We start from the raw sequence: 72089 nt of genomic DNA on the forward strand, positions 1-72089 counted from the left end.
TTTCTTAGAAATAAAGTCAATTCTCATCATCCTTCAAATGCATCCTGCAATAAAAAAAAAGAAACGAATAATATACATACTAAAATTTTAGAATTCCTTTTTGTAAGTTGTATTTTATATTTTGAATTATACAATAAACTAAATTTTTAGCCTACTGAAATTTTACATTCAAAACTCAGTGCTAAATTTTTAGCTTTCAAAGATTCTCATTTCAATGATATTGGCTCGAGATTTAACCGTTTGAGCAATTTGGACAAGAACAGTTAATACATGAACAAAAATGCTAAATTTTTAGTAAAAAAAAATATAACATTTTGCTCGAAAAATTGCAATTTGTTTTTATTGTAATATAGTTAATTGTAAATTATAAGCCTGGTACCTTTGAAAAGTATCTATATCCGATTTTTGAGATGATATTTAGCGACTTTAGCAATCATATTTTACTTTGATAAGGAAAATCACGCATAAGAGTTTACATTTAAGTTTTGAATCAAGCACTTAAACGTACCGCATTTCTCACAAAATTCATAAATTGGCATCAACATGCTTAATAGTCTATCATCAACTTATACTTATCGACATTTGGTGGGATTTTATTGCTCAATCTGTAGGTATGATGTGGTTTGAGAAGGTTTGGTATTCTTTTCGATATTTCACGTTTTTTGACACGATATTGTCGATGTTTTCGCCAATTGAATTCTGAGTTTGCCTTGGGCATCAGCAGCCTGTTACTATACTATAACTATATTATGTCCCAGACAGTATTTATATTGTACAGATTGGGAACAAACCCCCTGTATGGTGATTATACCTTGTGGTATACTTATTTCCTTTAAATAAAATTCTTTTATATTATGAGAACACAAACAGTTGATGTTTTATCATATTACAAAGAGTCACAACAACTTTGCGCCATTTAGTAATCATAATCAGTCTTCGTCCTTCAAATCCTTTAATTACATCCAATGAATTTAGGAAATGTCAAACGTTTACGTGATTTTTACATTTAAAGCGCCTTTATGATTAACATTTTGTCTCTAAAATGCTTGAATAATTGTATCCCTTTTAGATTATTTTGTTCTTTAATAATGTTACAGCTTCAATCAAAAACAATTTTTTTTTTTAAACTGTTCCGAAGTTAAAAGATTCTCTAGACACATATTTATGATATATCAGCTATGCAAGTTCACCATTCTAGTTTGAATTAAGAACATTTAACTTAAGCTTCTTATCAGTATGCATAGGCGGATCCAGGGGGGCCTGTGGGCCCGCCCCCACCCTTTCGTGGAAAAAATTTGATTGATTATATAGGGAATCACTGAAGCATGACTGGAGCCCCCCCCCCTTTTATGAAAAGTTCTGGATCCGCCACTGGTATGCATATGAAGATCAATACTAGAGATTAGTGAGAAACAAAACATAGAAAACAATGTGCACTTAAGTCATGTAAACAGTGCATATGTATACGATATCAGTTTGTGTTATAGTGCGTAACAAGATTTTGTGAGGGAATTCATTGTTTGCTATTATACCATGGTTCAGTTAAAGGCATTTTATGATAAGTCCAGAGACATGTATACTAAACTTATTTATATGTCTCTGGATAAGACCAATAAAGTAATTAGAATGAACATTCTGGCATTATTTTAAAAAATGATTTAGCTATGAATGAATGTAACATTTGTCAAAAACATACCCTTTTAAAAAGAAAATGTCTGTATAAAGTCAATAGTTTTGTTGACTTTTGAAGCCCAAACTTTGAATAGCTATATTTACTCTAATGAGTGATCTAAAAACTATATTCAGACAGACATATAGGTTAATGAAACTCTAGCAAAAAGTTGAATCAATTATTTTTTTGTTATGGTACGAAATTGCAGGTACGAAATGGTTATAGTACGAAATGACTACAATTCACACAAATCCAACACTGTTTCTCTCCCCTTACATACACAACTCGGCCGATTCCGTACCTCCAGATGGATCTACCATGTGTACAGGATAGAGAATCTCCGTCAATTTCGGAGGCAAACAGTCTCGATGACATATGCTTTCCGACTGATGAGCACGAAGATGATAATATTTCTTCGCCATCTAGTTCATTCTCCAGGCAAAACAAGAGACGCAGGTTAAGTCCCAGGTTAAACTATAACAATTACGTTTCAAACTCAAAGTATCATATTCCACAATTCGTGTCTTCTTGGAAGTTATACCACGCTGAAAGATTACACATTTTTTATTCCAAGTGTTACACCGAAACTCCAAATGATTTACTTAATTTATTGGACAAGACAATTGAACCCTTTTCACATCAACAAAAGTATTATATTGAAAGAATTAAATCATTTCTAAAATTTGAATCTTGTGAGCCTGGAGTATCCCGGAGCCGATCGAGTGTTTTTTTAAGGGACATATACATCAGATTGGAACCTGTATTTGGTGAAATTATCAAGGAGCTTCGTTCTATCTTTGAAGGAGGATACAAGGCTAAAAATTCAAATCCTGATTATTATCACATGTGAGTTCACAATGGTTTCAATAGTTTTGACTTTTAAAAGAAGGTGGCTACTTGTTTTTTTTTTTTTAGTGGGGAGTATAGGCCCCCAGCCTCTAAACTCATCAATTCATGATTCAAGATAAATGATGGGACACGATTGTATTTCATAAACCACTAATATATATATATTTTTGTTTTCAATTAAAAAATCAAACGATGAATGCATATTTTTTTGTGTACCCATCTGTCCCTACTAGAAAACAAAAAATACATGTGTCCCTGCCCGTCCCTACTAAAAAATTGCACAGTTTCTTTTTTATTTTTATAATGTGGAAGTACAAAATATACATCAGCGGGGTTAAACGGCCACAAAAGAGACAGACAGATGAGGTTTCCGTGAATATGACTTTATGAGAAAACTAAACGGTCTAATTATTCTGCCGAATGGGAACGTGAAAGACCCTGGCTAGGCGATAGGGATGACGTAATGGTGTGTTCTGCATGCAAAGTTCACAGTGACACAAAAACTAATTCATTTGTAACTTGGTGTAAAATCTACAAATTAGATTGTGCTATTAAGCATGAGAGATCGAACAATCATGAAAAATCAGAAAAGACCAAGACTGAATTCAAGTCTACTTTATTTTCAAAAACTTGTAGAATAGCAAGAACAATCTTTGTGCCATGAACAAGTTCTAAAATGTTGTTAGCACAGTTTTAATTAAATGCATGTAGTTAACATATAAAACCTTTATTTCACTTGATTATTACTCCAAACTGTGTAGTAGTTGTAGTTCATGTAGTTGTACAATGTAGCTGAAATATTGCCCAAGTTGGTTTTAAACAACATTCAATCAACCAAAAAGTAGAGAATATACATGTAGTATATATAAATCTATACTCTCAGGGTGTAAGGTACATGTATTATAATTTCTTTTTTATCTTTTTAGAGATGTCTTGGCAAGTTATAGGGTATTTGAATTTATTGAAGAACTTTCAATCCTGCTAAAATTGTTTCAAGACAAATACAATCAATTGCAAGAGGTTGCTGAAACCTATTACATTCCTCTATGTCAAAGTTTTGCCCAGATGTGTCATTTAAAAGTGCAGTAAGTATAAGTAGTATTAACATTTCATTTTTTTGCCATCACTTTGCGTCCGTCGTCTGTCCGTGTAGTCTTCCGTCCATCCCTCAAAATTTTACACATTTTAATTGTCTCCTCTGAAACCACTGGGCAATGGTATTTGGTATGATGTTGCATTATCATCAGTACATCTCAGTTTCATGCTTGTACTGAAGCCCTACCTCCTCAGTCAAAGTCTAGTGTCAGAAATTAATACACAGTTTCTACCTGTTCTATGTTAAATTTTCTGATTAGGTCAGTTCAAAAGAAACTCCTTATGATTGGTCAGTGCTTTTTTTTATCATGTTGCATTATCATCAGTACATCTCAGTTTCATGCTTGTACTGATGCCCCACCCCCTCAGTCAAAGTCTAGTGTCAGAAATTAATACACAGTTTCTACATGTTCTATGTTAAGTTTTCTGATTAGGTCAGTTCAATAGAAACTCCTTATGATTGATTAGTGCTATTTTTTATCATGTTGCATTATCATCAGTACATCTCAGTTTCATGCAGGTTGTGAGGCCCTACCCCCTCAGTCATGGTCCACTGACTTTGAAATTGCCACAAAGTGTATGTTAAGTTTTGTGATTAGGTCAGTTCAAAAGGAACTACTTATGATAGCTATAGGTTAGTGATATTTGGTATGATATTGCATTAGCGTGTGTACATTTCATTTTCATGCAGGTTGTGAGGTCCTGCTGAAAAAAACCCTCAAATTAAATATTCCCATTAATAGTGCAGTCAATATCAATCAAGGATTTGAAAATTGTATCAAAGGGGTTTTGTAATTTTTTCACTCTTAAATATACACAGTCTAAAATAAACTTTGCTGCAAAGCAGGCGAGACAGATGTCTGTGATAACAGTTTATTCAATTATTGCTATCACATTGTGTATTATTGGGATTTTTCATCTGATTCTGATGCCGTTTTTTTTTTTTTTTTTAATTTATTTCCTTATTGCAAGACTTTTCGGTAGTATACCAACTTCATGTGAGTCTTACTATTTCAGAGATATAAGGGATCAGTTTTCAATTTTTGTATAATTGTATAATACTGGAATTTGGAATCAAGGTATACAATGGTATATAAACATTGGGTTTTAGTGTAGCAGATACTGGTAACTCTTATTTTACTGGTGACATCCCATTAGTCCGACAACCATTATTCCGACATCCCATTACTCCGACAGCCCATTACTCTGACAGCCCAATACTCCGACAGCCCATTATTCCGACAGCCCATTATTCCGACAGCCCAATACTCCGACAGCCCAATACTCCGACAACTCATTATTCCGACAATGCATCGGTAATAGTTGTGTCGATTAATTATACTTTAAAAGAGCAACTCCGTCCTCGATAATATTGGTGGTTGTCCGTTTAGATTAGTTTAATTTTTCTCTTACAGGATATTTGTATCAGTGCCTTTGGTTAATACACATGCCTATTGTAAATCTTTACCCTCGTTACCCTTCAGTTTAATTCCTCAAAAGTTTTACTCGTGTCCGTCCGTTTGTCCGTCCAAAGGTTGGCTTCAGTCCTCCAACTTTAGTTTGTCTTCACCAAATGTTATGAAACTATACACAATGCTAATTATCACACAACACATATCAAGTTTAATTTGTTTTCGGCCTCTGTGTTCGTTCTAGAGTTATGCCCCTTATCAAATAAAAAAAATGCTACATTTTTCGTTTTCGTTCTCTAACTGAAGTAAATTTATCTCAACTAAATTCTATGAAATATAAAAGCATTACTTATTAGCACAAAACTCTGACCAAGTACACATTGGGTAGTGTCAATTGTATCGTTCTTCAGTTATGCCCCTTTATAACTGTATGAGGTAGGCAATCAGGGGCATCACATGTGCCCCCATGGACACATTCTCTGTTTCTTGTTTGAAGAGTCCGGGAATTTCAATTTTATTAAATTTTCGGCACGGGTTTCCATTGTCCTTATCAGCTGTTCTAATCCACGGTTTGTTTTTATTTCTGTTGATTGACACGATTTTTGTTATCATATCTTCGATTTCCTCACTTTTGAATCAACGGACTGGAGTTCCGCCACCATTTACCAAACACATATCAGCATGATCTGAGTTGCCATCTTTGGTCGCAGCACTTTCAACCGTAAAAATAAGCAACGCTGGCTCCTCCAACGACACATACCTTGTGTTTGATGAATTGTTCGGGTACCATGTACCCGCGAAATATAGAGACAGTACACGTGCAATTATCATAACGGTCAATCACACATACGACATGACACTTGATTTACATGTATTATGAAGTGGAACTGATTTTGTATCACGAACCAATTAAACAATTCAATTTTATCATAAACATGATGAAGCAGTTGGAACAGGGGCAGGGCGGTTTGAAAATGTTTGAGAATTAAAACTTTTTTCAATGCTTGGGGTGCAATTATAAAAACAAACGTAAATGAATAAAATGGCAGCCGATATTCTAAAAAGTTGCTGACGCACAACAACATACACGCATACAATCACATGTACAACAGGGATAGCAAGAAGTCCCGTGTAGAAGAGGGTCATGACTAAGTGAGATAGTAAGATATATCAGACAAAGATGTGGTTTGAAAAAAACAGTACAAACACAAGTAAAATATAAAAGATTTTGATGTGTTCTCGATAGCTTTTATTAGGTCCTTCACCATCTTTGCGAAAGTTTCAAACAATATTCATGACTATGTTGTAGTTTGTAATTCGGAATCCTCTGGAAGTTTCAGGGTTGTATTTCTATTAGAAAATCAAGAGCCCCTTTAATTTTCCTGAAATAGATTGTATGCAGTGATCCTCCGATTATGCAAATTAGATGGCAACGACCAATTGATGGAAATCTTAGAAATGTTCTTGGGCATAGAACATGTGACTTCTTAAAAAAAGCAATCAATGGTACGATGCATTGCATCTTCACCAAGATCATCCAATCAGCTTCAATCATTAAAATCGTGGGAAATTCGTCCTCCTCGTGGCATTTCCTCCAAGTTATCCCAACTGAAGGATGGCATATGTAACTCGCGGAAGAAGAGGAGGACACATTTTGATTTACAATGGTTTTAAGTACCAAAAAAACAAAACCAGACTCGATAAAGTACATTGGAGATGCTGGCGTCCTGCATGCAGAGCCCCACTTAGAACAAATTTGATCATTTTTGATGAGGAGGAACCAAATATAGATGTACTTCATGTGAGTGTTATCCATTTTAACTTAACAAATCAACCAATATATCTATACTTCCAAACTTTTGGTGTAAAATCTGAACTCCTTAGTCCGATTATCTAAAATATCGATTGACAAACTCATATAAAGTGCCCAGAAATATTATAATCGCCAGAGTTCGCATACCCTTTATGTACATGTATCAATCATTGAATTCGACGTTTTAACCGTCGATAAAACATGCGCATACCAATAACAAGTTGGTTCCTTCCACTTCATTTGAAGTCCTTTTAAAAAAAAATACTCGAGTTTAAGGTGGTATTGGAGAATTAACTTAAAATGATATAACTTTTTCATATTTTGCCAAAACGTAGTATAGATTGTGATATGTTCAAAAATAGAATAAAACTGATAGGTCACTGAGTATTTACTAAGGCTACAGGTCGTGGCACAATGACAAATTTTATATGGATTATACAGGGAAAAAAATCATTATGTGATAAGAACATGTAGAAGCTAAACTGAAATATATACTTGTAAAATAAAATACGAAAAGATAGCTTTTACAAAATGCTGTCAGAATATCAAAAGAAAAGATAGTGTTACCATATTTTTTCCGATTAAAATGGTTAAAATAAGAACTGGTAAAATTTCATCTTGAATCTTTCAGAAAACTCTTTTTTTTAAGTTACCTCCCCTTAAAGTGTCAATCTAAAAGTATTAAAAGTCAATCAAAAATAATCTATGCACGTAAATATATTAATGTTTATAAGTTTAAATCTTATTTTGTCATTCTTTTGAATGAAAACTTACATTATTTATCGACATTTCTCCTCAAATTTTGATCATTTAATTGAAAATCTGCACCTTAGATTCTTTGTTATTTACAATAATTGGCGAAAGACAACCATACCACCTTAACCATTTAAAACTAAATATATCAAAACGCTTTTTAAATCTTATTATAGTTAGGAATCAGATTGTTAGCCAATATATAATCAAATTTGAAGTTTATCCTCGATATTGATATACTCTGTAAATATCGTCAATATCATTTCCAAAAATAGTAACATCGAGTCAATATCGTTTTCAAACTTACAATATGATCTACATATGTAATATACAAATGTAGGAGTGTTCACTCAGTAAATACGTTATATGGACCTGTAAGATTATAATGAACCTCGGACTTTGTCCTAGGTCCATATAATCTGAACAGGTCCATATATAATAAAGTACTGACCTGACCTCGTTTGAAGTCCATAATTAGTAAATATATCGAAGGATAGATACCTGTTTGACCGAATAGTAATATGAATTAGGAAAACGAAATAAATCCACTTAAATAAACTTTTGATCTTTTTATTTATCTTACTAAATGATGCTAGGAAACATAATTTAATATTAAAAAAATCTTTCCCAGGTTGGTCAACATGATCATCCAGAGGACCAAGATTTAATTCTGAGTTCCAATATAAGACGACAAATGACGGCTGCGGTGGCGGATAACCCTTCCCTTACAGTTCGAGAGGCATATGACGATATAGCCCATCAGATCCCTCCAGCAGAAAGGGACAATATCCCTACGTATGACAGTGTAAGATCTTCTCTTGACCGAACAAGAAGAAGATACATGCCTGAGATACCAGCATCAATAAATGACGTCGACATTCGTGGACGCTGGCGCGTTACGCTAGATGGGAACCGTTTTCTCAGTAAATTGGATAATGGATGGGGCATTGCTGTTTTTTGCACGACACAAGCACTCCGTTGTTTGGGTCAATGCAACGACATCTATATTGATGCAACATTTAAATCTACACCAGCTCCTTACAAGCAATTTCTAACCATCCATGGATTTTATAGGGACAGAGTTATACCTCTTGTATTTGCCTTGATGACTGACAGAAATGTGGCTAATTATCGCCAAATTTTGGGACATCTGAAGAGGCGAAACTCCCGCCTAACAAATAACCAACTTACCCCTACCAATATAATATCTGATTTCGAAACCGCTATAATGACTGCTGCTCATACAGACTTTCCAAATTCTCGTATCATGGGCTGCTTTTTTCATTTTTGTAAAAGTGTCTGGAGGCGTGTACAAAAAGAGGGACTAAGACGCTCTTACAACAGAAGTGCAAGACTAAAAAGGTGCATTCGCAAGCTGATGGCCATAGCGTACCTTCCTGTAGCAGTTGTGCGACAGAATTTTCATTTGTTTGTGCAAGATGTAGAAACCAGAAAACTATGCAGGAGATATCATGGTTTGAGAGATCTCCTGCTCTATTTTGAGCGCAATTATCTCAATGGTCAGTTCCAACCGGCAACATGGAATGTGTTCAACAGGGATATGGACAATCGAACCAATAATCACGTTGAGGGTAAGTGGAAAATAAAATTACGTTGACAAAGTAACAGACAATTAACTCTGTAATTTTAAACACATAATAACATCCTTATATCAAACCCAACTTTTGTTTCGGTGCGAAGGGTAAACTGTTTTTTACCAGTCCGTCTATCCGTCAGAACATCATTATCAGTTTTTATCTTGTCATCGTAGCCCCTTTAAAACAACTTTAAAGATTTATTTACGATTGAAGATAAGGAATTTGATTTCTCCACTTCTATCACACGTGATTTGAGGTAAATGTGCATTATTATCTGTATTTCATAATTTTTGACAATATAGGCACACCTCCAGAAAAGCACACCTTATAAGTCGTGTCTAAATTTACAATTGTTTTAATTTTTAACAAGAATTGTTTTTTAAAAGCATGGGTATATAACGCACACTGTTAAAGTACATCCATTTTATATCAATCAAAATCTAAAAATACCACATTGCCAATACCAATTTAGCAACCACATGCACATATATAACCTTAAATTAGTGTAGAGCGAAGCAGTCCATAGCTTTTTAGAAAGCTAAAACTTAATTAAATTCTAATAACGTCCGGATCCACTACCGGAAGCTATCTCAGCCAATCAAATAAACGTATTTCCTAATATGCAAATCATAAAATAATCATTGACCAATAAGTTTGCGATTAAGAAACGTGTGGAGCACATTTTTAAACGGTCGTGTTTTGTTACTAGATAGTGCAATCATATTACGCGCGGATTCACTGAGCAGAAGAAAATCGTGTGCTGTATGGTTATTGCCCATTTTCATTTAATAATCTATACTTGTTGTGTAACATGTACGTTGTAATATGAAAACTACATTTATCTTACGATCGGAGTACCCTATTTTTGCCGGATACTTGGTGCCATGGTTTCAGGTTTATTAACACAACGTCGTTTCAGGTTTTAACCACAGGTGGAATACAACCGTTGGGAGGAAACACCCCAATACTAGTATTTGGTATTTCATAAAAAAAGTGAAAAAAGAAGAACGCAGATCGGTTCTTGGTATACAGGCAAGTAATCGCGGTGACAATCCGCCTACCCGGAGGCTTAAATGTAGACGTTTACAGGCTAGAATTGATCGATCGCAGGCCACATACAGAGCTGGCAACAGAAACATTGACCAGTACTGGAATGCAATGATTTACACTGTTGCGCAATTTCAGTAAAATCGAAAATCATTACTTGAACTTTGTTTTGTTTTGTAATTTTATTGGGAAAAAGTAAACTCTAGAATATGTATGCCCCACCCCACCTCAGAAACATATGATTGACCAACGCCTTGATATTCCTGTTTTATGCTGCAGAAAACGAAGATGTAGGATATTATAGCGTGTTATTTCGAGCTATAGGGACATTTCGGACCATACAAAACTTGAACTCTTAATGTATCACAATGAGGTTCTTTTTCATTTTATATAATTGGTTAAAATCAATCGCGACAGAAAAAGATTCAAATTGAAGGTCAATACCTATAATATGTTGGTTTTACTAATTTTATTGTCATTTGTTTGTTCTTGTGAAATATAAAAATGAGGAGATGTTGTAATTGCTTGCCATTGAGGCAACTATCCACCAAAGTTTAACTGAAGTTGATGTAGGATATATAGGAAACCATACTGCCTTAATCAATGAGAAAAATCCATACCTTATAGTCCGTTAAAAATGCCGGGGTTAAACATGTCTAAAGGAGCCAACCCTCCCAAACCTGGACTGGCATATGCAGTTGTGATATAGTACAAATATAAGAACAAACTATAAAAAACACTCTATAACTAATTCCAATTCTTCACATTTAAATAAGAAGAGGTGGTATGATTGCCAATTGTCTGTATTTAAGTTAGCAAGGAACCTTTGCATCATGTTTCCGTATATATACGGAGTTTGAAGTTAATCCATAAGAAAATAATTCTGTACATTAATAATGGTAAAAACATACACGGAAGATTTCTGTATTCATACGTTATGGAATAGACCCTTAGACGGACGTTTTTACACTGAAACCGCCTAATATTTTTTTCTAAAGTGTCGCACAAATGGGTTGTCGGATTAATGGGCTGTCGGATTAATGGGCTGTCGGACTATTGGGTTGTCGGACTAATAGGTTGTCGGAGCAATGGGCTGTCGGATGCCATGTATTGACAGGGTATCTTCTGTTTTGTCATACAATTTGAATATTACCGTAATTAATGATAATGCAGATCTATATATTTTTTATTGAATTATTGCATTGACTACTGTCTTCTTACAAAATTTTTGATTCTATCATCAACTGTCTGAACTGTTGTGAAGTAAATTTCCCTGAATGACCAGCACTTTCATCACAAATTAATACCATATTCATCTTTTCAAGATATGGCAGACCCACAGAATGGATAAATTTAGCAGATCAAAAAATTGTATCATCAGTACCAGACCTCTGTTTCTTCCAAAAAGGAAAGCAGTTGGATGAACTTGTACTCTCAAAATCTCAAATTTTAGTGTCAGTTGTAGAGGTAAGTTGCTTTAGAACAAAAAATGTAAACTGCTATTCCCTTTTACAGTATGTGACACAAATTGAAAAAAATGTTCCTTATTGCATACAAATAATAAATGTGGTCAGTATTCTGTTTTTCAATATTTATAGCTTTACCTGCAAAAGGAATCACAAACCTTCCCTGTTTATTAGCTCACCTGGCTAAAAGCCAGGGTGAGCTTTTGTCATCACTTTGCGTCCGTCATCCGTCTGTAAACTTTTTCAAAAATCTTTTCCTCTGAACCCACTGGGCCAATCTGAACCAAAGTTGGTCTGAATCATCCATAAGGTGTCTACTTTCAAAATTGTATCCGCTGACCCCTGCTCTCCAAAAATGGCAGCCATTACTATAAATAGAACATAGGGGTAAAATGCATAGAAATTTCTATAAATGGCAAAAAAGCTTAATTTTTCAGTAATATGGGTTCAAATTTGATCTGTATCCTCATCATTTAGAGTTGTTTAACATATGATACAGGTTTTTCCGAAAAATTTATACTTTTGCCAATTTTGCTAAATATGCAAATTAGGCTTATTTGACAAAAATTCAATGACAGATCTTCTCCTCTGAAACCATTTGGCCAATTGGAACCAAACTTGATGTGGATGGTCCTTGGGTGGTCCCTTTCAAGATGGACAATTTGTGATTTCACGGTGCTTTGCAAACTGAATAATTTGCAATGTGTATTAATATGTTTGTAAGATTGGCTTTATACATGTTATACATGTAAATGTGATTTAGCTTATAAATCCACGTTCACATCCCAAAAATGAGTTCCATTGATTTTTGTGTTAATTTTTCAGTTGCCTACAATGCTCTGGTGGTACATGTATAATAATGAATGTACTAGACACCATTGACATTTTTTTTAATAACTTTGCAAGGGCTTTTTCTTGTTCAATGATTTTGTGTTTTTAATAAAAAAAAAAAAAAAAAAGAAAGAGTTCATTCAGTAATGGACTACACTACATTTATCTGACATTTTGTCTGAACTTTTAACTAGATATTCATTGCAAAATATTTTTATGGCCCAGAGACCAAATGTTGGTGGGCGGGAATCATAATCATTAACCCTGTCTTTTCTTCTGTTATTGTATCCCTGCATCTGTCCACACTGTAAGCACTAGCAAATTTAGTTCTCATAAGAGTTGGATAAAATTTGTACATAGCCTTCTGTTCTATGATAACTCAAGCCAGTTTGAAGATGAGTTCTGTTCGTGATATTTTGTAAGAGTTGTGCCCTTAAAGACTTTGTAAATTGGCAATATAGCCTTGTCAGCATTCATTTTGGATTTGAATGCAATTTATACATATGCTTTAGCTCAATAATATCTCAAAAAAGTATGAAGAAGAGTCGTGATAGTAAATTTATGTAGCATTTATGTTCCTTAAACAACTTTTGAAAGTTGGAAAATAAATATTTGCAATGGGGGGGGGGGGGGGGGGGGTGTGGGGGGGGGGGGGTGTGACATTGGAGCACTGTTTTTTTATGATATAATTTTTAATAGGTGAAAAAGGATTCAAGGCAAAAGTGCGAGGAACCACCAATTAAAATCGGAAAATGCTCAGATGAAAAAGATGAAGGTTCCTGCAGACCAGAAATATTGAAGGATTTAACTGAGTCTGTGCTAGGACAGCATGCAGGAGAACTTTTGTTAGAAATTCGAAGAAAAGATCATGTAACAAAGGTAGAAAATGGAGTTAAAAAGTTTATGAAACCGGGAATGGTTGTTGATGGGACTAAGGTAATTTATTGCAGAATTAGAACATTAATAAACAAGTAATATACATGTAAATTAATATCCATGCCATCTATTGATGTATTAATGATATTATTGAGCATGCATGTATATTTATTAGTCCCCTACTGGCAAAGGCTCTGTGTCCATCTGTCCGTCCGTCAGATTTTAGGTTTTACAGATGTTTCCCAAACCCTTTAGGACAGCAGTTTCATATTTGTTATGTAAATAATTCAAGGGCTGTTACAAATGAAGGTCACATTTTGTTCAGGTCTAATAATTTTTCACAGTGTTATGGCTGACGGTCCGTCTGGCAGATCCTGAGTTTTCCAGATTTTTTTAAACCCTTTGAGATGTCAGCTTCATATTTGATATGTAAATACATCATGGGCTGTTACAGTTCAAGTTTGGATTTTGCTCTTGTCCGATAATTTTTCACAGAGATATGACCCTTGAACTAAAGAAAATTCATAAAATTTTAATGTTTTCCAGACTTTTTTCCCCAACCCTTTAAGAGATGAGCTTCATATTTGGTTTGTTATAGTTCAAGTTCACATTTTGTTCCAGTCTGATATTTTTTCACAGAGTTATGGCTGTCTGTCTGTCTGATTTAAAGTTTTGCAGACTTTTTTCCCAAACCCTTTTAAATATCGGCTTCATATTTGGTGTGTAAATACATCATGGACTGTTACAGTTCAAGTTCCCATTTTGTTCCAGTCTGATAAGTCAAGGCCCTTGAACTTCTTTCTGTCTGATAAAATGATTTTTTTTGCAGCGACACATAGGGATCACTCTCCGTCATCTTGCGTCTGCGTCATACTACTGTAGATTCATTTTTATTTGTGGTATACCAATTTCTGGTTATGTTGTGCAATTCTAGTATAGTGTTGATTTGCGAAAATATGTGCAATGTGGGGGACATTGGAACTCTGTTCTTTTATAAAATTTAATTTGACAGCATTCTAATTCCACAAACATGACAAATTGAAATATAATATACATATGATGTCAAGTTTAACTTGTCATACGGCCACAGAAATACAGTATATCATACAAATCTCTAAGCATGTGACAACCATACAATATATTTCTCCCCCCGGATTTCTGAAACATCTGAGATACAAGGTTAATACAAAGTAATTATATATTCCTGTGGTTGTTTTCAAGAATTTTTTAGTCAGCGTAGGAATACAGCCTTACAGGATCTCTTAAACCTCTACCTATTTTACCATAACTAGCTACTTTTGTTTTCTGAAACAGGTTTGTGAGGAGACATCAGGTTCTGAGAAACATTATTATTTTTATTTTTCAGGTTTATTTCACAATTCTTAAAATGTCTGATAACCATATAGAAGAACTTGAAAAGAAGAAGAAATATGATGACAGTATGGATGAGGCAATTATTTATTATGCAAAACCGTTGGACCTTATTTTTAAAGAAGATCGGGACATTTTGATAGACAGCTTTATGATGTTAAATAACATTGAGTTCAGTTAATGCCATAATCCGCAAATTTACAAGCTTCTTCCACCAGTAAAACTGGTCGCCATGATATAACTGAATCAAAGCTTTACAGGCTGTAAAAGCAATTGCTGCCATGTTAATGTTTTGGGGACTTTTTTTTATCATTGACAATGTTACATGCACATTTGGAGATCAGTTTTATATTTATTATACAATATAAATTGAATTAATATATTAAGTACAGATTTTAGAATTATCTAATAATTTGTAAATTTTATTAAATTAAAGCAACTGAAAGCATTTCATTAATGAAGTATTTGATCAAAATTTGTAAGATTTGATTGACACCAAAGTCTTAAGACATTATTGTTGGCCTTCCTATCATAAGTCGCACAAAGATTTAAAGAAGGTGTGCTATAGTTATATATACATATTTAATAATCTGTGTTTCAATGTACCACAATATCAATATGTGCGCTATGTCGTATAATCCTGTAAACAGAAAAGCAATAGCACTCTACTATATTTATATAGATATGCAAATTAATTACATCGCCATTTCCACACACCTGTATACAAAATGTAAACATATCAGTTTGATCTATTTATTTTATACCTGTTTTTATATACAGATAATTATCCTTTTTTAGTTGTAGCCTCAAAAGTTTCCATTCATGTATTAATTATGTCTTCATTTTTTTTAATTATTTGCATCAAGATCTCCGTGTCCTGCTAAATATCTGTATAATTAAAGTCAAGCCCCGTAAACAAAATAGTTGTAATATCTGTACTGTTATCATAAGCATGCGAAAGTATTTGATAATAATCTCCCGTTGTTTTTGCTACTCGTTTATTAATGTTTTTATTTCTGAAAAGTGTTTTAAAAATATAAAATTAACGAAAAATAAATTCAATACTCACCAATTTAGAAAGATATATATTACATCCATCACATTTATATACTTCTATAAATAAATTTGGTGTATTTACTGTCTTCTGATTGGTTAAAATTATTAGTTTTATTTTCAATGTTGTCAATTTTGATGGCGACACGCCCACTCTGACGTTGTGTATTCATACGCCAACATGTGTGTATGTTGTTATTGTGAATATAAATAATATAAAAAGTTCTTTGAGCCTTATTTTTTATAGAAATTTATTTATAATGAATGGCAATAATTTATTTTGATTTTATTGAACCATAAAACTAATTTTTGACTCTTCACATTTTACATAATCCGCTTCGCGGATTATTCAATGTGAAGAGTCAAAAATTAGTTTTATGGTTCAATAAATTCAAAATAGATAATAGCCATTCATTAAATGTACGGTATATTAGTCTATTTAAAGTTAATCCTCGTGCGAATTAATCGTTTTACATGTGAAGGTCAATATATTTTACCAGCTAACAATTCTAAATATAGAAATAGGTGGAAACCTATTAAAGTCGGTCAATATGAAATTATAACTATGTGTGTAAATGTAATTATACTTAGTCTAGCAACTCATACAGTCAAAGCTAAAACTGTCATTAGAGATGCACATATGATTGTATTTTTATCTCTAAATTCTGTATATATTTGTATGTATATTCTGCTTTTTATATTTGAAATACATGTATCGAATACTTTTTTAAAAACAAACCAAGATGTCACTTAATCCATTGCATATATGTTCTTTAAATTGTCAGGGGTTAAGAAAATAGGAAAAAAGAATTAGACTAAAAGAATGGATAAAACAACAAAAATGCAACATAATATTTTTACAAGAAACACATTTTTCGAACAATTCAATAGATAAAGAATTTACGGGCGATTTATATCATAGTTTTGGAAGCACACAATCAAGAGGTGTTTCGATTTATATCAACCAAAAAATGAAATATGAAATCATAGATAAATATGTAGATCAAGACGGAAGAATTGTTTTAATCAACACAGAAATAGATAAAAATATATTTACCTTTGTAAACCTTTATGCCCCAAACACATGTAAAGATAGAAATATATTCTTTAAAAAAGCTTTAAGTGTCATTGAAAAATATAGCCTTGGTATAATTATCATAGGCGGTGATATGAATGAAACGCTTAATATAAAAGATAGAAAAAGTAATAGAAAAAATCAACAAAAAATAAAAAATAAGACAAATGGGCTAAAAACTCTGATAAAAAAACTAAAAGTTATAGATATATGGAGAGCAATAAATCCAAATAAAACGCAATATACCTGGAAAAGAAAAAATAATGAAGTAGCTAGTAGAATTGATTATTTTCTAGTTAGTCAAGATGTGAGACCAAGAGTACTGATATACGACCTGCTACTATTCAATATACAGATCACTTAGCGATTTCACTTAAAATTAATCATTGTCAAGGGAACAAAGGAAAGGGATACTTCAAATTAAACAACAGTATTCTTAATGACAAATCATACAAAATAAAAATAAATACTTTGATAGATAAATATGAAAAATTAAGAAATAAAAAAAGTCTAGCAATCGTGTGGGATCTCTTTAAAATAGAAGTAAGAGAGAAAACTATAGAACATTGTAAATTAAAAGCTAAACAGAAAAGAGACGAAATTACAAAACTCGAACAAAAACTTAAACTTTTGAATGAAATTCATGATAACAACCTGGATGGAAAAAATAATAATTTGCCAAATATAATAGATTCAATAAATAAAACAGAAGAAACGCTACAAACTCTATATTCAGATAAAATAAAAGGGGCACAAATAAGATCACGAGTTAAATGGATAGAAGAGGGCGAAAAAAATACAAAATATTTCTTGGGATTAGAAAAATCAAGACAAACAAGGAAAAACATTACTGCTATAAGGGACAGTAAAGGAGAAATAACAGAAGATCAAGGCAAAATATTAGAAACGGAGAGAAATTATTATGTCAATTTATATAAGTCAACTAACCCTGATTTAAGAGAAATTGAAAATTATATTGAAAAAACTAAAATAAATTACAAATTAAGTACACAAGAAGGTAATGAAATTGACGGCAACCTGACAATAGAGGAATGTACACAATCTGTTTTTAAAATGAAACTTAATAAAACACCAGGTATCGATGGTCTCTCAATTGAATTTTATAGAGCTTTCTGGTCCAACTTACAAAACTTTGCTGTAGATGTTTTTAATAATTGCTATAAAAAAAAAGAATTGACAAATTCTCAGAAACTAGGATTAATTACCCTTATATACAAGAAAAACGACCCATTAAATTTAGATAATTATAGACCAATTACCTTACTAAATGTAGATACCAAAATTATAGCATACTCTCTTGCACAAAGACTGAAACCAATATTGCATAAAATCATTCATAGTGATCAAAACGGTTATGTAAAAAACAGATTTATTGGATTTAATATTAGACAAATCCAAGATATTATAGATTATTCGGAAAAATTCAATGTAGATGGTCTGGAGCAATCCTATTTTTAGACTTCACAAAAGCATTTGACTCGCTAGAATGGGAATTTATGTATTGTTCTTTATAGAAATTTGGTTTCCAGGAATCTCTTTTGAGGTGGATAAATACGTTATACACAGATATAAAGGGTTGCATATTAAATAATGGCTGGATTTCAAGACCCTTCAACATTGAGCGCGGAATCCGTCAAGGGTGTCCCGCGAGTTCTATAATTTTTGTAATTGCTGTTGAAATTTTAGCTAGTAGATTAAGACAAAATAAAAGTTTTAAAGGTTTTCAAATTAAACTAGATAATAAAACCCATACCTTAAAATTAAGCCAGCTGGCAGACGACACCACTTTATTTTTAAATTCAAAACAAGAAGTGTCATTAACTCTGAATATTATAGAAATTTTTGGATCACTTTCAGGCCTAAAGCTTAACCGAAATAAAACAGAAGGAATATGGCTCGGCAATTTAAAGTCCTGCAAAGATAAAGTTGAAAACATTAATTTTACACAAAAACCTATAAAAGTTTTGGGAATATACTTTGGACTTAATAAAAATGAGTGTAAAAAAATAAACTTGCAACGACAATACGAAAAATCTGAAAAAAATAATTAAAGATTGGAATAAAAGAAATTTAACTATGTTAGGTATGATAACTCTTGTTAAATCATTAATCTTACCGAACATTACTTACGTTGCATCTGTAACCGAAATTGATAACGAATACCTAGCAAAATTTAAAAAATTGATATACAGTTTTATATGGAATAATAAATCAGAAAAAGTTAAAAGGGATATAATAAGTAAAAATTACCATGATGGCGGGCTTAAAATGATAAACATAGATAAATATCTAGAAGCGATAAATATTAAATGGGGTAAAAAAACTCATCGATAATGAAGATCTATCACCCAATTGGAAAGTCTTACCAAACTTTTATTTTGATAAATTTGGACAAGAATTCCTTATATTTAAAATGAATTTCAACAATATTAATTTGGTCTATAAACTGAAAGAACTAATTCCACAATTTTACTTAAGAATAATCATATCATGGATAAATTCAAAATCTGAAAAAGAATCAGATCATCTATCATATAAACAAATTACACAGCAGCTTATATGGGGCAATACAAATATCAAATTAAACGGTAAATGTCTCATTTTCAAAAACTGGATAAACATTAAAATTCTTTTTTTAAATGACATTATTGATAATGAAGGAAAATTTAATCAAAACATGGTCTTAGATAAACTTTCCTGTCATGCTAACTGGTTTTCAGAATATTCTAAATTAATGAAAGCAATACCAAAACAGTGGTTACAAGAGCTAACTAAAGAAGAATCAATAAAAACAAAAGTTGCCATTGACTCCGAATATAAATTTAAAGATAAAAAAGGGAAAATGGTATCACTTAAAAACATTTCCTCTAAAGACATTTACATCTCCCTCTTAAATAGATATTATGAAAAACCAATAGGATTTCAAAAATGGGACAACATATTTATCTTGGAAAACAACACAAACAAAAGACAACTAATGCTAAATTATATCTTTTATTATTTACAAGATAATAAATTCAAAATGTTAAGATGGAAATTTCTGCACTACATTTTACCAACCAAACAATTACTTTTCTCTTGGAAAATAACTAAAACTCCGCTATGTAATATTTGTGATGTCATCGAAGATTATGAGCACTACTTTTTAACATGCAAATTTCTGAAATCATTTTGGGATCAAATAAAACTATTACTTGATAAACTTAAAATAGGACATCATATCATATCAATTAAATCACTTTTGTACGGATACAAAATAAACGATACAAGTTATTACAGTATTAATGATTTAATAACAATTATTCTTTTTACTGTATACAAAGGATACTATATATCCGAACAAAAAACAAAACAAATTAATATGTTTGAAATTTTCAAAAAAGAATTTCTTCAATATCACGAAATATTGATAAATAAAGGAGGCAAATATGAAAAATTCCATAATCTGGTTGCAGCAAAAATTAAATTAATTTCATAAATTAGAATTTATAATACATCATGTTATCATATTTCTTTTCAGATTGACGTAGCATGGGCATTGATAGACCGATTCAGTTCCTATTTCTGATTTGTATCAACGACTTCAGAACCTTAATTCATTCGGAAAGTATCTCCGTCATTTTTTTCTCGCGCTTAATTCTTGCCTGGCATAATCCTCGACTGAATCCATCAATATTTTGAAGTTGTATTTCCAATTGATGGATTTAGGCTCACGATATTTCGGACCATGGGATTACACATTCCGCAAAAAAGTGTTTTTTACAATGTTATGGTAACCGGTAATAAGGTGGCCAGTCGGATTATATGTGAATTGGGAACTAGCACCAGTGCAATCAGGAGGTTTAGACTTGAAGTCGTCAATATTGAGGTCCTGCAAAACGTGTTTGTAATTCAAAATTTTAGTTGCAATTGGTTTGGTAGAGGTATAAGAAAATGATTGACAGTACATACTGATGATGTTTGAAATAAGGAGGTATTTTCGACTGAATTAATTTATAATGAAGAATATTGTCTAAGTTGACGCCAAAGAGACATTTGTTGGCAAAGGAAAATTTAAAGAAAGATCTTTTGCATCTTTTCAAATGCGAACTGGTTTGATAAGTCTGTGTTTTTTTGCAATTTCCGAAATGATAGCTGCACGTTTGTATTGGTTTGAATGAGGGGTTGTAACAGTGGTTTCCCCAAACATAAATTGAACAGAAAATGAAGTTTTGAAAGTGGCAATGAATAAAGTTTCGTGTGAATGTGATGAATACCTAACGGCTTTTGAATAAATGGCAGCAAGTCATTCATAGATACAATATTGTATTTGTATCATTCGCAAATTAAATAGACCTACAGTGACCATCAGCGTTTACACGGTCGGGTAGATCGTTAAGATTTGTCTTTGTAAATTATTACTTTTACTGTTTAGTCTAATTTTGACGTGGCTCGGTACTCACACGTTCCGTCATTGTTTTATTGTTCTATGGTAATATCTTTTATTCATGTCTTTGGTTTTTTGTTAAAATTTACTGAAGACCGGCAAAATAGCAAAAACTATATATACAGGTTCCAGCCCCGGCGCCGGGGATGAAGTTACGAGTCAAATCTACTCTAACATCGTTAGGTTAAATTTCTAGGCACTTTATATATATATATATAAATCGCATTTTTTGTCGCAGCCGGCAAAATGGCGCAATGTACAGTGGCGGATAGAGAAATTTTGCATTAGAAAGGGCGTACTCTGGTCATGCTTCGGAGATTTCCTATATATATAACCCCCTTTTCCTAAATCCGCTTCTGAATTAGGCTAATTTGCCGGAGCCGGTCATTGGTACATCATTGGACGTAATGGGTTCGGCAGTGGCGGATCCAGAACTTTTTATTAAGGGAAAGCGCAGTCATGCTTCAGTGATTCTCAGTGGTTCTCCGTATAATAAACGTATTTTTTTTCCCAAATAAGGGGGCTTCATTTTATTTTTACTTTTGTGTGTAATTAATTGTAACCAGTACCTATACAAATGATATAAAACTAAATAAATGACTAAATAACTAACTAACTAACTTACGTTATTCAGTATAAAATCAAGAACAAAAGAATCTTGGCTGAAATATATGAAAACTTAGAAAAATAAAACAAAAAAACAACAGCAAATTTTAGACGTCATTCCAGGAAATCCTAGCTATAATTTCCGGTAGACCTCCTACGGCACCCATTAGTAGGTACAGATTTAATTTATTCAACAAATTATAATTTATGACCTTTATGTACGTGTCGCTTAGAACACGACCATATACCAAATGGTCAATACAAATCATACATGCGGATCAGTGGATAAATAAAAAAGTTACTGTAGAGAGACACCGTCAGCCACCAAATGTGAGCTTAACAAAGGCACGTAGCTAAGAGGATCACCAAATGTTAACCCAAAGATAGCACGTCGTTTTAATAGAAAAGCAAATAAAATGCTTCCCTGAGCGCAGCCTGATACGACCGTAGAGGTCGAACCCTGAACAGTTGCGGAAAATTTGGACACAATATTCAAGCTTGATACTATCTAAATTTGGATTCTGATCAATTTTTATGACATAATATAGGTTTCTGACACAAAATAAATGTGGTCAAAGATCTTACAAATCTAATGCGCAATACTATGCAATTGAAGATTTCTCCTTGAAACTTTTCAAAAATTAAAAATTTGTAAGAATTTTGAAAAAAACATATGAACCCCTTAAAAAAATTGGCCCCCCCAAACTTTTTGACCCCCCCCCCCCCTTTTGGAGCAGTAACCATCAAACTCAATCCCATTCTTTGTAGTATGGAACCTTGTAATACAATTTTAAAGAGATCCATACACTTAATCACAAGATATTGTCTGGAAACTAGAAAAATGCTTGTTTTTTTTTCCTTTTTTTCCCCCCTAATTCCTGCATGTTTGGGGCAATTACCCCCAAACTCAATCCCAGCCTTCACTGGCAAGTTGTGATATGGAACATTGACGTACAATGTCAGAGAGATCCATACACTTACACACAAGTTATTGTTCAAAACTACAAAAATGCTTGTTTTTGGACCTTAATTCCTAAACTGTTGGACCCATAACCCCAAAAATGAATCCCAGTATTCTACTTGTGGTATTAAACATTGTGATTCAATTTCAGAGCAATTGAAAACTAATACACAAGTTATCATCCTGACAATCTAATTAAAAACCGATCCCACGCGACATATCAGAAACGGGAGCGATGAGTGATCGGTTTTTATGCAGTTAAGCTGCATTATGCGAGCACCCTAGATTTGTGTTCTACCCAATAAATCCTGAAATACTTGCCATTGTTATTATCTAGCTTGTTACTATGTTATATATAACTAATTGAACACTTTTTTAATACTTTTTATTCTGGATTTACATAAAAAATGACCAGAAAAACCTTAAATGATCGTCGATTTATCCAAAAGTTTTAAAGTTACATATAGGAAGTAGTGCTTATTAAAAATCCTTGTGTAGTTCATTATGACTTGTGCTTTTAGCTAAGATGTCAAAGAACAATTGTATGAAATATTTAATCGCCGAAAATCTCTTAAGACAAGCAGTTTAGATTTCCCAAATGACAAAAGTCGTAGGAATATTGTTTGTCATCAATACGTAGTACAACTACGTCAGTAGTCTATTATATAATTCAACTGTTCGTGCTGTTGGCGGCAATTTCAAATTAGAAAAAGAAATTTTCGTAGCTTTTCAATTTGGAGGCAGGTGTGCAAATTAGCGGTGGTCCGAGACCTTCCACTTTTGCAAGCGGAATTTCGACTAGGATAGTTGGTTTCTAGCTACGCCCGACGTAGTCTCCTTACATTTGAAAGAAAATAAGAAATTACTTTGCAAACCTTTTCACCATGTTCACCAAAGTCTCCAATTAAACGAGCTAAAAACTTATTTTTATCATTATTATTCATGACGGCGATGTCCATTTTGTTCAACCGCTAGCTTTATACAGAAAATCGCCGACAAATATTGTATAAATTCGAGTAAAATCGTATCTGATTGACAAAAACAACATTGTAAACACATAACAATGGCGGCCGTGAAGACAAAATTTTACAAAATCGGATCCGAATCCGGAAGCGGATAAGGGTAATTCCGGGTTTGACGATCATTTACAAAATAAATCCAAGCAGGTGAAAAAATACATCTATGCATGGTAAATGAATATAAACACTAGAATTGTAAACCAAAAGATATATGTAAAAGAAAGAAAAAGCAGAAAAATATTTTATTCAGAAACTAAAAATTACTTTTTGATAAATTTTAATTTAAAAATCCAATACAACGTGACAGCTGGGAACAGTATATCTAACAATATACATGTTCATGGTCACAGTCTAAATTTTCTTTATAAATGATAAATGATGATAATGCATGTGAGTTGCTTTTAAAGTGTAAACATATTACTGCAATTTCGAGGGGTTATTTGTTTTTTCTCAATTTTTGAAGGGTCAATTAAAGTAGCTGAAAGTTTCATTCTTTATTTTCACAAATAATGCAACTATATTATATATACCTTAATGTAAGTAAATCATATGATATATAGGTGGCATTCTTTGGGCCACTCTACCCCCTCCTGTTTGATAACTTGGAAACGGTCGAGCTCCCCACCCCTAAACCATATGAGGGGCAGATCCAGGATTTTAGGTTAGGAGGGGTGCAAACTTAAATTTTCGCCGAGCAGAGCGAGGCTAAATAAAAATAGAGGTCAAATTATCGGAATTTTCTTTATTAAGCTGAGAACAACCCATGCTTTGCAAATTTAAGGGGGGTGCAAGCCCGCAACCCTCCCCCGTCTGAATCCGCCCCTGCATATATTCAAGTATAGGACAATATAATAAATAAAAAATTAAATATAGGGGGAGTCCCTGGTCAGTGGAGTTACCCCACCCCTCCTGTTTGAGAACTTGGAAATGGTCGAGATCCACACCCCTTAACCATATATATTCATGTTTGTGACAATATGAAAAATCAAATGAAATATAGGAAGAGTCGCTAGGGGTCACCCCACCCCTCCTGTTTTAGAATTTAAAAATGGTCGAGATCCTCATCCCTAAACCATATATATTCATGTATGCGACAATATAACAAATCAGATGAAAGATAGGGGGAGTCCCTGAGGTCACTGTTCACCCTCCTGTTTGAGAACTTGGAAATGGTCAAGATCCTTACCCCTAAACCATATATACTCATGTATGGGACAATATAACAAATCAAATGAAATATAAGGGAAGTCCCTGTGGTCATCCCAACCCTCCTGTTTGAGAACTTGGAAACGGTCGAGATCCCCACACCAAAACAATATATATTCATGTATGGATCAATATAACTAATTAAATGAAATATAGGGGGAGTCCCTTGGGTCACCTACCCTTCCTGTTTGAGAACTTGGAAACCAATGAGATCCCCACCCCTAAACCATATATATTCATGTATGGGACAATATAACAAATAAAATGAAATGTAGGGGAAGTCCCTAGGGATCCAGAAATTTTCATAAATGGTGCCCACTGACTGACCTAAGAGGGGCCCGCTCCAGTCACGCTTCAGTGATTTCCTATATAAGCAACCAATTTTTTCCCAAAAGGGGGGGGGGGGGCGGGCCCCCTGCCCCCTAAATCCTCTGCCTACCCCTACCTGTTTGAGAACTTGAAAACCGTTGAGATCCCCACCCCTAAATTATATATATTCATATGTATGGGACAAAATAACAAATCATTTACATTTACTATGGGCAAGTCAGTCAGACCTCATCTTTGATCCCTGTTGTAGTGAACATTTGTCTGATTCGTGTCTCATAACTTTTGTACTATAGAACACAAACTCAGTTTTCTTTCCAGGGAAACCAGTTAATTCATACTATTACATGTTCATACTACGTTAAATTGAACTTCTAGCAGTCAAATAAAACCAAGGTTAACTACCAAGTAGAACAACTGCAATCATTGGGAACTTGTACCACTGCAGACTCACCATAAAAAATATACATTGATATATGCATTGCTTTTGAAACCTTGATAACATATAAATTATTTGCCTTAATAAATAAATCATTAGATAAACATGAATGTACTTTATATGAATGTTTAATGTTGAGGCAACATTGCCACAGTTTTCATAATTACGGTTGCCTTGGTTTTTGGTTAACTGCCTTCAGCGCTTACAGCGCTTTGATTAATTAGATTGTCATCCTGATACTAGAAAAAATGCTTGTTTTGGGCCCCTTTTGTGCCCCATATTCTTAAACGGATGAGACCATCATCCCCAAAATCAATCCTTACTTTCCTTTTGTGGAAAAATTTCATAGAGATCCATTCACTTAAACTAAAGTTTTTGTCAGGAAACCATATGTGTCTTCGGACGACAACGCAGACGACTCAGACGACGACATCATGGCATTTTAGGAACCCAAACAATTTTTGCGGTCATAGAAAAATGCTTGTTTTTGACCCCTTTTTGGCCATTAATTCCTAAACTGTTGGCACTATTTATATATAACCCCCCAAATGAATCCTAACATTCTACTTGTGGTATTAAACATTCTGGTACAATTTCAGAGCAATCAAAATACTTATACACAAGTTATTATCCTACAACTAGAAAATGCTTCTTTTGGGCACCTAATTTCTAAACGATTGAGACCATCATCCCCAAAATTAATCCTAACCTTCCTTTTGTGGTATTGAATCTTCTTAAAAAAAATCATAGAGATCCATTCACTAAAACTAAATGTATTGTCCGGAAACCAAATGTATCTTCGGACGTCGACGCAGATGACGACATCATACGATCCAATTTTTTTGCGGTAGTATAAAAATCAGATTCTACAATAAAAAAAGAACGGTATGAATATAATATGCAGCAAAGAGCTGCACATGCAAAAAAAAAAAACATGTAGGTAATCTATTAAAACGCAAATGATCAAATCAGGTATATATCCTGTGGGTGAAAGGCTTGAAATTTATACCAACGCCATCAAGCAAAAATGCAAAAATGTTTATACTAAAAGACTACAATGAATTTGCTAGGCAATACTAATATAAACCCGCTTCTACGTGTCATACGTTGGAAAATTATATCGATCTAACAAAGTTTGAATTATCTTTTCTACCAATAGAAAAGAATGTTAAAAACAATCTTACCAAGGGCGAAAGAACAGCACTACGCAATTTGAAAAATGACGAAACAATAGTAATAAAAAAAGGCAAATAAAATTCAAATTGTGTTATTTGATCTTATTTCAGACAGACTAGATTACATAACAGAAGTCACAAGACAACTAAATACTCAACATTACTGCCAATTAGATTCATTTAAAGGGGCATTGACTGTCAAATTCTTGTTCACCGATTTAACATAGTACAACGTATATATATATCCAAATTATAAAATGTGTAAAATAAACAATTTACAAGGCATTGGCTCGATGATATGTGTTATCGTTCCGTGTGTATTAAAGTCTAGACGCCAACTAATTAACTATCGAGTTGACCTCCGAAGACTGCCGACGGTCATGTAAGCGATTTATAAATATATAGATATAAAAAAAATACAAACTTGTGCAATAGGATTTTTCTAGTTTAAAAATATAGGGACGATTGATTCATAATATATGATGGATTATCACGTGAAATTACAGATTTTTTTCGTCTAGCAAAAAAGTATAACCCCTTGTTGAAGTCCACCTATGAAATCTCAAACGACTAAATGTCGTTCTTAGATGTTGATGTAATTAATGGTCAAAGATTTACAATGCATGGCATTCTTTACCTTGACATATATTTTAAAAGAAACAAATTCTGTTCTCTATCTGCATAGAAATAGCTGTAATTCACAGCATGTATTCCGAGGTTTTATTAAAGGTGAAGCAATACGGCAAATTAGAAGCACAAGTGACCATAACAAATTAATAAACAATCTAACTAATTTCAAAGTGGCATTTATTACAGTTTGACGAAGATCGTGTACAAATATTCAATGCTGCACCAATAATTGCGTATAGTGTTCGAGATATGCATAGTGGATCAAAGTTAAAGACTTTAACATAAAATTGACAGTTGGACCCCTAGATCTATTGATGAAGAATTAAAATATCAATATATCAATATATACATGAATAATTTTCATATTTGATTTTATTAAAATAATGCATCTAACTAAAATGACCATCCCAAGCCAGAGCCTCTAACCCCAAACTTTAACTACCGAAACACTAAAAAAAGTGATCAATATTGTTGGGTCCTATCATGCAATATGGAATGCGTGGTTGCATGTGTGACCCAAAACTCACTGAAAATCAACTAAGTCCTGAAATGACCTTTTCCAGTAAATTATTTTTGGCAATTTTATCAACATGATCAAGTGAGATGTAAATATTTCTGTACTTAACTTTTCATTTCCACATATATTTTTTTTCATTTGCAAAATTCAATATCCCTAAAAATGCATCAATATCCCCTATCCCATTTATTTTTAGGACAAATATCCCATATCCCTAAAAATTAATGACAAATATCCCATATCCAAATATACCCTATACAAGCCTCACATATGAGTTTACTGAATAGATTTTCCCTTAGATTCGTGGTTTTATTATTTTATACACGAATATATTCATTTTATATTTTTATATCCTGTTTTTTTAGAGCTTAGTCATTATTGAGGATTAAATCCCAATGAATGATCAATCTGGAATCAAAACAATTCAGGTATGTAGTTCAACATTTGAATTAAACGAACAGTTTAGTATATATATATATAAGTCTGAAAATTACTCCAAACAGTGTTAGAGTTTACTGACAATATATATATATGTTACAGGCATTTTCTAAATTTAGGCATTTTGTAAAATGACTGAATTTTCAGGCAATTTATAAAATGCCTAAATTTGACAGGCATTATACAAAAGGATTAAAAATACCTAGTCATTTTGTAAAATGACTGAAATTTAGAAGCAAAATTTAACAAATTACCTGTTCAGTTTCAGGCAATTTGTAGAAGAAGGACATTGACCATATTGGACAAAAACACAATGTCTTGTAAAGAAAATAACTAATGGTTCCGTAGAATTAATCTATTTTTCAAAAACCATCTGGGAAGGTTTGTTTGTCATATGATATATTATTTTTAGTGAAACTACGTAAAGTACGTACTCAATTTGTAATTCAGATACCAGAAGTGAATTTATGATTATATTGTCAAAATTGCAGAAAGACAAATTGTTCTGTCAATAGAACACAATCAACAATAGAATTTTTAGAAATTCTAGATTCATAACAGTAGGGTGAAAAATTTGTAGACAAAGCAGATTTTTTTTTATGGACTGATTGCTGTAGAGTTCTTAATGTGAAAAACGTTGTCGTTTTGATATGAGCGTCACTGATGAGTCTTATGAAGACGAAATGCGCGTCTGGTGTGCTAAATTATAATCCTGGTACCTTTGATAACTATTTGCATTTGAATAAAATATGGCAATATATTCCTATATTTAATGTTCCCTTTCAGAAATAATGAGAATTTTAAATTGGTACATCCACATCGAAACAAACTCCCCTCTACCATATGGGTTTCACCATACAAGGCTGTGTTTTGTTGTGATGCAAATATATGGTTGGCAGTGTCATCTGATACGTTTTTCAATCAGTTTAGCCTATTGCAAATTGTGGCTAATTTATATAATCCAGTATATGAATTGGAGAAAATTTTGGTTGACACGGCAAAATATATCATGATTCAGGTTTCTCAAACTTTGGTTGAAGTGCTAAAACAAGAATTAACGCCAAACAATGTATTGACAAAAAATCAGGACAAATATTGTGTAACAGTTCTGTCATCCAAACATTTTGAGAAATGAAAAATAATTTTAGAGTTTTTTGGAATAATTCAGCGTTGTTGTAAGGTAAGCTAATTTAGAGAATTGAGCATGTCTGTAACGCTACTGGTGTTGCGATAACGATTACAGGCATATCTAGCAGCCCGACGTTGAACCATCTCAAGTTTATTGCATTGTTCAGCAGTATGAGGGTTCCAAACCGAACAAGCATTTTCTAGTTTTGGTCGGACAAGTGCTAGATACGCCTGTGACTTAATGTTTGTGATAGATGTTTTCATATGTCTTTTTAGAAAGCCTAGGCTTTTATTAGCATTACCAATGATGTTGTTTGTATGCTGCGTCCATTTATAAGTCGGATTGCAATGTTATTCCAAGATATTTAGCGGAGGAGACAGATTCTAGGGTATGGCTGTGAAGGATCTAGTCGTGTTTGATAGTATTTTTTTGTTTGTTTGAGGCAGTGAGAGCTGTACATTTGTCAGGATGGAAAGCCATCAGCCAGTCTTCTTCCGACTTTGCAGCAGCATCAAGATCTTCCTGAAGGCTATCACAATCTTCTTCTTTTTTTTTTCTTTTTTTTTTTATAGATTTGATGCTTTTGTAAATGATGCTGTCGTTTGCGAACAGTCTGAGTTTACTGGATTTCAAATATTCTGGTAGGTCGTTTATAGATACCAGAAGTAGAACTGGACCAAGTGTTTCATTTTGTATACCATTAGAAATGTAGTTTATATACGAGTCTTTGGTGTAGGACTTTGTAAACGGCTTTGGCAAAGTCCACAGTTATAAGGTATGTTTGGGTGTTATTGGCTGAATTTGAAGCTAGTTCTTGTATGAAAAATAGAAGTTGTGTTTCACCAATTTTCACATGATCTAGAGTGTCTGAAGTCGTGCTGGAAGTCGTATAATAGGTTGTTTTTTTCTAAGTAGTTAATCAAGTGTTTTGTTATATGACATGTTCCTTGACCTCATTTTCTTGGATCATATTAAGTGTATGTGAAGCTTTATAATTAGGACTATCAATGATTAGTAAAGAAGGCGAGAACGATTTCAGCGTGTGCATTCTTGTCTTTATGTCGTTGAAAAGGTTCTACATTTCAACTTGCAGTGCGAACTGTAAAAACCGTTATGTTATGTAAACTTATGCATCACTTTATAATAAACAATTTCCAAGCAAATAGAATGAACTAAAGTCACAATCATCCGCGCACTTTCGGGTAAATGTCATCGATGATTACACCTATCAACTGTGTCAAAATACCGCGGTTTACTGTAAGTGGTAAATAAAACAATTATTTCACTTCCGCTTTTAAGAAAATAACAGTAATCAATTAAGGGATTGAACTAAATGTTTAATTCTTTGAAATGTTATAGTCAAGTTCCAACGGACTTTCTAGTTTTGTCATCTTTTTGGGGTTTGTCGGATCTCCATTTCTTAAATAAATTACGGACACCCAAATAATCCAACCATAGATGTAATACCCATGTATGATTGATCAACGAAACAATAAAACATATCATTGCAATTAAACATCAACAAAATTTAGTAATACCAATTTCAAATATTTGTGGAAAACTATCCCTTACCGAAAAATAAGCCCTGCAGTAAACATTGCCCAAACCATTTTACCATGCAAATGAAGTTTGCGGCAAGTTTGCGTCAAACATAATTATGCAAATTAGATTTGCCGCAAGCTTGCGGCAATTGTTTGTTGTAATTCTATGGCAAACTTGCGGCAAACTTGCAGGAACTACACATACACCAATGTCATGTGTGTAGACACATTCACTTTATCTCTTTCAAATTACACAGCAACATTTTTAAAAAGTCAATTCCTGTTTTTATACAAACAGTCATTGAAAGAATTCTTGCAAACTCGTGTGAGATGTGAGGAAATACATACATGCATTTGAGTTTTGAAAAAGTGGCTGGAGTGATTCTTAATTAAATGACATAATTATATATAATATAGGTCTGTAAAACTAAAAAAGGTAAAATCTCAAGATGTATTGAGTATAAAGCTAGTATAGGTATAACTGCATTATATGGTGCAGTACATCAGTAACAAATTCAAACTTATAATAGCTTAAGTTTTTCAATCACACATACATGTATATATAGTTGCTTACTTAATTATGTATGATGATAACATTAATTATTTCATTAAAACATGCAGTTCTATGAATCATTTGTACTTGCACAATTACATACTGATTATCCCATATTATTGAGCCAAAATGCCTCCTTGATCTCTTATATGTGAAATGCATTTCCAAACACAACCAACATGACCTAGCCACACTTTCGAATTCAAATTGTTAGCATCCAGGAAGTGCCAACTAGGCATGCCCAGTCAATATTGTGTAATTCCTGCAATGTTCTGGCAAACATATAGAATGGTCAAAGTTTTCTGCAATCTTGCGGCAAACATTCTTTATTATTTTAAACTTTCTGGCAATCTTTCGGCAAACATTGATGTTTCTGCAAACTTGCCACAAGATTGCAGCTAGCGGCAAACATCTGCAAACACTATTTTCTGTGTTCCTGTAAAAGCTTGCGGCAAACAGTTCAGTTTCATAAGGAATGTTTTGATCCGAAATGATTGAATAGCACCGGCAGATTTTTGAAAGTTTAAAAAATAGTGTTTTAACTCGAACATCTTGCCACATAAAAACTTGTGGCCATGAAAAGAAAATTTGCAGTTTTATTACTTTATAGTAGTTACGATATAATCCATTCATCAGCTTTTTAATGTATGATGTTGGAATCCGGTGAAACACAAAATGTCCCGTTTACAGTTCGTAGTTTTCCCTTCATAATTTGTCATCAAAAAGGCTTCCATGATTATCTTTTTCGCCTAATGCATAGAACATTATGTGTAATGTTTGAATAAAACAAAAACATGCCAAGAAATCCTATCTAAAAATTCCGCCGGGTCGACCTCCTACGGCACCCATTATATATATAGTAGATACAGATTTAATTTCATTCAACAAATTAATTTATGACCTTCATGTATGTGTTCGCTTAGAACACGGTCATATACCAAATGGTCAATATAAATCATGCATGTAATTTACTCTATGGGATATTTGCAGAATTTCAACGGAGGCAATTTATTGGCATAAGAACAAACACGTACAGTGGCGGATCCAGAACTTTTCATAAGGGGGGCCCGCTGACTGACCTAAAAGGGGGGGGGCACTCCAGTCATGCTTCAGTGATTCCCTTAATAAGCAACAAAATTTTTCCCACTACCCCCCCCCCCCCCCCTTTGGATCCGCCTATGAAACAATAGGCATAACAGTCACATCCACATTACATGTATGCAAAATTATTCTCAGTGATGAATGTCTAATCATGACACATTTCTTTATCTATATATATTATTCAGTATCTAAATCTATTAGAATTATCTATGCTGTACTACGTGACGGAACGTGTGCCCCGTCTAGCTAACTACCCAGATAGCAATAGCAGTAGTCTTTGTTGGGCCAACATTGGTGACTGGTTGGCACAGTTGGTAAATAGTTGGCGTTGGCAGCACAACAAGAAACCGACGTTGGCCCAACAAAACTCAGCCAACAGTTATTTTACACTATATATTGGCCCCTTGTTGGCCAAACAAAACTCAGCCAACAGTTATTTTGACACTATTGGCCCCTTGTTGGCCCAACAAAACTCAGACAACAGTTATTTTGACACTATTTGCCCCTTGTTGGCCCAACGACTTTCCACCAACTGTCATTTTGGTGTTATTGGCCCAATGTTGGCCCAACATTTTCTTACCAACTGTTATTTTTAGCTCACCTGGACGAAGGGCCAAGTGAGCTTTTCCCATCACTTGGCGTCCGTCGTCCGTCGTCCGTCGTCCGTCGTCCGTCGTCGTCGTCGTCGTTAACTTTTACAAAAAATCTTCTCCTCTGAAACTACTGGGCCAAATTAAACCAAACTTGGCCACAATCATCATCGGGGTATCTAGTTTAAAAAATGTGTGGCGTGACCCCGCCAATCAACCAAGATGGCCGCCATGGCTAAAAATAGAATATAAGGGTAAAATGCAGTTTTTGGCTTATAACTCAAAAACCAAAGCATTTAGAGCAAATCTGACATGAGGTAAAATTGTTTATCAGGTCAAGATCTATCTGCCCTCAAATTCTCAGATGAATCCGACAACCCGTTGTTGGGTTGCTGCCCCTGAATTGGTAATTTTAGGGAATTTTTGCTGTTTTTGGTTATTATCTTGAATATTATTATAGATAGAGATAAACTGTAAACAGCAATAATGTTCAGCAAAGTAAGATTTACAAATAAGTCAAATGACTGAAATGGTCAGTTGACCCCTTTAGGAGTTATTGCCCTTTATAGTCAATTTTTAAGCATTTTTTGTAAATCTTAGTAATCTTTTACAAAAATCTTCTCCTCTGAAACTACTGGGCCAAATTAAACCAAACTTGGCCACAATCATCATCGGGATATCTAGTTTAAAAAATGTGTGGCGTGACCCGGCAACCCAACCAAGATGGCCGCCACGGCTAAAAATAGAACATAGGGGTAAAATTCAGTTTTTGGCATATAACTCAAAAACCAAAGCATTTAAAGTAAATCTTACATGTAGTAAAATTGTTTATCAGGTCAAGATCTATCTGCCCTGAAATTCTCAGATGAATCCGACAACCCGTTGTTGGGTTGCTGCCCCTGAATTGGTAATTTTAAGGAAATTTTGCTGTTTTTGGTTATTATCTTGAATATTTTTTATAGATAGAGATAAACTGTAGAAAGCAATAAATGTCGGCAAAGTAAGATCTACAAATAAGTCAACATGACCGAAATGGTCAGTTAGGAGTTATTGCCCTTTATAGTCAATTTTTAACCATTTTTCGTAAATCTTAGTTATCTTTTACAAAAATCTTCTCCTCTGAAACTACTGGGCCAAGTTCATTATAGATAGAGATAATTGTAGCAGCCGGCAAGAATGTTCAGTAAAGTAAGATGTACAAACACATCACCATCACCAAAAGACAATTTTGTCATGAATCCATCTGCTTCCTTTGTTTAATATTCACATAGACCAAGGTGAGCGACACAGGCTCTTTAGATCTCTTTAGAGCCTCTAGTTAAAGTAGCTTGCCCAACGATATTTGACTTACGTTATCCATTGGTTCAGTGTAAGATCTTCTGACTGAAACTACTGAACCAATTTAATTCGAACTTTATTTGAATAATTTTATGTTGTCGTATAGAATATAGATTGTGTTTGAAGGGCATTGAGGACTTAGTAAAAAATCAAATAATAAAGTCTTCCCAAATAGGACTATTTTAAACCGTCTGTGCCAAGAGCTAGAAAATTCTTAGTATTTTGAATAATTCAAAAGTTTTTAAAACAGTATATTTATAAAAAAAAAACAAAAAAAACCAACATATCATTGATGTTTCATGACAATATTGAAATATGAACCAAAATTGTGCCAACATTATGCCAACGTATTAAGTTCTTATCTCCCCGTATTATACCACAGATTTATTTTTTTTTAGATACTATTTCAAAGTGCAAACCAAAAAATGTGCTCTTCATTCTCTTTATCTAATATTTTCAAATCTATGTAGTCATTTAAATGTATTTATCTTAATGATTGAATAATTTTATGCACAAACAAAAAATACTTAAAACCAGCCCAAAAAAAAAACAAATAATTTTTGAATATAGTTTCTGCATGTTGTTAAACTAATCAAATAACTCAGCTGCTCATTTGACACGAGTGTAATATCACACTCTCCACATGACAGCCGAGATTGACCTGCCAATATAATAAACATTATATATTATATACTAGAGGTAAATATTTCATATTACATTACATGAAATGCATGAAAAACATGTTTGACAGACTGAAGCCATCGTTGGCATACTGCTCTTCGTCCAACATTGGTCCAACATAATTTTAAAACTAGACGACGTTGGTAGACTGTTGGCAAATAGTTGACATTGTTGGCAGATTGTTGGCAAATAGTTAACCTTGTTGAGGGGGGATAGGAGGGGTCCTGATCCCGAAATCCCGGACTTAAAAAAACGAAATCCCGAGGTCCCGAGTTTAAATAAAGTTAATCCCGACGTCCCGAAATCGGAAAAAAAGGATTCCCGGATCACGAAAGGGTCAATCCCGAAATCCCGAGCTTAAAAAGACCCGATCCCGGAGTCCCGATAAAGGTCCTATCCCCCCTCCTTGTTGGCATACTGATGTTGAGCCAACAAAGACTCAACATGTTGGGCCAACTGAGGGCCGATGAGCAAAATGACGTTGGCCCAACATAGTTTTCCAACATTGGCCCAACAATGTTGCCAACAGAATGCCAATATTGGCCCAACACATGTTCACTAACTACAACTACACTTGCTATCTGGGTATAGATAGCTAAATCTGTATGTGTTTTTAAAAAATAAAAAACTGAGACACGAACTTCACCAGGTCGGAGTTTATTTGTGCTTGTTCATTTTCAAGTAATTTTATTTTTTATAAGGTTAATTTTACATTTTTCAACGATTCAAGCGAATCAACTCGGTGCAATAACTATGTTTAAATTTCCCGCTTTTAAATATGTAGCGATCCAATCATGTAAATCCAGCTGGCACCGGAAGCTCTTTCTTGACGACAGAGGGCATCACCGTTATCAACTTCCTGAAAGCACCGGGATTTGGAAACCACACGTTTGCCACAGTCAAAAGATGTTTTCACTTCTTTTGCGTGGAATGGCATTCTTAAAAAGATCACTAGGCCACAATTCTAAATCCTTGACAATAATTCTTACACTGTTTGCATTAATTTCACAATCTATTGGGATTGGTGAGGTCATATGGGCTGTGAATGCAGGAGGTGAAGCCCACACCGATGTTCACGGTATTGTTTATGAAGCTGATCCACTGGAGCAAGACAAAGTTGGCATATCCTCAGATTATGGCAAAACATTGATGATAGGCCGTGTAAACCCTCAAGATCAAATTTTATATCAAACAGAGCGATATCACATGTCAAATTTTGGATATGAAATTCCAATAAAAGGAAGTGGTGATTTTACCTTGGTTTTGAAATTTTGTGAAGTCTGGTTCACATCACCAAATAAAAAGGTACTTCATAATAAATAGATACTTTGCAATTGTGACAGTCAAATTGTGTATAAATTAAAAATAACTGATACTTGACGTGTGACTTACAAAGGTATACAATATACATTACATGAACATCAATGAACATCATTAACCCTTTCATCCATAGTGACGCCACCCCCTTTACTCCATAATGACGCCTTTTGACGCCTGTGTAGTACCTCAGTTGAAATACTTTGACTGCAAAGTGTCTGCTTCAGACTTAATCAAATTTGTATCCAATATGAAAAGGATATTCATAAGAATATCTGACTTGAATTTATTTGATTAAATATTTGTTTTTCGCAGTTTGTTTATACTTTAAAGCATATTTTTTTGCATTTTATTGAAAAATTCTATGCGAATCAAGTATGCAAAAAAAAATATCAATGGAGGAAAGGGTTAACATCTGTAGTCTGATTATTGAGGCAGTTGTTGTATCGCCACTGGGTTTGAAGTTGCTGTTAGATGCACACCCTTTATGTATCTCCATGGATACAAATTTAAGCAATGACAAAATTGACCCAGACAAGGTTCTATGTTAAAAAAACCTTGCATTCTATATTTAATTAAATGTATATATAATTTTATTTTAAAATCATCAGTTACATGTAGTTTTACCTGTTATAGTGCTCATTCTGAATCAGGGTCCGTTCATGCCCATTCATGTTCGTTCCTAATCAAAATGAATCACTTGCGCCCCCTTTTCACTTTCTCAACCTACATGTTTGCACCCTAAGTCCGTTCGTGCCCAATTTTTATTGGTTTTGTGTATAATCACTTTCATTCGGAATGTTATGAGTTGTTCATTGGGCATGTTAACTAGTTTACCTATATTTTAATTGATTGGATGGTTGAAGTAATTCCCAAACCTACAGATAGACAAATATATTATATACACTGTACCTGACACTTTCTTTTGGCAAAGCATCTGTGGCTTTTCATCAGAATGTCTAAAGCATTGATTGGCTGACCAGTTTCAGATGGAATAATATCAGCTTCATTTTGAAGAAGGGTCTGGCATGAAAATTTGATAAATTTAAATTCAAAAGATTGCATTGTTCCAACAGTTGTGTTATTGTCATCAATCTCGGTCCAGTCATTTTTGCCGGTGGCCGAGCACAAAATTTGTGTTGTGTATTTTTTTCATCGATGTTAGACATTGGATGAATTTCATTGCTAAAAGAAATGTCAAAAAAGGTGTTACTTTCTTTAAAATTTAGAAATATTTTTTTCTCCCTGCGAAATGGTCACACTTTCCGCGTTGAACATTGAATAGGATGCATTGTGTTGCCATGTTCAAACACTGACAAACGAAAATAACTACTGCGCATGCTCCCGCATATATAATTAGCCAACAAAATTCCACTTTCCAGTACATTCTAAAAATAAGCCTCGAGTTTAAAATTAGCGTTGTTTTCTTTTGGGGCGATAAAAAGATCGAGGGACTTAGAATTTTTTATTTTCTTTCTGAAAAAATGGTCGGTAGGTATACAAATTATTTTTTTTTCCCACATCAGCTTTAAAACTTTTGAGTCGGGGGTCTGAAGGACGGTCGGTCGGGTGACCGGAAACACAACATTTTTTTTTTAGGCCTAAGCAAAGGAGAGATTGCATTTGATATAATGATAAACAAAAATATACATAAAAGAATTATATTTAGATTTATTTTAGAACATTTATTTTAGGTTTTTGATGTAGCATTGAATGGTGAACACACTGTTGTACATGAGCTGGATATATTTTCTAAAGTTGGACGAGGGGTTGCACATGATGAAATCATTCCATTTTCAGTTAGAAGTGGGAAGCTGAAAGTTAATGGTGAAACATCAACAATCATTGATCAGAAAATAAGCTTAGACTTTATTAAGGTATGATGAACAAAAATGTATTCATACAATGTAAGACTTGTAAGGAGCATCTTGGATGAAATAGTCCTCCAAATGTGATTATTTATTGAGCAGACACAAAAGTTACAACATGTACACGCAAACTTGGAACTTTTTTGAAAAACAATGAACTTTTTTTGTTTCCCAGTTTATACAAAATTGAGAATAGAAACGGAGAATGTGTCAAAGAGACATCAACCCAACCGGAGAGCAGATAACAGCCGAAGGCCACCAATGGGTCCTCAATGCAGTGAGAAATTTGGCACCCGGAGGCCATATGTTCATTTTCTGCATAATTTGTTTTATGCAAAACATCTTCATGATCTTTAGTGTAAATGTTTAGTATTTTAACAAATGTTAAAAAGAATTTGTAACTTTGAATGATTAGCAATCTTATCATGCTTATGATCCTAAAAAAAAAATCGATGTAGAATGATTATTATCAATGTCGAATGACCTCTTACACATATCAACATTTAAGGCACATCTTACATTCTTAAAAATATTTACACAAATGTTACAGTCAATGTATAGCTAAAGTCTCTAAAAGCATATAGGTTAACCATGTTATGGAATTATTTAAATGTATGTCATGTATGTAAACACAGACGATAATCCAGTTAATCAGAACACTTAGTCTCTGTTGTGTGTTTACCTATCTAATCTGGACGAATTATAACCAAGATAATTTTATGTAATAGCATGAATAATGGAATAGTAGACATATTTTAATTTGATCTTCCTACTGGCTAAATAGGAGGCAATAATTTAAATGTGTATATATTTGATCATCTCAGTTAAAATAAAAATAATTAAATTTTTGTCATAATATGTACAAATCATGCAAATGTATAACCAATTTTTTTTTTTACATTTAACTTTTATTTTGACTTATTTTATATGGCCCCCAACATATGCATATGTATGTGTTTAAGACCTATTTTTTCTTTATCACCACCTAGTTTATTTATTTGATCAGGTATAAAACTTATTGAGTTATCTTTCTTGACATGAAACAATGTGCTGGTGGTGCTCCTAAAAAAAGAGGGAATATACCTTTACATCAACAACCATAAAAACCATTTTAACTACCTAGTACATTTTATAACACTTGACATTTCAATAACTGTACATGTATAACTTTAAATTTCTTTGGAAAAAAAGTTTATAACTGGGGACACCATTTCATGTCTTGTTCACCCTGTGACATTTTTAATCAGTTCATAGTATATGGCTTCTTACTAGTTGATTGTGTAATGGTCCTGGTTTACACAATTTCTTGTATTTTGTGGGTAAAGGTACCCCGGTGAACCACCAACATTTATTAAAGCATGCAAAGTACACATATTTTAAAGACTTGTATGCAGACATTGGCATAAACAAAACAAAAATACAATTGTTCCTCAATCCACAACAAACCATAAATATATATCAATCCTCAGTACATGTATATTGTTCTTTCTCATTTAAGGGTGATGCTGACAATCCAAAAGTAAATGCAGTATTTGTAATGAAAGGAACAATTGATGGTAGGTGTATGCAAATATATGCAGGCATTCATTTTGTGTATTTTTATAGAAAAAAGCAAATGTATTAGTTAGAAAATATTGACAGAGTTGCTGTTCATGCTCAAACCAGAGTGCGAAGCAGAAGGCTGTTGGCTCTGTCTGCAGCCTGGTTTAAACCGGCCAAGGCTTGGAAATTCCTATTTTCTGCTTCTCACTAATCTTGAGGCATTTCGGAGTATAAAAAGACTAATCGGCTCTAATCAGAAAAGTTTGTCCTGCTAAAATGACATTATTTACTGCAGATTGTTACCTGTTGAAATATTATGTTAAAAATCTTGCTTCTTAAGTGTGTAATGTTCAAAACATGACTTCATGATCTTGGTACAGGGAAAAATGTGAGGTGTTCGGTTTAAAAGGTAAACTAATCATGCTAATTGCATTACTGTGTGAAGTACAGTATCTGGTGTGAACTCAGTATACACACTTACAGCTGTTATCATTATACTAGCAAGTTAAAGGTTTTGTTTGCCTGCTGGCTATGTTTGTATTAATGTTTAAACTTGCTAAAGCATTATAATAAAGATTTACCTCTGAAAACAATTCAAAGAAGCAGAGTTAAACTTGTATACATTATATTTGAATGTGATTGGACATTATCAAATAATTAAATTTACCTATATATGATATATATACAGGTTTAACTCCGGCTTCTTATATTGTTTGCAGGTGTCAATCTTAATTACAATGCATGAGCAAACTTTAATACAAACAAAGCAAAGCAAGCAAGCCAACTACCTTTAACTTACTAGCATTAGGATAACAGCTGTAAATAGTACTGATTCATTTATTAGATTATCTTATTGACCAAAAAGTAAGGCTATAAAAGACAGGTGTCAATCTTTTTTTATTGTTCATTTTTCGTAATTATACAGACATAATATGGCTAAATGTAAAAGTCTTAACCCTTTCGCCGATGAGTCCCGGTTTACCGGGATTCACGCTTCAGACAACTGACGATGAGTCCCGTTTTACCGGGATCGGAATACATCTTTTATGTTTCCCGCTCAAAACAGTGCAAACATGAGTTATCTTTCTTTGATGAATACCCGTATGTTAGTATAAACATGGCGCTTCCGTTTGTTGAAAACCGTGTCAAAATTTGACGAAATTTACGGAATTTACGAGAATTTGAAATGAGGGAACATTTTTTTTGAAAGAATATGGAAGAATTGAAGCCAAACTAGTATACTTTTTTGACATAAAATGTCGTTTTATGTACAAAACACTTGGAATGGACATCGTTCAGTGTGAGGAATTTGTACAGCCTCATAAAATTTTTCAAAAGTTTGCCGTTTTGGGTTAAAAAATTACGATTTGGGGTCAAAGAGCAGAATTTTGAGAATTTCACCTAGATAATGCCGAAAATTTGAAAATTTGAATATTTTATGAGGAAAAAATTATCAAAACATGAATAAAACTGTGAACATGGTGTTAGTGAATGAAATAAATACACAATTAACTACAAACAAGTTTTTATTGACATTTATTATGAAGATCTCCCACTTGAGCAATAGTAGCCAGGGAAGCCATCGTCTCAGAGTAGCTTCTGTCTGGGCAGCAATCGGTGAAAGGGTTAATCATGTTAATTATGAATATAAACAAAACATTTTTTTTTGTGTGAATCCAGTTTTATTAATACAGGAAATGTCAATATTTTTTTTATACAATCCTTTATATTTTGATTGTAGACATTCCAAAGTTACCTCCCCTGCCCGGAACAGAAACACAAAGAGACTTTGATGATGAAGAAGAAGAAGTAGAAGAAGTTGACCAACAGAAACCAAAGAAAAGAAAACCCTCAGGGCCCAAAGTAAAGGATCCATATGCAGCAGATGATACAAGTAGTATCTTATTACCCGTTTTTGTGGCAGTTGGAGCATTCTTTCCATTATTGTTTTGTTTATGTAAATTGTGATGATTTCCAAATTAGGTTTTTATCTATTTTGTTTCCATCATTGTTTTTCCATCCATTGCGATGCATTTTAAGTTATTTATTCTAGTAAATTTATTAAATTCTGTCATCATTTAAAAAAACCAAAGGCATCCATGGATTTTTTTTTTATCTGCATACTTTAAGTTCAGAAATTTTTGCATGAGTTTATTATTGTGATTTTTAAAGAAATGAAAAAAATGCAAGATTAATTACTGCAATATCAGGAAAATCTACTGCATTTTTTTAAGCTTATGATTCAGATTATTCACCAAATTGAAAATCTTTGCTTTAATAATTGATACAATTTTTAAATAGAAACATCGCTTTATATTGTGTTTTTTGTTATGTTGTTTTGATGATTGGAATTACCTGATATGACGCATCTTCAATTTATTGTGCAATGTTAATGTTTATTGTAGTTTATTTTTTATTTTTGCATAGTAACCTATAAGTGTATTAAGAAGGTTTGGTCTAGTTATCTAATTAAGGGCTGTTTCATATAAATCTATGTGGGATCAAGAAAAGGCACTTCAAAATCTTAACTAGCCTTTGATGTCATCGAAGTCAATAGCAGGTTCTCCTATTTTCAAAGTGCCTTTCCTGGTATCATTCATGTTTTGATGGAACCATCCTTGTTTTGTTTTGTTTATAATAGATGTAGTGCAGTTTGATATTTATTCTAGATTTACTATCAGATTTATTTAAAGTTTCTATTTACTTCATATATTGAGAAAAGTACTAACATTTTCATGATTTTGTAAATCATTGACATGAAAAATGTCTTTGGTCGAATAAATACAAGGCTATCAAGAATCGAACAATGGGATGAAATAATTATATAAATAGTTTGTTGTTTTTGATGTAAAAAAAAAATGTTTTCAGATTTGCAGTTTTAGAATCTAATGCATTCTTGGGTAAATTTTCAAAAGAGAACACCTAAAATGTTTTGATTCGTTAAAAACATTCTAATCTAATGAGGTGACAATATTTTTATTTTGGGTATGACCAATAACATTTCTCACTGTCATTTAGAATCGGAAACTGTCAATTCAGGATTACTTAAATCACACACTTTTACAAGAATATGCTGATTTACCTGTAAGGTTTATTATGTTTATTTTGAATTCAGTAAAGTAACTGATTAAAAATTACACAACTTAATGCTTTAAGCATCCAAATGGAATATATGACTACATCTCCTTCTTTACACATAGCAATAACATTATAACATGTAATATCAATATTTAAAAAAAAAATCTAAATTACAATAGGTAATTTTATTTTTCATACCCAAAAATGTAAATAGAGTCGCATCATTGGTTGAATTTCTATTGTTTATAATGTTGTTATCCAATCACAATGGTAGGATGTAATTTTTTGAAATGATTACCCACAATTCTTTAATGGCTACTTGCAAGTGGATTTTAAAGGCACAAAGAAAGTTTTAATATTTGTTACTGTATGCTTTAAACTTTATTTTGTGAATTTTCACCAATGTTCAAAACAAAACAGTTGTGTTTAAAAAAAACACCAAAAAGCTGTATATATAAATAATCCATTGAATAAGGAAAAATATATCTTGATCTAATAAAGTATGAAAGTAAATCATACCAAAGAACATAAAAGTGATAATGTATTACCATCATGTACCAGGGGCGGATCCAGCCATATTAAAAAGGGGGGTTCCTAACCCAGGACAAAGGGGGGCTTCAACTACATGTCCCCATTCAAATGCATTGATCATCCAAAAAAAAAAGGGGGGTTCAAACCCCCCAGAACTGTGTACCATACTTAAAAAGGTGTTGGTTGCTATGCTATCATGATCTGTATTTCAATAAGATTTGTTTACTTTTAGTTTTCTCTTTTATAAGCTTATTGAATGTTATAGATATTACATATTGTTGAAAAATGAATATGCAAATTAAATGATGGGTTGAAAATTTAACCTATTTTTTTGTACTGTCTAGGAAGTGCACATGCATTCTGTAATTTTGTTATCAATGGACTGGCATAGTATATGTATAGTAGACTACTTGTATTATATGTTATTACAGTATTGTCCCTTACACTGTGTTAGTAAATAGGATGTGTTCCAATGCATAATTACACAATACACTTATTCATTGATACAGAAGTAGTGATGTGAATTCTATTGTTTATGAAGTTATTGGAAGTTAATGTAGTGTGTTTGTTTGTTAGAGTTCATCATCTTGATACAATGTTTGCAAATAAATAATAAGAATTACACATATTATTACTTATATTGTCATTAGATATTTAATTTTTTACAGCATTGAAGTTTTAGAATTTAGCTGTAAAAAGTACCGAAAGTGATCTATTGCATAGAGAGAAGTTCCAGTAGGGATATTTTCCATGTTATTTATTCTGAAATGTTATACCAAATTGATTTCATCCATTATTTTAATAATCCTGATGATACCAAAGCAAGTTTTTTTTATTTAAGAACATTTCCAAGCGCAATTATTTAAAGGGAAATCGAACCACATTTCCTGTTTGTATATATCTTAATATCCATTTTACATAATATGAAAGCCTATCTAATTATCTTATAACACTATGTGCAATGCATTGATAAAGAGTTCATAGATGAAATAAATGTGGCATGTTTGATTTCACTTTTAGTGTAAATAAATGTGGCATGTGTGAATTCACATTTAGTATAAATAAATGTGGTGTGTTTGACCTTACTTTCAATATAAATATATGAATGTGTTTAAGAAGAAAAGATCAGGAAACTTGAGATGAAGAAAATTTTATTTCATGTATTGGAATATTCTTTTGAGTCCCAAAAATAGATAATGCATAAACTACTTGTATTAAACATTGATGCATTGTTACTGAATTAATTTATCCTCTTCATTTTAAATTCGAATAGTTGTCTAAATGGCAATCATGCCACATCTACTAATTTTTATATAGTTGGAAATAATAAAGGGTTAGGTGTTCTCTAATATGCAAGGAAAAAAATTCTTTTGGAAAAGTAAAGGGAACTACTCATTTCAATCATATAATTTATAAGGCAAATGTCAAATTTAAAAAAAAAATCTGCCGTTTTACTGATTTGTTGGTACCTATTTCAAAATTTGCATGGCATTATAAGATCGATTTTAATTAACAAGTAATCATAAACCAATAACATTTTATAAAGAATTGATGAATGAGAAGTTCTATGATCACCATTTATGAGTGGTGTCCAATTGTGTGTGGTTGTAAATAGATATTTGAGGTGAATGTTTATAGTTTTGTAAGTTTGATAATTGTTATAGATGTAATGTAAAGGATTGAAAGATTTTGATGTATATTTTGTATAAGAACGGTTTGAAATGTAATTTAAAAAGCAAACCATTGTTGCTTCATTTTAATTAAATGTGACATCAATGGGCACTGTCTCCTTAAATTTGTAATATAATCTGAATACAATTGTGAGATTGTCAAATATATGTCAGATTAAAGTGCTTTAATAAATATCATTATATAGACCCAAAGCAAAAATCTCAATCATTAATATAGATTTGATTTTTTTTAAAGATTTTGATGCTAATTTGAAGATTGACTGGTGATATTCTGTTTTTGTTTGATATATACATGTATGTATGAATGTTCTGGATCTTCCTATTTTAGTAGGAGCACCTAAATTGGTTATGGTGTAAAGGAGGACATTTAACACAGTGTATACAATAAAGTTTTCCAAATTTTTCTACATGATGAGTTATATGGATATTTGTTATATTTGTTTTGTTATATAAGTATAAGTCTATTGAAAGCCTCGAAGAATGCACCCCATTAATTAAACCATCATCTTCAATAACAAGAACTTTTTCATATGTTGCCAGTCATACAGATTTTAATGAAAGATACATCTTTGAATTTAATTTAAATCTTAAGCATAATATAGACATAGATTTAGCTTTAACAAAACTTTGTGGAATATTTTATAATATTGACGAAATGCTATGTTAGATTTTTTTATCCTTTATAATGTTAACTTAACTAGATTTATTTAAAGGCATGACTGCAATTATGGTTGAAATATCCTGCTTTGTTAATTAAGTACTAAGATTTGTTAATTTAGTACACAGATTTTAATTAATTACTCCAAAGGTCTTATGTGAAAATATTATTTTATGTATTTAAACTAGAACTTAGATATTCTACATTTTGCAGCAACTATGTTTTGTTGAAATGGCCGTAACTTTCAGTATTCATATTTTAAGTTACCATGGAGCCAGAACCAATATTTGGTCATAAATGTCTTTTTCTTTCAACTTTGTAGATGTAATTTTGAAAACCCTTCCTTTGAATTTTTCATCTTAAGTATTGAATATATGTTTCAAATTTGATGTAACAAATAGAAAATGAGTACCATTCTCACTGAGTATTTTACCTAATGAGTTAGCTTGTTTTATAAGTTTATTGCATTCTGCTTAGACACTGCTTTGGAAAAGGAGTAGGTTCAGTAAGACTCATTTTTGGCCCCAAAATATAGCAGTTTTACAAAATTGTTAAAATGTATTCCTTTAGTTATTCATTGGAAAGTAAAGTGCTTCTGCTACATAAATATGGGCTGTTTTTGACAATACAATGCACATTTATAGGGTACTATCATCATTAAGTCATGCTAAATTAATGAAATTTTCACAATTTTAGCATTTTAGTTAATGTAAGTTGTCACATAATACATAACATATATAAAGGTTAAGAATGAACACGGATGCGGCCACTTTCATTTTTGACAAAAACCATCTGAAAAGTGACATTTTTTGGCATATTTGATAGATTTTGCATATTTAAGCTAGAATCAGAGCGTTTTTGATGAGTAAATCAGTTAAAATCTTTCACATAAACTTATTGAATCAATAGCAATAGACACTTAAGTGTTAAAAAAAGTGTCTAAAATCTTTCGTCAGATCAACTTGAAATTTAAGGCCAAAATCGGCCCTTACCAGACCTACTCCTTTGCGGAGAAACAACAATACAGCATCCCTGGTATATACATATAATGATAATTACCCTTAAAAACAATAATTATTCAACTTCTCTATCATTCCACTATATGAATGTATATGTGTGAGTCTCATTTCAATGTGTAACACACTTGTATGTATATTTCAGTGTGTAACACTCATGTTTTGTCATTTTTTAAGGAATTATGTGTGAATCTAATTTTCCTAATATATTTTATGTAAAAATGTTGGATGAATGTGTCTGTGAAACTACTATGAAATGAGGGAATAAAAGTCATTTAAAAAGTTGTTTTGTTGCAAATTATTATTCAGGATTTAGATAAATTAAAGCATTTTTTAAATGTCATGAACCAGATGTTTTGAGTTACTCAGTCTAGTACGCTTGAATAGAATATACACAGAATTCCAATTATAATAAAAATTGCAACTGGAACCTATATCCTTCAGACAAATAGAGCAGCGTACAATAAAAAAACGTGGATCCAACTGTGGACATGTAAACTATGTGACCAGGCTGAAGAAACACTTTCACACTTTTTGCTATGTTGGAAAGCCCTAGACTAAATTCGAACACCAGTCCTGAAAAACATTATATGTAAATGTAGTGAGCTTCCTGCTTTGCAATATACTAATATACAGCAAGACATTTTGCAACTTATTATTAATCCATTCCACTATGCTAGCAGTGATGAGTCGAAACTGATATAAGCTGTAGAATAGAACCTTTGTGTAGACAATTAATATATAACTTGCACAATAAGATATATGAAATACTTTCAAAAATGGACTTGATAAGTATTCGGAGGAAAATTAACTTTAAAGTCAATAAGACAGGTCGAATAGAGTTTTTGCAGATTGCCTAATCTAAATTTAATCAAATTTTTTAAATTCCTATTTAAATAATATACAGACAATTTTTAGTTTTTACATAAACAAGGATAAATTAGTATCTTAATTGAAACTGTGATCGGTGTATATAATGCCTAAAATGTAAATATAATGGTGGAATAATATTCTATCCTATTGCGGTGGTGGAACTATTTTATTGTTTTACTCCATATACGGAGGTATGCCTATATTGGCAGAAATTCATTGGATACAGATACAGAATAGCAACAGACGAGTACAGCAAGCTATATGAGTTTGTGTGGAATTTGTCACAAACTGAAGATATCTCATAGCTTATCAATTGTTAGACTAACGAATCGACATGTTTACTATCGGGGATATTATTATGAATGGGCTGGTGTGGTGAAGAAACTAGAAAAAACAGTAGGAAGGACATAAATAGGTATATCACTAAACCGATCCCATTTCATTCAGCAACTGATTATTGAAATGCAGTATAAGGAATATGTAGTTTCAAATGATTTTCTTGATATTTTCATGCCGACAAAATTCTTTCGAAACGAAAAACAATATGTAAAATTTGTTTGATTTCATAAAAAATTTAAAAATTGGGGTTCTTTGATATGTCAAATCTATATGTGTATGTAGATTTTTAATTTTTGGTCCCGTTTTCAAATTGGTCTACATTAAGGTCCAAAGGGTCCAAAATTAAACTTAGTTTGATTTTAACAAAAATTTAATCCTTGGGGTTCTTTTATATGCTGAATCTAAAAATGTACTTAGATTTTTGTTTATTGGCCCAGTTTTCAAGTTGGTCCAAATCGGGGTCCAAAATTGAACTTTGTTTGATTTCATCAAAAATTGAATAATTGGGGTTTTTCGATATGCCAAATCTACTATGTATGTAGATTCTTAATTTTTGGTCCTGTTTTCAAATTGGTCTACATTAAAGTCCAAAGGGTCCTAAATTAAACTAAGTTTGATTTTAACAAAAATTTTAACATAAGGTTTATGACCACAAAAGGAAGGTTTGGATTGATTTTGGGAGTTTTTGTCCAAACAGTTTAGGAATTAGGGGCCAAAAAAAAGGTCCAAAATAAACATTTTTCTTGGTTTTTGCACTATAACTTTAGTATAAGTAAATAGAAATCTATGAAATTAAAAAACAAGGTTTATGACCATAAAAGGAAGTATGGGATTGATTTTGGGAGTTTTGGTCCCAACAGTTTAAAAATTAGGGGCCAAAAAGGGCCCAAATAAGATTTTTTTTGGTTTTTCGCACAATAACTTTAGTATAAGTAAATAGAAATTTATAAAATTTTAACATAAGGTTTATGACCACAAAAGGAAGGTTGGGATTGATTTTGGGAGTTTTGGTCCCAACAGTTTAGGAATAATGTGCCAAAAGGGTCCAAAATTAAACTTTGTTTGATTTGATCAAAAAATGAATTATTGGGGTTCTTATAGTAGTCTTAGGTCTACATTAAGATCCAAAGGGTCCAAAATTAAACTTAGTTTGATTTTAACAAAAATTTAATTCTTGGGGTTCTTTGATATGCTGAATCTAAACATGTACTGAGATTTTTGTCGAGACTTCGACTTAAGTTGAAAAAGCGAGACATAGCGATCCTACATTCCGTCGGAGTCGGTGTCGTCGTCGTCGGCGGCGTCCACAAATATTCACTCTGGTTTTTAGGCAGTTAAGCTGCCTTATGCGAGCACCCTAGATTTGTGTTCTACCCAATAAATGCTGAAATATGTGCCATTGTTATTATCTAGCTGGATGTTATGTTATTCATAACTAACTGGACAGTTTTTTCATACTTTTAGATCTTGATTACAAAAAATATGATCAGAAAAACCTTAAATGATCGTCGATTTATCCAAAAGTTTTGAGGTTGCACATAGGAAGTAGGGCACATTAGGAATCTTTATGTAGTTTATTATCCCCTGAGATTCTGGCTAAGCTGTCAAAGAACAAATGTATGAAATGTTTAATCGCCGAAAATTTCTAAAGACAAGTAGTTTAGATTTCCTAAATGGCAAAAGTCGTAGGAATATTGGTTGTCGTCAATACGTAGTCATCTACGTCAGTAGTCTTAAAATAAGTTCCACTGTTCATCCTGTTGGCGGCAATTTTAAATTATAAGACGAAATTTTTGTATCTTTTCAATTTGGATGCACGGGTTCAATGATCGGTTGTCCGAGGTCTGCGAACTTCCACTTTTGCAGTCGGACTTTCGACTTGGTTACTAGCTACGCTCGACATGCACGACTTGAGCACAGGGGCTTGTTACAATTCACGGGTTTACTATCCATGCAAACCCCTAAAAACACAAGGGAGGAAGCTCATTTACATTTCTGAAATAGAACGAATCGAGGCCCTACATTTGAAAATGAAAGTACTAAAGCGACACCTACCGGAAAATATATTTTCGGCTCTCTTGGGAGTTTATCACAATATGACGATGAAAGACAGTGTGTACCTAATAATTCCCGCCAATTTTTTTCATTATTGAAATCTAAAATACAGTAGACTTCCGCAAAACATAACATTTATGGTAAACACCCGAGAGTGCCGAAAATATATTTTCCGGTAGGTATCGCTTTAGTACTTTCATTTTCAAATGTAGGTCCTCGATTCGTTCTATTTCAGAAATGTCGAGTTTGTTTTAAGGATTACAATAGTTATAGAGATTACTTAAGGTTATAAATCTATGTCATTGAAGAGATGATTCAAGTGGGCAAAGCTTTATTCAGGTTATTCAGGTTACAAAGTAATGGCTACTTGCAAGTGGATTTTAAAGGCACAAAGAAAGTTTTAATATTTGTTACTGTATGCTTTAAACTTTATTTTGTGAATTTTCACCAATGTTCAAAACAAAACAGTTGTGTTTAAAAAAAACACCAAAAAGCTGTATATATAAATAATCCATTGAATAAGGAAAAATATATCTTGATCTAATAAAGTATGAAAGTAAATCATACCAAAGAACATAAAAGTGATAATGTATTACCATCATGTACCAGGGGCGGATCCAGCCATATTAAAAAGGGGGGTTCCTAACCCAGGACAAAGGGGGGCTTCAACTACATGTCCCCATTCAAATGCATTGATCATCCAAAAAAAAAGGGGGGTTCAAACCCTCCAGAACTGTGTACCATACTTAAAAAGGTGTTGGTTGCTATGCTATCATGATCTGTATTTCAATAAGATTTGTTTACTTTTAGTTTTCTCTTTTATAAGCTTATTGAATGTTATAGATATTACATATTGTTGAAAAATGAATATGCAAATTAAATGATGGGTTGAAAATTTAACCTATTTTTTTGTACTGTCTAGGAAGTGCACATGCATTCTGTAATTTTGTTATCAATGGACTGGCATAGTATATGTATAGTAGACTACTTGTATTATATGTTATTACAGTATTGTTCCTTACACTGTGTTAGTAAATAGGATGTGTTCCAATGCATAATTACACAATACACTTATTCATTGATACAGAAGTAGTGATGTGAATTCTATTGTTTATGAAGTTATTGGAAGTTAATGTAGTGTGTTTGTTTGTTAGAGTTCATCATCTTGATACAATGTTTGCAAATAAATAATAAGAATTACACATATTATTACTTATATTGTCATTAGATATTTAATTTTTTACAGCATTGAAGTTTTAGAATTTAGCTGTAAAAAGTACCGAAAGTGATCTATTGCATAGAGAGAAGTTCCAGTAGGGATATTTTCCATGTTATTTATTCTGAAATGTTATACCAAATTGATTTCATCCATTATTTTAATAATCCTGATGATACCAAAGCAAGTTTTTTTTATTTAAGAACATTTCCAAGCGCAATTATTTAAAGGGAAATCGAACCACATTTCCTGTTTGTATATATCTTAATATCCATTTTACATAATATGAAAGCCTATCTAATTATCTTATAACACTATGTGCAATGCATTGATAAAGAGTTCATAGATGAAATAAATGTGGCATGTTTGATTTCACTTTTAGTGTAAATAAATGTGGCATGTGTGAATTCACATTTAGTATAAATAAATGTGGTGTGTTTGACCTTACTTTCAATATAAATATATGAATGTGTTTAAGAAGAAAAGATCAGGAAACTTGAGATGAAGAAAATTTTATTTCATGTATTGGAATATTCTTTTGAGTCCCAAAAATAGATAATGCATAAACTACTTGTATTAAACATTGATGCATTGTTACTGAATTAATTTATCCTCTTCATTTTAAATTCGAATAGTTGTCTAAATGGCAATCATGCCACATCTACTAATTTTTATATAGTTGGAAATAATAAAGGGTTAGGTGTTCTCTAATATGCAAGGAAAAAAATTCTTTTGGAAAAGTAAAGGGAACTACTCATTTCAATCATAAAATTTATAAGGCAAATGTCAAATTTAAAAAAAAATCTGCCGTTTTACTGATTTGTTGGTACCTATTTCAAAATTTGCATGGCATTATAAGATCGATTTTAATTAACAAGTAATCATAAACCAATAACATTTTATAAAGAATTGATGAATGAGAAGTTCTATGATCACCATTTATGAGTGGTGTCCAATTGTGTGTGGTTGTAAATAGATATTTGAGGTGAATGTTTATAGTTTTGTAAGTTTGATAATTGTTATAGATGTAATGTAAAGGATTGAAAGATTTTGATGTATATTTTGTATAAGAACGGTTTGAAATGTAATTTAAAAAGCAAACCATTGTTGCTTCATTTTAATTAAATGTGACATCAATGGGCACTGTCTCCTTAAATTTGTAATATAATCTGAATACAATTGTGAGATTGTCAAATATATGTCAGATTAAAGTGCTTTAATAAATATCATTATATAGACCCAAAGCAAAAATCTCAATCATTAATATAGATTTGATTTTTTTTTAAGATTTTGATGCTAATTTGAAGATTGACTGGTGATATTCTGTTTTTGTTTGATATATACATGTATGTATGAATGTTCTGGATCTTCCTATTTTAGTAGGAGCACCTAAATTGGTTATGGTGTAAAGGAGGACATTTAACACAGTGTATACAATAAAGTTTTCCAAATTTTTCTACATGATGAGTTATATGGATATTTGTTATATTTGTTTTGTTATATAAGTATAAGTCTATTGAAAGCCTCGAAGAATGCACCCCATTAATTAAACCATCATCTTCAATAACAAGAACTTTTTCATATGTTGCCAGTCATACAGATTTTAATGAAAGATACATCTTTGAATTTAATTTAAATCTTAAGCATAATATAGACATAGATTTAGCTTTAACAAAACTTTGTGGAATATTTTATAATATTGACGAAATGCTATGTTAGATTTTTTTTATCCTTTATAATGTTAACTTAACTAGATTTATTTAAAGGCATGACTGCAATTATGGTTGAAATATCCTGCTTTGTTAATTAAGTACTAAGATTTGTTAATTTAGTACACAGATTTTAATTAATTACTCCAAAGGTCTTATGTGAAAATATTATTTTATGTATTTAAACTAGAACTTAGATATTCTACATTTTGCAGCAACTATGTTTTGTTGAAATGGCCGTAACTTTCAGTATTCATATCTTAAGTTACCATGGAGCCAGAACCAATATTTGGTCATAAATGTCTTTTTCTTTCAACTTTGTAGATGTAATTTTGAAAACCCTTCCTTTGAATTTTTCATCTTAAGTATTGAATATATGTTTCAAATTTGATGTAACAAATAGAAAATGAGTACCATTCTCACTGAGTATTTTACCTAATGAGTTAGCTTGTTTTATAAGTTTATTGCATTCTGCTTAGACACTGCTTTGGAAAAGGAGTAGGTTCAGTAAGACTCATTTTTGGCCCCAAAATATAGCAGTTTTACAAAATTGTTAAAATGTATTCCTTTAGTTATTCATTGGAAAGTAAAGTGCTTCTGCTACATAAATATGGGCTGTTTTTGACAATACAATGCACATTTATAGGGTACTATCATCATTAAGTCATGCTAAATTAATGAAATTTTCACAATTTTAGCATTTTAGTTAATGTAAGTTGTCACATAATACATAACATATATAAAGGTTAAGAATGAACACGGATGCGGCCACTTTCATTTTTGACAAAAACCATCTGAAAAGTGACATTTTTTGGCATATTTGATAGATTTTGCATATTTAAGCTAGAATCAGAGCGTTTTTGATGAGTAAATCAGTTAAAATCTTTCACATAAACTTATTGAATCAATAGCAATAGACACTTAAGTGTTAAAAAAGTGTCTAAAATCTTTCGTCAGATCAACTTGAAATTTAAGGCCAAAATCGGCCCTTACCAGACCTACTCCTTTGCGGAGAAACAACAATACAGCATCCCTGGTATATACATATAATGATAATTACCCTTAAAAACAATAATTATTCAACTTCTCTATCATTCCACTATATGAATGTATATGTGTGAGTCTCATTTCAATGTGTAACACACTTGTATGTATATTTCAGTGTGTAACACTCATGTTTTGTCATTTTTTAAGGAATTATGTGTGAATCTAATTTTCCTAATATATTTTATGTAAAAATGTTGGATGAATGTGTCTGTGAAACTACTATGAAATGAGGGAATAAAAGTCATTTAAAAAGTTGTTTTGTTGCAAATTATTATTCAGGATTTAGATAAATTAAAGCATTTTTTAAATGTCATGAACCAGATGTTTTGAGTTACTCAGTCTAGTACGCTTGAATAGAATATACACAGAATTCCAATTATAATAAAAATTGCAACTGGAACCTATATCCTTCAGACAAATAGAGCAGCGTACAATAAAAAAAACGTGGATCCAACTGTGGACATGTAAACTATGTGACCAGGCTGAAGAAACACTTTCACACTTTTTGCTATGTTGGAAAGCCCTAGACTAAATTCGAACACCAGTCCTGAAAAACATTATATGTAAATGTAGTGAGCTTCCTGCTTTGCAATATACTAATATACAGCAAGACATTTTGCAACTTATTATTAATCCATTCCACTATGCTAGCAGTGATGAGTCGAAACTGATATAAGCTGTAGAATAGAACCTTTGTGTAGACAATTAATATATAACTTGCACAATAAGATATATGAAATACTTTCAAAAATGGACTTGATAAGTATTCGGAGGAAAATTAACTTTAAAGTCAATAAGACAGGTCGAATAGAGTTTTTGCAGATTGCCTAATCTAAATTTAATCAAATGTTTTAAATTCCTATTTAAATAATATACAGACAATTTTTAGTTTTTACATAAACAAGGATAAATTAGTATCTTAATTGAAACTGTGATCGGTGTATATAATGCCTAAAATGTAAATATAATGGTGGAATAATATTCTATCCTATTGCGGTGGTGGAACTATTTTATTGTTTTACTCCATATACGGAGGTATGCCTATATTGGCAGAAATTCATTGGATACAGATACAGAATAGCAACAGACGAGTACAGCAAGCTATATGAGTTTGTGTGGAATTTGTCACAAACTGAAGATATCTCATAGCTTATCAATTGTTAGACTAACGAATCGACATGTTTACTATCGGGGATATTATTATGAATGGGCTGGTGTGGTGAAGAAACTAGAAAAAACAGTAGGAAGGACATAAATAGGTATATCACTAAACCGATCCCATTTCATTCAGCAACTGATTATTGAAATGCAGTATAAGGAATATGTAGTTTCAAATGATTTTCTTGATATTTTCATGCCGACAAAATTCTTTCGAAACGAAAAACAATATGTAAAATTTGTTTGATTTCATAAAAAATTTAAAAATTGGGGTTCTTTGATATGTCAAATCTATATGTGTATGTAGATTTTTAATTTTTGGTCCCGTTTTCAAATTGGTCTACATTAAGGTCCAAAGGGTCCAAAATTAAACTTAGTTTGATTTTAACAAAAATTTAATCCTTGGGGTTCTTTTATATGCTGAATCTAAAAATGTACTTAGATTTTTGTTTATTGGCCCAGTTTTCAAGTTGGTCCAAATCGGGGTCCAAAATTGAACTTTGTTTGATTTCATCAAAAATTGAATAATTGGGGTTTTTCGATATGCCAAATCTACTGTGTATGTAGATTCTTAATTTTTGGTCCTGTTTTCAAATTGGTCTACATTAAAGTCCAAAGGGTCCAAAATTAAACTAAGTTTGATTTTAACAAAAATTTTAACATAAGGTTTATGACCACAAAAGGAAGGTTTGGATTGATTTTGGGAGTTTTTGTCCCAACAGTTTAGGAATTAGGGGCCAAAAAAAAGGTCCCAAATAAGCATTTTTCTTGGTTTTTGCACTATAACTTTAGTATAAGTAAATAGAAATCTATGAAATTAAAAAACAAGGTTTATGACCATAAAAGGAAGTATGGGATTGATTTTGGGAGTTTTGGTCCCAACAGTTTAAAAATTAGGGGCCAAAAAGGGCCCAAATAAGATTTTTTTTGGTTTTTCGCATAATAACTTTAGTATAAGTAAATAGAAATTTATAAAATTTTAACATAAGGTTTATGACCACAAAAGGAAGGTTGGGATTGATTTTGGGAGTTTTGGTCCCAACAGTTTAGGAATAATGTGCCAAAAGGGTCCAAAATTAAACTTTGTTTGATTTGATCAAAAAATGAATTATTGGGGTTCTTTGATATGCCAAATCTAACCGTGTATTTATCACATGTGTTATAGTAGTCTTAGGTCTACATTAAGATCCAAAGGGTCCAAAATTAAACTTAGTTTGATTTTAACAAAAATTTAATTCTTGGGGTTCTTTGATATGCTGAATCTAAACATGTACTGAGATTTTTGTCGAGACTTCGACTTAAGTTGAAAAAGCGAGACATAGCGATCCTACATTCCGTCGGAGTCGGTGTCGTCGTCGTCGGCGGCGTCCACAAATATTCACTCTGGTTTTTAGGCAGTTAAGCTGCCTTATGCGAGCACCCTAGATTTGTGTTCTACCCAATAAATGCTGAAATATGTGCCATTGTTATTATCTAGCTGGATGTTATGTTATTCATAACTAACTGGACAGTTTTTTCATACTTTTAGATCTTGATTACAAAAAATATGATCAGAAAAACCTTAAATGATCGTCGATTTATCCAAAAGTTTTGAGGTTGCACATAGGAAGTAGGGCACATTAGGAATCTTTATGTAGTTTATTATCCCCTGAGATTCTGGCTAAGCTGTCAAAGAACAAATGTATGAAATGTTTAATCGCCGAAAATTTCTAAAGACAAGTAGTTTAGATTTCCTAAATGGCAAAAGTCGTAGGAATATTGGTTGTCGTCAATACGTAGTCAACTACGTTAGTAGTCTTAAAATAAGTTCCACTGTTCATCCTGTTGGCGGCAATTTTAAATTATAAGACGAAATTTTTGTATCTTTTCAATTTGGATGCACGGGTTCAATGATCGGTTGTCCGAGGTCTGCGAACTTCCACTTTTGCAGTCGGACTTTCGACTTGGTTACTAGCTACGCTCGACATGCACGACTTGAGCACAGGGGCTTGTTACAATTCACGGGTTTACTATCCATGCAAACCCCTAAAAACACAAGGGAGGAAGCTCATTTACATTTCTGAAATAGAACGAATCGAGGCCCTACATTTGAAAATGAAAGTACTAAAGCGACACCTACCGGAAAATATATTTTCGGCTCTCTTGGGAGTTTATCACAATATGACGATGAAAGACAGTGTATACCTAATAATTCCCGCCAATTTTTTTCATTATTGAAATCTAAAATACAGTAGACTTCCGCAAAACATAACATTTATGGTAAACACCCGAGAGTGCCGAAAATATATTTTCCGGTAGGTATCGCTTTAGTACTTTCATTTTCAAATGTAGGTCCTCGATTCGTTCTATTTCAGAAATGTCGAGTTTGTTTTAAGGATTACAATAGTTATAGAGATTACTTAAGGTTATAAATATATGTCATTGAAGAGATGATTCAAGTGGGCAAAGCTTTATTCAGGTTACAAAGTAAGTGAAAGTCTTAGAAAATTTTTACAGCAATAATTTGAAGCATTGTCGCAAATGAGCTTCCTCCCTTGTGTTTTTTTAGGGGTTCGTATGGATAGTAAACCCGACAATTGTAACAAGCCCCTGTGACTTGAGAGGAAATAAAAAAATAACTTTGCAAACCTTTTTACCAACGTCTCCTAATAAACGATCTCAAAACTTGTTTTTAGCATTATTATTCATGACAGCGATGTGCATTTTGTTCCACCGCTAGCTTTATACAGAAAATTGCCGACAAATAATGTGTAAATTCGAGTAAAATCGTATCTGACAAAAACAACATTGAAAACAAAATGGCTGACATGAGAAGAAAATTCTAATATCGGATCCGATTCCGGAAGCGGATATGGGAAATTCCGGGTTTTGGCGATCTTTGAACTTTAAAAAAAAATCAGACAGATGACAAAATACATCTTTGCATGGTAAATAAATATAAACACTAGAATTGAAAACCAAAAGATATATGTAAAAGAATGAAAAAACAGAAAATATTTTGTACTGAAAATGTGAGAAACGTACGATTAAATACAATGATGATGAAGTAGAGCAGAATATAATGGTGCAACAGTGCCAGCGTTCTGATGTTCCATAGGTATCCATAGGAAACTCAAAATTATTTTTTGACAAATTTTAATGTCAAAATCCAATACAATATGAGTATTTGTGACAGCTGGGAACAGTATTTTTAACAATATAATATGGTCCTGGTGACAGTATAAATTTTCTTTATCAGTAATAAATGTTGGTAAAGCAAGTTAGATGCTTTAAAAGTGTACACCTTAATTCTAAATGGGTATTTTTTTTTCTCAATTTTGATGGGTCAGTTAAAATAGCTGGAAGTCATGGAAGTTTCTTATTTTACACATATAGTGCAACTAGGTTATATGATACCTGAATGTAAGCAAATTATATGTATGTGGAGTCCTTTGGGGCACTCTAGCCCCTCCTGTTTGATAATTTTGAAACGGATGAGATCCCCCACCTCTCAACCATAAACATTCATGTATGGGACTATATTACTAATTAAATGAAATACAGGGGGAGTCCCTGGGGTCACCCCATCACTCATGTTTGGGAACTTTGAAACAGTCGAGATCCCCACCCCTAAACCATATATATTCATGTATGGGACAATATAATAAATCAAATGAAATATAGGGGAGTCCCTGTGGGTCATCCCACCCCTCCTGTTTGAGAACTTGGAAACGGTCGAGATCCCCACCCCTAAACCATATATATTCATGTATGAGACAATATAACAAATCATATGAAATATAGGTGGAGTTCGTGGGGCCACTCTACCCCTTCCTGTTTGAGAATTTGAAAACGGTTGAGATCCCTTCCATAAACCATATATATTCATGTATTGGACAATATAACAAATCAAATGAATTATAGGGGGAGTCCCTAGGGTCACTACACCCTCATGTTTGAGAACTTGGAAACAGTCGAGATCCTCACCATGTAACCATATATACTCATGTTTGGGACTAAATAACAAATAAAATAAAATATAGGGGATGTCCCTGCGGTCACACTACCCCTCCTGTTGTTTGAGAACTTGGAAGCAGTCGAGATCCTAATCTTAAATTAAACCATATATTTTCATGTATGGGACCAAGAACAAATCAGATGAAATATAGGGAGAGTCCTAAGGGTCACCCTACCCAATCCTGTTTGATAACTTGGAAACAGATGAGATCCCCACCCTAAACCATATATATTCATTGGACAATATAACATATCAAATGAAATATAGAGGAAGTCACTGGGGTCCCCCACCCCTAAACCATATATATTCATGTATGGGACAAAAAAAAATCAAATGAAAAATAGGGGTAGTCCCTGGGGTCACTCACACCCTCATATTGCAATGCAATCACTTTCCTGCGACTTCACAACATGATTAATAATAAATATAAATAAGATATCCACTAATAGTGACATGTCTTTTGTTGTTGCGAATGATTACTATTTACAGCCAATTAACAGCCAAAACAAAAATGTTGGGCCATAACCCTTGCATGTGTTGATTTTAAAATTAGCTTGCAAGGCCCTCATGGGTGAAGTCAATGTCATTAAAAACCACCCCTATTCAATAGTTATGTTAGTATTGCTATAAAACTTTAAATAATTAGAAAAAGCATGAACAAAAATAAAAACATAAGTAAAGGAAAAAATCATTACATACAAATGTACAAGAGTAGCTTTGAGTGTTGACAAATATTTGTTAACATAATTGTTCATGCTTCAGTGATTCCCTATATAATCAACCAAATTTTCCCCACGAAAGGGGTCCCCCCCTGGATTCCAGATGTATTTTAAGATACATATGAATTCCAAATGAGGTTTATTATAGAAATCCATCTAAGTAACTTCATGTTTTGAATGCATATGATACCAGTTTTATATTCTATCTTGTACTTTAAAGTTCACTTTGATATGAAATAAGGAGATGTTGAATGATTGCCAATGAGAAAACTATTCAGTAGATATCAAAGGATATGGATGTAAGCAATTTTAGGTACTATAAATTCAGAAATTATTGCGTGCATTTATTATTGCGATTTTGTCTTTTTGGACTTAAATGCGATTTAAATTTTTGCGATATTGAGAATGATCCTGTTTAATTTAAATTTAAAACATCAAATTGAGAGTTTAAATTATTGCGATTATAATGCTGTTGTATTTTCCATATTATTTTCTGAATTTACAGTAACTGTATGCTTTTTATCAATGAACAAAACCCATACCATACAGAAAACTACAAAAGGCTCAACAATGGCGTGAAATAATTCAAAAGAGAAAACATAGGAAAAACAAATATAACATTCAACAACCAATGAAAATCATTGAAATACAGGCTCCTGACATGGGAAACTACATTTTGTACTATGATCTAAACTGCTACTGATAGCTAGTTCAAAGTCAACAACTGATAAAATAATCATGCTTTTTTCAGACTAACATCCAGTTGTTGGGTTGATGTTTCATTATCATTTACCTCACCTTTTATCTCAATTTTGATCACAGTATTTCATCATCAAGCTTTAGTAAGAGGCAATTTTTAGAGGTAAAAAAAAACCCTCATTGTATTTTGTTCCTAATGCAACTGTTATATTTAAAAGGATGGGATATTTACTGAATATAATATAAGTAATAATGTGAAAGTAGGACTTTTACAGAACAAAATTATATTTCTCCAATAAATGAAAAAAATGATTATATACTCTGTAAATCTATTTTGCTATTTATATCAACCGTAACAAACCATAACTTTAAATTGATAAATGATAGCATTATTCAAAAAAGATTTTGTATTTCATTAACATCCTGATACTGTTACTTCATATATCTTTGCATTCTTTGTATCACCTGCTGATATACTACATCCTATGTTTAGTTGTCCTGTTGGAGAGAACGCAAGAGACGTTGGGAACATTATGTTTATGTCACTTGTTTTATAACATGTCATCAGCAAGCCAGCATTGTTCAGGATATGGAGTGTATGAGTGTTCATATCAGTTACAATAACATTGTCTCTAGGTGTTCTCACTATGTCTCCTGGTATGAATGGTATGGCTTTGTTGATCTCTTTGTCTCCTGCATAGATATAGATGATATCACCTCCCTGTCCTAACACTATTACTCTATATCTGCCTTTACTTACTCCATCTACCACATGAATATTCCCATTCCTGGTACAGGTTATTCTCCTGGGATTGGTAAATATAGGTTGTTTATGTTGATCATGTTCATACACTCTCTCATGGGCTCCATTCTGATTCATTAGTATAACTAATTTTCTGTCTTTATTACCACCTGCCACTAGAACTTTATTGTCACTGTTGATATAGACTGCTGTAGAATTGAATGGTGACACATTATATAAGGAGTCTGTTAGTGTACCTGTATTACTACTGATCTGTTTCAGTCTTGATTCCCCTGTAGATATAAGTAGATTACTTGATTGTGTAACAGCCATACCATAGACCGGGATATTAAAGTTGGATAGTATGTTCAGTTTGGTTCTTTCAGGTTTTACTCTCTGTATTACTTTATCTCTGCTATAACTTATCCACAGTGAATCATCATGGCAATAAGACATACAATATACTGCAGTTAGTTCAGTCTGATATTGTTTACTGATGTTTAGTTCTACAACAGTTGGTTGTCCCACATCTTTTATGTTAACTACCTGATGATCCTTGGCATTTTGGAATTGTGGATGTACTTTTTCTTTGCAAGGATTACACAGTAATTTACTACAGTCAATACACTTCCACTTGATTGGTCGGTCATTATCACATATTCCACATTTAGCTGGGGCTTGACTTCTTATAACATGTATAACAGACTGAGAGAATGCCATTTTAGATTAGCAATATTTATGATATTTTTTCTTCCTGGTTTGTAACTATAAATAATACTGCTATGGTATTTTATATGATTTGGTTGCTCATTGGAGACTATTATCAATGATTTTGGAATGTCAAGGTTTTTAAATACCCTTCTGTAGGTATGATTTGTAAAAACACATAAATTAAATTCATCAGATAGATAATAACCTGACAACGAAGCTAAAAATAGTTTTAGTTGATTTAACAATGTTTAAAGTATTTAGTATTCTGGGGTACTTTATAATTCATAATTTATTGAAGAAAAAATTAATTAAGAATGTATTCAATAAACAAGAATTGATGGAACTATATATATATAACTTAGTATAATGTAGTTAGATGTTTTATAAGTTTCATTAGGTATATTATGCAGTGAATTTACACTGTTATATATAAAATATCATATGCATGTGTAGGCCCATAATACTGGGGACAGAATTAATAGAAGTGATGATCATGCAAACCCTTCTTTCACTATCTAGAATAGACATAGAAATTGTGTTGTACAATATATATAGAAAAATACATGTTCACAGTTACTGTGTACGTATTTTATATTTAATGAATATGGAGGTCCTAGCTATATAAGAATGCCTGTTCTCTTTGTACTACAAATCGATATCATTTAATTGAATTATAAAAACTATAATCTACTCCACCTGAACATACAGTACACTATGTCAATAGCAATTGTTAGAACATACATTAGCTGCACTATGCCTGTAGATAAAAGCCACAGATCATCAACGATATAGTCCCATTTTGATAGATGGGCAGGAATTCGCTAACGAAATTTTTGGGTAAATAGTGTTTATCCAATAAAAAAATAAAGAAATCATGCAAATATGGAGAATAAACAATGTTTAAATATTAAAGTGGGTTAATCTGTATTGCCACATGCAAAAAATATGGATCCAATTAAAAAAATCAACAAGAAATCAGCACTTGTTATGTGCCGGCAGTGGAAAACTGTAGACTAAAAATGTGACATTTCTGCAGTAACAAAACCCCAAGTCATATTTAGAATATGTCTGAAAAATTGTTCTACTGTAATAGTTGAAAATCTACTGCAAAATGATCGGTCTATCGATTAGAAACCCCATTTTGTACAGAATCCGATTATTGCTGCAAATAAAATACGTTTGAAAATGGACAAGTGCATGTAACCTTTCCGTCAACAAATGTTACATGCACCTCTTCATCAGCTTATTAGCTTTGGAAACAATTTACTGGTTCAGCATTTCAAGTTTTGAAAGGTGTCAACAATAGGTACAATTTGGATTTTATAATTTTCATCAATCAACTGAAGTTTGAGAAATATAGAAGGTAAGAAAATTTATTTCATTTTCGTGTCAATACTGCCCAATAATACTCATCTTATTATAACAGTTGTATATTTTTAGGCAGTTAATCTGCCTTATGCGAGCACCCTAGATTTGTGTTCTACCCAATAAATGCTGAAATACGTGCTATTGTTATTATCTAGCTGAATAGTATGTTTTTTATAACTAATTGAACAGTTTTTTCATACTTTTAATCCTGGATTACAAAAAATATGACCAGAAAAACCTTAAATGATCGTCGATTTATCCAAAAGTTTTGAAGTTGCACGTAGGAAGTAGAGCACATTAGGCTGAGATGTCAAGGAACAAATGAATGAAATATTTAATCGACGAAAATTTCTAAAGACAGGTAGTTTAGATTTCCCAAATGGCAAAAGTCGTAGGAATATTGTTTGTCATCAATACGTAGTCAATTACGTCAGTAGTCTATTAAAATTCATTCTGTTGGCGGCAATTTTAAATTAGAAGATAAAATTTGCGTATCTTTTCAATATGTAGACAGGGGTTCAAATTAGCGATGATCCGAGGTCCGCGACCTTCCACTTTTGCAGTCGGATTTTCGACTTAGTTACTAGCTACTAGTCCGGCGACTACAAGCATATTTCAGACGAATTGTGCACATCCTGTTACAAGCATGAAATTTGGCATAGACCTTCCTCAACTATTACTCTTTTATTTCAGATAGGGAGGCATTTGAAAAAAATGTCTCACTTCCGGTAAAATCCAAAATGGCGGACGTCATACTTAAATCAGCCCAATATCGAAGGCTAGCGTGTAAAAATGTGTTATTATCATGCTACTATCATAATATTTGGTACAGACCTTTGTTTTTTACTACTTTTGGATAAATTAAATAGATAAGATGTCTTCAGAAACCCCACTTTCGGTTAAAATCAAATATGGCTGACATTGTACTTAAATAAGTTCATTTTTTAGGGAGGGGAACTGAAATGTGTTTTAACGTATTGCTACTATCATTACATTGTGTATGAACCTTTCTTTGGTGTTTCTGATGGATACAATGCATAAGACATATGTCTTAAAAACCCTTTCTTCCGGGTATATCCAAAATGGCGGACAGAGAAATATCAATTTTTTATTCAAATTTTCATTTTTTTCAATATGTAAAGAAATGATTTTATTTTGTGCTGGTCATTAAACTTTTGGCTTAAAGTTATCCTCAAAACCACTTATTCTAGCATGTTGTAAATATTTAGATATAAAATTGACACTTCCGGTTCAAAATATGACGTAAATTTCAAAGATGAGTCCTCAATCTATTTCTTCGATTTAGAGTTTTGGATAGATTGATTAAAACAAAATAAAATCACTATAGTACTAAAAATTATTTAAAATCATTACTATTTGGCCAAGAATACATGTTTATTCACAGTCACCATGACATGCACACATCGCAGTGCACGGGATACCCGATTTTCCACATTAAAAATGACCGCGGAATCCTTTCTTACATCCACAATGTATAAGCTTTTGACAAAATGATGAGGCCTCAAAAAGAGTTTTTCAAAAGTTATCCTCTTTGTCCCCGCCTGGAGTGGGTAGCATAAGAGCCAATCCCAAGCTCGTCTCCCTAAACACCTACCTAAGTATATTGCATTATTTACATGCTGGAAAAGACTAGACCAAGTTGAGGGAATAGCCTCGAAAAGCCGTCCCTGTTGCGCAAATAGTTATTTTCTTGCTTCGTTAACCATGTTATACCCATCTGCTAAGTTTGTGCGATCTTACAGTAAAACCCCGGTGATTTAGTCTGATTAATCATCATTTTTTTTTTGTTAAAGTCACATCTTCAAATGCAATCAATGTCTCCCACATAGTCTTTTCCCCCCTTTCAAGCAAAGAGAGAACCATATCACAACAGGTAAAGACATGGATAACAATAAGTGTTTCAGATCACCCAGATCACTCATTGCCTAGTGCATTTGAAAGGCCATTGATAGATATTAATCCAAAGTCTTTTGCCCTCCCAAACACAACGTCTACCCCTATGTCACGGAATAGCGAAACAGTATTGACAACATCATCATTAACGACTGTTCGAATCATGACTCGTTTAAGTGCGTGTTTCACTGCATCAGACACAAGCACCATGATTTTAGTGTCTGCCTCTAAATGTGAACTTGGTGCTGAACTTGAAATACATTACGTGGTGGATAAGATAGAATATCCTGACCATTTGTTGCTATAACTACCATACGCATCCAAGACTTCATCCACTCGTATTTCAGTTTCAAGGTATTTTATTTAGGTAAGGACATAATACCCAATCAGCATACTCAGTAGGCCGCAATTCACAATCGGAGAGCTGATTTCCAACATTTACAAAGACTGTCGTATTGTTTCTCACATCTTAATAAATTCTGCAAAAACACATATTTTCTTGCCTTGTTAACCTAATCTGTTTCTTTTTTTTTTATCTTCCAACAAAACCACGTATCGTTTTCAATGACATTAAACATCAAATCCATATGGTGATGTTGGCTGGTCAATCATCATTCTAAATGCTATAGTCACATCTTCAAACTCCATTAATGTCACCAACGCAGTTCCTTTTCCAGCGAACGTGTTATCTTTTAATGCCTAGTGCATTTGAAAGGTCGTTGATTGATATATATCTTATACTTTTCCCCTTCTATATGCAAACCAAAGTTTGTCTGCCCTATGTCACGGAATAGCGAAACAGCAATGACATCAGTATCGACTGTTTGAGTCATGACTCAGTTAAGTCTATGTTTCACTGCATCAGACACATCTATCTTGATTCTAGTGGCAGTCTCTTCGTGTAAACATGGTGCTAAACTTGAAACATCATCAAGTGGTGGATAACACTAAACATCCTGAGCATTTGTTGCTTCAACTACCTTGTACTCAAAATTGTATTGAGCAAGCTCCTGTGAATGAAAACTTAAAAGTTCTTTCTTACTGTCGTCATCTCTCAGAAAACTTTCCCATCTTTGAGGATGTTTTTAATCCTAGGTTCGTCTGTGTATTCCCTTTCCCCTAAATGTTGCCCTTGCTTCTTTTAGCAGCTTTAAAACTACCAGTATTTCGCTATTCCGTAACAAAGGGGCAGACGAACTATTGATTGTATTTGGGGAGGCAAAAATCTTTGGATTAATATCTATCAATGGCCTTTCAAATGCACTAGGCAATGAGTGATCACACACTTTTATTTCTGACCAATACCTTATGACGGGTTGTGATACTGTTCTTTCTTTGCTTGAAAAGGAAAAAAAAGACTGCGTGGGAGACATTAATGGTATTTGAAGATGTGACTTTAACATAAAGAATGATGATTGATCAGCCTAAATCACCGGGGTTGTACTGTACAAACTTATCAGATCTAACATGATTAACGAACCAAGAAAGTCAATTTTTGCACAAAAGGGAAATTTCATTTTAAGTGAGGCTATTCCCACGACTTGTTCTAGTCTTTTCAAGCATGTAAAACGTGTAATATACTAATGCAGGTGTTTAGTGAGACGAGCTTTGGATTGAATCTTATGCTACCTAGTCTTGTCACTAATGGATTGCGAAGGGACAAAGAGGGTCCCTTTAAAAAAAAAACTCTTTCTGAGACCTCATCATTTTTTCAGAAGCTTGTACATTATGGATGTAAGAAAGGATGCCGCGGTTATTTTTAATGTGTAAAATCGGGTCTCCCGTGCACTGCCTTGTGTGCATGTGGTGGTGATTGTGAATAAGCATGTATTCTTGGCCAAATAGAAGTAGTTTTAAAAATTTTTAGTCCTATAGTGATTTTATTTTGTTTAAATCAATCTATCCAAAACTCTACATCGAAGAAATAGATTGAGGACTCATCTTTAAAATTTACGTCATATTTTTACTGGAAGTGTCAACTTTATATCTTAGCATTTACAACATGCTAGAATAAGTGGTTTTGGGGATAACTTAAAGCCAAAAGTTTAATGACCAGCACAAAATAAAATCATTTCTTTACATTTTGAAGAAAGTTGAAAATTTGAATAAAAAATTGATATTTCTCTGTCCGCCATTTTGGATACTTCCGGAAGTAAGAGTTTTTAAGACATATGTCTTATACATTGTCTCCATCAGAAGCACCAAAGAAAGGTTCATACACAATGTAATTATAGTAGCAATACGTTAAAACACATTTCAATTACCCTCCCTAAAAAATAAGCTTATTTAAGTACAATGTCCGCCATATTGGATTTTAACCGGAAGTGGGGTTTCTGAAGACATCTAATCTATTTAATTTATCCAAAAGTAGTAAAACACAAAGGTCTGTACCAAATATTATAATAGTAGCATGATAATAGGACATTTTTACACGCTAGCCTTCGATATTGGGCTGATTTAAGTATAACGTCCGCCATTTTGGATTTTACCGGAAGTGAGACATTTTTTTCAAATGCCTCCCTATCTGAAATAAAAGAGTAATAGTTGAGGAAGGTCTATGCCAAATTTCATGCTTGTAACAGGATGTGCACAATTTTTTACAAAGCCGCCGGACTATACGCCCGACATGCCACTTGAAAGAAAATAATAAATAACTTTGCAATTTTTTTTTACCAAAGTCCCAAATAAACGATCTCAAAACTTATTTTTCATCATTATTATTCATGACAGCGATGTTCATTTTGTTCAACCGCTAGCTTTATATAGAAAATCGCCGACAAGTAACGTGTAAATTCGAGTAAAATCGTATCTGACTGACAAAAACAACATTGAAAACAAGATGGATGCCAATTACAATATCGGATCCGATTCCGGAAGCAGATAGGAGTAATTCCGGATTTACAACTAAAAAAATTCCATACAGGTGACAAAATACATCTATTCATTGAGCTTGAATAAACATAAGTCTTTTCCATAGGATATAAAAAACAAACATCCATCATCAATAAAAAAAACCCAACCGAAGACATTGCATCAAATTCGACAACAAAAAAACTTTCTTGAATCCAAGCTTGTAGTTTTGGTGTATGAAAACCAAAAACTAAATCAATTGATAACAGTCTTTTTTTATCATATGACCAAGAACACCAACCAACCAGTGACGAACGAACAGTTCTTGGTTTTCCTTTTGTACAATTAGGACAGTATTTTGTTCATCCACATGAAACATACTGTTGGTTCCTCCAGGACTTTAATTTTATCTTATTTTGTTTGAACAAGAGCAGGAAAATAATTGTAATGTCAAATGGCATGTTTGTTCTTTTAATATTTGTATCAAACACCATTTATTTTCACAAATAGTAAAACACATATTTGGATATTGTTTATAGTATGGTCAATTCAAGTCAACAATGTTAAGAAGGTTAACTTTAGAAATAATCTAAAAACATATGTGTATTAACTGTTGACATAATGTAAAACAAACTTATAGCAGACAATATACAAAAATGTGGGTAGAAATTTCAGTAACCACTAAGGACACCCTTTACCCTTCTCTGAAATGTTAAGGTTTGGACTATTCAAGGCAAAATTTGACCATCATGAACTCCGTACATAAGTTCTATAAAAAAAAAGAGATGTGGTATGATTGCCAATGAGACAACTATCCACAAATATTAGTATTTTTGCTAGTAGATGCATACGGGAAGTTCACAATTATACAATCTAGTGCAGTTAACAACCATTGATCGCTTTCAATTTGATGGTAGAATCTATTTATCAGGTATGAATTGCATCTTACCAAAGGGTTGCAATTATTACATCGCAGTATGCATGGAAATATTAACACGAAAATACAAAACAATTGTCTCTCTTCTTCACGCATTTGATTAAATTTCTACAAATGCACCTTAAAAAATGTTGACAAAAAATAAAACCTTCGACGATATTTGCATACTATAGACATTAAACAAATTATTTTATTTGTTTGCCTGTTACTTTTTAAAATCAATGTACAGTGATATTGCAATTAAGATAAGTAATTTGTTTTAACGCGTGGCTATTAACTTTGAATGATATAAACTCACGTAATCTGACATATGGATTGAGTAGAACTTATTTGTAATCAGAGAATGATTATTCAATAGTATTTTGAAATATGGTGTATTTTCTTACACTTTAACATTTGGAAATAAAACCCGGTGCATCGAATAACGTTTTTTTTAAATCATTACTTCAACAGATTTAATAAACGTCTTTAATATACTGGTACTGCAATTTGCAAACTAATCATTATAGGATTCATGTTCTTATTAGATTTATCGAAAAATATTAATTAGTATTTTACACTGGTAGCATGATTTTGCATGCTTTTAAACTTTTAACTTTTTCCCGTTGTACTGCATATTTACATAACGCTGACCTTCAGATTGTTTGTCTGACCTTCGATATTGTTTACATATGATTTGCTGTCCTTGATTCTGACGGTTTTTTTTATGTAACTAAACATCTTGTATGCCCAAAATAAATGTCTCATTCAAAGTCACTTACAATAACAATTTCCTTTGAAAAATATCAATATAATGAGTATCTTATTTAATAAAGTTTGTCTTATATAAATGTTTATATATCCATAATCAATAAATACAATAAATTTGAAAAAGACATATATTTGTTTTTATATTAAGATATCAATTAGCCTATGAGTTGACGAGAATTCATGCCTAAAAACTGAAGTAAGAATATCTATATCGACAGATTACCTGAGGTGTTCTTGTCAATCGAGTGATCCGCAATGCTCAATAGATTTGCTCCTTACTTTAAATTGGGGATTTGATTTTCTCTTTGGAATTGTTTCAAATTATTTATACCGAGCCTTCTCTAGCTAATCAAACCATGTATGTTTAATCATTGTTGATATACTGACGTTTCATTGTTTTACATTGTCATTTCGGGTGCTTTGGTAGCTGAATATGGGGTATGGGCTTAACTCATCATTGAAGGGCGTTAAGTGACCTATATGTGTGTTATTTGGTCTCTTTTGAAGATTTGTCTCATTGGCAATCATATCACTTCTTCTTTTGTATATTGACGATGTACTTTTGTTGTGTACTTTCTACACCAATTAAAATTCGAATTATGTCTTATTTTACGTGTTAAGCGATGAATGGTAAATAGACAAGTTAACACGCGCGATCAATACAAATAAAGAGTACTCCATTTACATAAAAACATTTAGACAACTTTCCGATCCTTTGTCTAATCAGGTGTGTCATTGTCAGCGATACAACATAATGACTATTTTTAAAAATAACCCTTTGATATATAATACGTTTTGTTTTTCTGACGTCAGCATCTACCCGATACGAATTATATCCCAATACGTTACTATGCACGACTCTAAATAGGTAGATTACGATACTTTATGGCACTTTGTGTACAATACATACAATGTACCTATAGATACAGTAATTAAAAATAATGATTTAAATTTCTAATTAAAAACAACCAAAGAAGGATCATATTAAACATTAAATGTAGCTCCAATGTCAGGGAACGCACATGCAGATATCATATCAAGTTTGCTGTGCACACGATTTACCAACATACATGATTGACGGACCAAAAGCAAATTACCACATTATTTATGTATGTGCCTGTTTCAAGTCAGGAGCCTGTAATTCAGTGGTTGTCGTTTGTTTATGTGTTACATATTTGTTTTTCGTTCATTTTTGTACATAAATAAGGCCGTTAGTTTTCTCGCTTGGATTGTTTTACATTGTCTTATCGGGGCCTTTTATAGCTGACTATGCGGTATGGGCTTGCTCATTGTTTAAGGCCGTACGGTGACCTATAGTTGTTAATGTCTGTGTCATTTTGGTCTTTTGTGGAAAGGTGTTTCATTGGCAATCATACCACATCTTCTTTTTTATACGTTATATTGTCGATGCCTTTGGATATTGGACATCAGTCTTTCATCTGTGCTCTCCAGAAAAAAGAATCGAGTGGTTAGTTTTGTTTTTTCAACTTCAGTTGCAGCTTAAACAATAATTGGTGCAACCTTTAAATGCACCTCTCTATTTTCCGATGAAGTTATTTGTATTTGTTAATTAAAGACAAAGTACTTCTTTAAAAAAATCTTCTGTTAGATTAATTTGAACCGACAAAATGAATCTTGATGGGTTTTTATTATCATTTCTATTAATTTTAAGAACTTATAAAATGTTTTCAATAG

At 32.6% G+C, this 72089-nt stretch overlaps 3 protein-coding genes across 5 annotated transcripts; 2 read left to right on the top strand and 1 right to left on the bottom strand.

Moving 5' to 3' along the window:
- The first annotated feature begins 1938 nt into the window (after nt 1-1938).
- On the top strand, nt 1939-20558 carry LOC139528445 (uncharacterized). Of its 3 annotated transcripts, none has more exons than XM_071324419.1 (5): nt 1939-2518; nt 3448-3606; nt 11565-11706; nt 13236-13472; nt 14779-16060. In XM_071324419.1, the coding sequence occupies exons 1-5, from the start codon at nt 1980-1982 to the stop codon at nt 14962-14964; spliced, it is 1263 nt and encodes a 420-aa protein (XP_071180520.1). In that variant the 5' UTR covers nt 1939-1979; the 3' UTR covers nt 14965-16060. The 3 variants fall into 3 exon arrangements, with proteins under 3 accessions (XP_071180520.1, XP_071180521.1, XP_071180522.1); XM_071324420.1 differs by having other exon boundaries at nt 1958-2128; XM_071324421.1 differs by lacking the exons at nt 11565-11706; nt 13236-13472; nt 14779-16060 and adding an exon at nt 20453-20558 and having other exon boundaries at nt 1958-2518.
- Nucleotides 20559-36436: 15878 nt separating this feature from the next.
- Nucleotides 36437-47594, top strand: LOC139528426 (malectin-A-like). The gene is made up of 4 exons (XM_071324395.1): nt 36437-36914; nt 38621-38803; nt 40293-40350; nt 42078-47594. The coding sequence occupies exons 1-4, from the start codon at nt 36516-36518 to the stop codon at nt 42302-42304; spliced, it is 867 nt and encodes a 288-aa protein (XP_071180496.1). The 5' UTR covers nt 36437-36515; the 3' UTR covers nt 42305-47594.
- Nucleotides 47595-61537: 13943 nt separating this feature from the next.
- Nucleotides 61538-62584, bottom strand: LOC139526620 (uncharacterized). Its single transcript, XM_071321778.1, has one exon. It carries the CDS (start codon nt 62582-62584, stop codon nt 61538-61540), a length of 1047 nt encoding a protein of 348 aa, XP_071177879.1.
- Nucleotides 62585-72089: the final 9505 nt, after the last annotated feature.

The sequence above is a fragment of the Mytilus edulis genome, chromosome 6 (assembly GCF_963676685.1).
Source record: "Mytilus edulis chromosome 6, xbMytEdul2.2, whole genome shotgun sequence".
NCBI classification, from domain to species: Eukaryota; Metazoa; Mollusca; class Bivalvia; order Mytilida; family Mytilidae; genus Mytilus; species Mytilus edulis.

What these genes read in the sequence shown, in the direction of transcription:
- LOC139528445 (XM_071324419.1), top strand. Translation starts at nt 1,980, where the DNA reads ATGGATCTACCATGTGTACAGGATAGAGAATCTCCGTCAATTTCGGAG. An exon ending in ATGTGTCATTTAAAAGTGCA is followed by an intron (nt 3,607 to 11,564) that starts GTAAGTATAAGT and finishes CATCTTTTCAAG; the next exon opens with ATATGGCAGACCCACAGAAT. An exon ending in TGGTTGTTGATGGGACTAAG is followed by an intron (nt 13,473 to 14,778) that starts GTAATTTATTGC and finishes TTTATTTTTCAG; the next exon opens with GTTTATTTCACAATTCTTAA.
- LOC139528426 (XM_071324395.1), top strand. Translation starts at nt 36,516, where the DNA reads ATGTTTTCACTTCTTTTGCGTGGAATGGCATTCTTAAAAAGATCACTA. An exon ending in TAAGCTTAGACTTTATTAAG is followed by an intron (nt 38,804 to 40,292) that starts GTATGATGAACA and finishes TTCTCATTTAAG; the next exon opens with GGTGATGCTGACAATCCAAA. An exon ending in AATGAAAGGAACAATTGATG is followed by an intron (nt 40,351 to 42,077) that starts GTAGGTGTATGC and finishes TTTTGATTGTAG; the next exon opens with ACATTCCAAAGTTACCTCCC.
- LOC139526620 (XM_071321778.1), bottom strand. Translation starts at nt 62,584, where the DNA reads ATGGCATTCTCTCAGTCTGTTATACATGTTATAAGAAGTCAAGCCCCA.